Consider the following 72,089-nt stretch of genomic DNA (forward strand, 5'->3'; position numbering starts at 1 on the left):
GTAGATATTTTGAGGTGGGTCACCTGCCTGTCTGTGGGCCCTTTCTACATTCTGTTGCTCAAGCGTTTGCCTAAAAGCGGCCTCTACAACAGACAGCCCATTGGTATTCCACATCAGGTCACAAGACATACTTTCACCTTTCAACACAGAAATGTTCTGGGAAAGAATGGTCATTTCAAGGCTCCTCAAAGACTTGAGCTGGCACATAGGAATATGGCTTCTTTTTTAAAAAGGGAGATGGAGACAGGATTTGATTCACTACAGGAGTCTGAAGTCCATTATGCAGAAATTCTCATGATGCCCAGGGAAATCCCTTCTTTAGAAACTCTCTGGAAAGCCAGCTTGCCTCTACCTGAAGCTTTTTCAGACCTGACTCTATCCCTCACGTCTGTTGCTCTTCAGCTTTATTTGGTCCTACTGGTGATTTCATTAACCCTTGATACCTGCCACTTGCTCTGACCTGCATTGTACTTAACTCTAACTATCCCTCAAGCTTAGGCTGATCTGTACCTCGCTTTACTCAACTAACTTCAAAACTCTCCACTCAATGCCACTCATATATTACCTGGTATACAACCACTACAACCCTTCCCATAGCACCTGGCCTGGCTGTATTTTACAACCACGCAGCAAAGTGTTGAAACTCATTTTGGTATTTATATAAATCGGTGGGGGCGGGGGAGTGACACGGCTTAAACAATGATATTGTTAATGTGAAGATAGGCTACCACCCAGCAGTTCTTTAAGATCTAAATAGAAAATTTAAATATACATTAGGACATTTGTGTTTTCCTTACTCTTTCAAATTTTTGAGAGTGATGTGACGCTCCCAGCAACTGAGGTTGTGTGATTGATTGTAACTTGTCTGTAGCTCTCTGGGACCTTCCTGAAAATGAAATCGACCATCTTTGAGTGATAATGTCAGTGGGATAGAATGTGTCACTGGATAATGGTCTCCTGCTGCTGCATAAATGGCAAGGCAAGCCAAAGGTATTTATAGGGGAAAAATTTCATACTAAGCTAAGATTTTTACTTTCAATGCAAAAGATACTAAATCTGGGGTCAGCTCTCGCTACTCTAGCATATGCTGGATGCAGATACCATGGACATGCAAGACAAGCTATGATATGTAGTGATCGATTTTTGCGTAAATCCATATTCTAATTGGCTTAAAAACTTGAGTTCTTGTGCATTTAAACAAACCCTAAATAAGATTAGTTTCTCAGAAATAAAACACTTCTTTAACTATGATATTTTTAACACTTAGCCAGTTTCTCTTAGATTACTGCAAACACTTTTGCAATCTATGTTTTTTTATATACTAGAAGTTGAGTAAATAACAGACACCTAGAAACTACATTAGTCCATTTATTCTATAATGAAAAAGTATGAGATATTAATATTAGCAGAAGCATGCAAACTCCCAAATAAGAAATAATTTATATTTTGTATAATTTATCTTGTGAGAAAAGATGCACATGCATTGCAAATCGTTAATAAAAACTTATAATTCATTAAGAAGATATTCTAAATAAAACATATGTAATATGTATCAGATAGTATAGCAGAATTACATAATTTTCTTTCCCGGAATTTAACAAAAAAGTTATACTATTAGTTCTGTGTTATAGGACAACCATTTAAGATTGGGTTTTCTCTGTAGGGAAAGCAGTAAAATGAAATATAGATCCATAACATAAAATATATTGGCCAATGACAAGTAATGTGTAAATCTAGGTAACACTATTTCCTCAGAACACACTAGGAGAAGAAATTGCCCTGAAACGTGTCAATACAGTAGCTTTTTCTGAGGTTTTTGCTGGTGGCAGTCATTAAAGAAGACATTGATATAATTTGTAACAAGAATATATGGACATATAAAAGACGCTATTTTGTGAACCATTTGAAAGAGGTTAGTGTAAGTTCAGATACAGACACCTTTTAATAAACCAAGGCCATAAAAGGAGAGGAGTTCCTAAATAATCAAAAATCATGATTAAAAAATATTCCCAAGTATTTAGAATGAATAAAGCATATTTCTTTAAAACACCACACAATCATTAAGAGCTCATTTAGTGTTCTATTTATGATTTTGTGAAAAATTGATTTAGTACACTCATTTGAATATACAAAAATCTTACCCATTTTTAGGTAAAAATTAAAACAAAAAAACTGTTGAAACAGTCCATTGTCTACTTTTGGGGCTTAGCTGAGCTCTCCCTTTATGTAAGAGACCCTGAGTTAGGTAGATTCCCAGCCTCTGCTGCCCATGATGTTGTTCTTGCCTTATTTTCCCACCACCCATGTTTGCCTGATTCTCAGTATTGGAAATCGTTGTCATTCACACTCTTTGTTATTTGGTTGGTTATTGCTTTATTCTTAGGAAAAGCTATTGCCATAGGAAAATGTACACAGAGCCTGAATCAAAATAATCTATTGATCGCAGGCTACAAGAGAGAAAAGGGACCCTTAGTATATATCAACATTACTAGATACATAATTGTTGGGGGGTTATTACTATGGTTGCACTAAAGTGTTGTCTCAGAGGAGAAACTGAACAATTTATCTATGGTTTAATATTTGTTCATAGAATGTCCAAATAAGTGAAAAGAGCAATTATTTTTTGGGGGGGGTCATCATTTACCCACTTTTATGGCACAGCGTAGTTAAATTATGAACGAGAATACTCACACAATGTCAAATGTATAGCTGATAATGTAAGTCAAGTTCAGTAAGTTTTGGAAATAAGATGGAGTTTCACTGGCTTAATGTGTTTTCCAGTGATATGATAAGGTCTTGCAAAGAAATACTGACTCTTTCAAACTAATAGTTGTATTTAAAGTAATACTTTAATAAAGTAATAAGAAAATAAAAATAATACTCTAAAAGAATAAATAGCTTTAAAGAATAAACTGTTGCATTAAAATGTATCTGCCTCACACTTAGGTGGCAGCATTGGTACAGGGCCAGGCTTACCCCCAGGGTGAAATGGCAGGGGATTCGATGGTGCGATTTTTGAAGAGTGTGGGAAGGGTATTCATTGACCTGTCATTAGTGATAGTGATTAGTGAGTCACTCCATTGGGCTAAGCATTTCCTATTTCTCGAAATCCTCTTTTAAAATATAAATAACTCTGTGGAGAGCAATGATAAACTAATAATTCAGAATCTGTTCATATTATCAGATGCTTTTCTTGTTGGTGTGAACTATTGAGGGCAGCCATGTAACCCTAATCCTTAAATTAATGCTAGGGTTGAGGAAAGAATGAGTGAAGGAGTGAGCAACAAAAGACGAGAATAGATGAAGGATGAAAAGACACCCAGAACAGCAAGGCAATAGGGTGAATGTTGAACCTCCCAACTTCTCAGTTGTGCCTTTGGTCCTCTTGGGTATTGCTGATATTCATTTCAACCAGGTATACTGTTCAAAAATGGCATTCTAAAAACTATATGTAAGATTTCACATGTTACCTTTTATAGGTGTTTCTTCTGAATACAAGCATGATTGATAAATATGACAACAACATTATGCAAGACATAATTTGAATGGTTAAAAATGATTATTCACCAACTATTTTAAGACTTGTATTTTGTAGAAAGAAGGCTTATGAGGATATATCCTACTGGAAAGTTCCTGGTATCTACTAATACGCTGCTTACTATATAATCACTCTTTGCATAGATACAGCAAAATTTAATTACTATAATAAAAATAACCATAGCTAATGTTTAATAAGCACTTATCTTGTACAAATTACTATTTTTTCCTCTTATGTTTTATCTTTTTTACAGGTATAGACATTTAAAATTCTCTATTAATTTCATACACGAATTATTTAAAAAATAAAAACCTCATGCAGGAACGCCTCAGTCTGCATGTCAGTGTAAACTTGATAGGCCTTTTAAATGATACAGACTTTCTGTTAGTTGTGCCTTGTGGGTTTCTACACTTAAACTACATATTCTAACACTTATGCTAAAGTCAAGCTGTTTCCATCTGTTTAGGCTACACATTGCATCACTTAGTAGTACAAAAAGAGCAGTTTTTCTTAGACTCCTGGGACAAAAATCACACAGAATTCATAAGAGATCCAATACATAAAAATTCATTTCCTGAGTAGGAGCGCTGTGATGCCATGTTGCAAAAACTATTACTTTTTTCATTGTGTTTATAATAAAGAAGTCAAGCGGCCATACCCTTCAGGGCTGGACACCTCATCACCTTCCTTGAAGGCAGGCGCAGCACTCGGCCACGGCATGTGGAGTTAATTACTCTGGGCATCGGGCTGCTGAGCACCAGGATGACCGTATTTGTGGCTCTTTGTATCGTGTGCTATGATGAAGGCAATTCTTCTACGATCCACCCCGCCGGGGACGCTGAACAGAGCACAGGTTCCGGGGTGCAAGGAGAACAGCTCAGCGCCATCTCTCAGGGACGCCTGTCTTCGCAGGTAACCATTTGATAGAGACGGACGAGTCTTCAGTCAAACTGTCATCCTTCAGGTTCAGTTGGCTCCGAAGTCCAAAGGTTGTGGCTTCAGTGAGAATTTCGGCATTGTGGTGGCTCCTGCAACACCTTGCGGATCTGTCGTCTGTGAGGCCGGGTCACTCCAGGTGCAATTTCTACAAGCAGTATGCAGCCGTGCAAACAGGACACCGTGCAGTTCCGGGCGCGCAGCAATCCCGGTGACTGTTATCTGTTGGATTGCAGGAGCTTATTAAAATTCCCAGGAATCATTCACTGGCAAAGGGCTATATTTAACCCTTTCAGAAGTATTTTTGAAAATACGGTTCTGTGATAAAATAATCTTCCTGCAGAAAGAGAACGTGCGCTTGGGAAGCCAAGGCAGAAATGTAAAGTGGATAACATGCTTCTTTGGTGCAGGGCTATCCCCACGTCTCTTACCTCCATCTAATCTGCGTTATAGAACCTCTGCCATCATCCCTAGGACCCCGATCTCACAGGAGCTAATGTGAAGAACTAATTGACACTCAAATAGTAATGACAGTGTGTTGTGGTATATTGAGATATTTATGTGATTATATATGCTCTTTGTTATATATCTTTTTCATTTGTTATTATTTAAAAAGACTCTACCTGGGGTGCCTGGATGGCTCAGTAGGTTAAGCGTCAGACTCTTGATTTTGGCTCAGGTCATGATCTCAGGGCCATGAGATTGAGCCCTGAGTCGGGCTCCACACTGGGCATGGAGCCTGCTTGAGATTCTCTCTCCCTTTTCCTCTGTTCCCCCCACCCCCCCCCCACTCGCACACATGCACATGTGCGCTCTCTCTCTAAAATAATAATAATAAATAAAATAATAAAATAAAATAAAATAAAATAAAAAGGCTCTACAGTAGTCAATAAATGTTTTTGAGAGAGGAGAGAGAAGGAGAAAAGAACAAAAGGAAGAAAAAAAGAAAGGAGGAGGAAGAAGGGAGAGAGACAGACAACACACCATACACTACTGGTAGAATCTAGAGTTAAAATGTTGGGTTTGAACTCTGCTTTGATGCTTACATGTGTGTAAGACCCCAGTTCATGTCCCAGTACATATACATTTAAGTGTTTCTTCCAATTCAGCGTGAAAGGCTTTTGTTAGATTCATTGGGAAAAATACCACCTAGAAGGACTTTTTATTTAGGGAGGTAAATTTAATTTCCTAATAGAGAATAGAGCTTATTTGTAGATTTTTCCAATTATATAACAAAAAACCAGACTCCTGTGTCTGTGTTAGTATATGACTTGGACTACTACACCAATAATTAGTTGCGAATATTAATAAGGTTCAGGGAGAGTTACCCTGAAGAGGTAACTTACATATTATTTTCACTTATGGAGGAAAAGAATGACTGTAAGAAAATTAGAAAAGACAAATGTTAATATATATCTGTTGGACTTAATACCATAATTGAAATACAAAATATTTTATGCATTTTATGTTTTGAGATAACCAATAATGATAAGCTACTTAAATCAGGGAAAAATATAATTCAATATCAAATAGATTATGCAGAAAAAATGATGAGCATATCTTAAGGCAGTTATTAAAAGCATTAATCTGAGGGATAAAGAAAATGGAGAGAGAGAGAGAGAGCATGTTGAGAAAGGTGATGAGAAATACAATAATGTTTAGAATTTTCCATTCCCTTTCCACCAAGATTTTGGAATATGAATTCAGTTACTGGGGTTTATGTATCAACCCCTCTCCCCCACCATGATGAATTTGACTGTGTGACTTGGCCAATGGAATGTGAGAACCATGCCCAAGATTAGGCATTAATAAGCATGGTATCTTTCCATTCCACCCTTTAGGGAAGTGATCTTAATTTCCAAGTATTGAGAAGATTTGAGGATTTTTTTCCTTTATATATCAAATCATACATAACTATATTTCTGTATGTGCTCTGGATGAATACATCAATAATATGTTACAATATAATCAGATCAGTTTCAGGGCTTTAGGGATGGGGAACAGGGATTAAAGAGAACCCTGAGTGGGGTACATAGAAGATCTGATGTGCTTATATTTGAGGAAAAGAAACAATGAGTAATGAAACACACCTATTCTCTGCATTTTACTTAATCGGGTACCTGTGCTGTGATATGATGTGTTGGGCCTAGGAGAAAAGTGATATATAATTTATCTATTGCTGTATTGCAAATTACCTCAACTTAATGTCTTGAAACAACAATCATTAATTATCTCACATTTATAGGTCAGGAATTTGGGTGCAGTCTAGCTGGCTGGTTCTGACTAGAGGCCCTCATGAGTTGCAGTCAAGATGTAGGCGGGACTGCATCTTCTGAAGCCTTGTGAGTCTGCTGCTAAGAAGGCTGGTTCACACAGCTGTCAGCTGGAGATCTCACTCCTTCACTGGCTGGAAATCTTCATTCCTCTCCGCTTTGCCGCTCTCCCAGGGCTGCCGACTGCCCTTCATGCATGGCAGCCGACTTCCCTAGGGAGATGGTGAGAGAATCCCAGGTGCGATTTAGAACCTAATCTAGAAAGTGACATATCATCATTTCTGCTATATTCTATTAGTCACACAGATAAACTTTGGTACCTTGTGGGAGGGGGCTACACAAGGGTGCAAACCTCAGAAGGAGGGATCATTGGGGATCAACTTGATGGCTAGCCACCACAGAATGGTTATATAAGCAGTGGGACAAGGAGTTTACTTAGGGTAGTGATGTTGGAGTACATCAAAGGGAGCATGGCTAAGGCTGGGGAGAATGACATTATTTGAATGAAGAAGAGCAAACTTGAAAGTATACTTATTTCTTAGGAGGTAATTCCCATGATTACATCAAGACAAAAAAAAAAAAACAGACCTTATTATTGGTCACCTGTTGATACCTGTTCCATCATCTGAGCTGGTGCCTTTCGATGGATCGTCTAATACAATCTCCAGGGTGAAAACTTTCTCTGGCTTTTGGTCTCTGCAGAGCCCTTTTTTTCATGTCAACTCAGCAATATATATTTTTTAAAGATTTTATTTATTTTTTGACAGAGAAAGACACAGCGAGAGAGGGAACACAAGCAGGGGGAGGGGGAGAGGGAGAAGCAGGCTTCCTGCCAAGCAGGGAGCCCGATGCAGGGCTCGATCCCAGGACCCTGGGACCATGACCTGAGCCGAAGGCAGATGCTTAACAACTGAGCCACCCAGGTGCCCCTCAGCAATACATTTTAAAAGCTGTTTTATAATGTTTGATTTTGTCTTTTAATTGTTGCAGCTGAGAAGGTCTTTCAGGGTCTCTACTCTGCTATACCACCAGAATAGGAAGTCTGCCTCTTACTACCTGGCAACATAGTATATTGAGTTAGGGCTCAGACACAAGAATTAAACTGGTGGGTTTGAACTCTAGTCCCACCACTTATAAGCAGTACAATTTTGAGTGGGTTATTTAACTTCTCTGTATCTTTGTTTCTTTACTTTAGCAATATTAGAGTAGTAACTTAACAGTATTGTAAAGTCTAATTCGCTTATCTATTTCATCTACTCAGAACCGTGTCTGGCATATAGTAAACATTTAATAAATAGCTACCATTAAGCCTTTAATGGCTGTTAAATGTTAAATATTATCTTCTATGTGAAGCCTAATAAAATTCTTTCAGGTAAAATTCTTTCTTTTTCTATACTCTTGAGTCTCTTTTTGTTCCAATGGCAGCTGTGATATTATTTTTACTTGTATACATGCCACTATGAGCTTGATTAGCAGGTTTTACCCAACTTTGTATGTGCTTCTTATATGTACCATGCAGGTTGCTGGATGGATGGATGGATGGATGGATGGATGGATGGATGGTCTTTACGCCGCAGGTGGAAAGAATCAATGAATCCAGTTGAAAAGTTGAAAACTTGGAACTTACTGAAGTCTTGAGGCAATAAGAAAAGATTTTAATAGCAAGGAGAAAATTGATGTTAAACTGTCCTCTCTTCAGGGAAGAGGGTCATAAACAATGTTAAAGGGCCACTAAAATCTCAGTAGTTTTTATATTTTCTTCATCTGTCTGTTGCAGACCAAGACATATAATCCATAGTATTAACTTCTCTCAAAGCAGCAGAACTTTAATTCCTTACTCTGGTTACGGTGTCTATTTTGGAGGAAAAAAATATTATTTTAAAAAGAAATAAGTTATTAGCCTTTACCAAGACATCCTTCTGCAAACCAGTAATTTCCCTAAAAATGCAAATCTGATTCCATTTCTGATAGACGGTTGACTTAGCTATTTGAATTTTCTGAAAGAAAAAAACAATATTTCTGTAGAAAAGTCTCCTGTGAGTAAAATGATGATAGGACAGCCAGAAAGATGATGAGAACAACCCTGGCTGAATTGTTTGATCCTTCATTCCTATTTACTTTTTGCAGTGACATTTTTGTTGGAAGGTCTAATGTTTTTTAGGACCAGGTGAATTTATCCTTATGATGTGATAAGTGGGACACACAGATGGGTTTGTCCTTTGCTTGTGCCAGAGATTGACCTCTGCTTCGTTGGGTTGTCCTGCCATATTCATCGTCCCATACCAGCTGACGATCCACTTCCAGATACACTCTTGTGTCATACCTTTCAGAATGCGGGGAAGGATTTCCTTCTGCTTTGACCCTCCAAGTGGCCCCAAGTGACGTATTTTCACTATTAACTTCCATCTCTAACACACACCCATAGATACACCTATGTCGGTCTCATTGGCATGATCCTTGTGAAAAGCATAGCATTTAAGACCCACGTATGGCCTTCGAAGGTTCATAAACTACTGTCAGCCTGCCTCTTAGAAAATGAAAAATCAAATGACAACACAACAACAACAAAAGCAAAGGAGAAGACGCCGGGCCTTGCTATTCTGAAGATGTCTTTTTGAAAGAGTAGTTTCTATGGGGGAAAAGCAGAAAATGGGACAAAACTACTCCTACGAAATCCACAGGGCAAGTAACCCATCGATCGGTAATTAAACCTTTACTTGCCGGTGATCCAAAGCAGATGTCTACTAAAGGGCAGCCACGTTTCCACGCATTCTCAGAAAGCAATGAGCTGAAGGATATCATATTCTATTGTGTGGCAGGTGTGTTCCGACTCATCAGGAGCTGCATGGAACACTTTTTTTTTTTCCAACTGAGCAATTTGTCTATTTACTTCAATTTAAACTTTGCAATACCTCCTGGGATTAGCCAGCTTTTTCTACAAGGAAGAAAATTAACATGCTTACGGAGCAGGTTTTCCTGAGCTATCACAGAATGGAAAGGCAGCTGCCATCTCCTCTAAAACAAAGGCAGCGGCAGAATGGGGGGAAAAACACCTCAGAAAACCCTATATTCTGTTAACACCTTCCTTGCCTTTGCAAAACAAAAACCTGTTAACACCTTCCTTCCCTTTGCAAAACAAAAACCTGTTCCATCATCAGAACAGACAACCATGAAGGTAATGCTTCAAGAGAACTAAAGGAGGTGAGATTCTGAACGGTTTTGCTTGAATTGTTCGTTTAATGCATATTTGGCCCAGACTAAAAGGAAAATATCAGGTTATCCTGACACAATTTCCCAAGTCACTTGAATTTTCCTTTAAAGAAATTAGAGAAACATGCATGCCCTTAAGATGGGGCAATACATTTTTTTGTGCAGTGCTCAAGAATTTAAAAAGCCTATGTAGTGTTAAATGTTTAATATTTTTATTTCAATACATTATTTCCTATTAATTGTCCAGAAAGAAAAAACCTATATATTTGTAAATAACATCACCTTTATTTTTACTATTCTTCTCGACCTTCCTACCTTAGTTGAAAAAGTTCAAGATTCTTGTCATTTATAATGGTATTTCTGTTTGAGCTTTTTTTTTTTTATTCTTTGTTTCCTCACAGTTTACAAAGCAAAGCACTTGCCATTAGTCTCTCTAGACAGAACATGTGAAGGTCGGGTATTACTTCTATTAATATCAGTCACTATTTGGAGAAAGGAGAGTGTGTGTTAGAACACTTACACCGATGCATTTGCTACACTAATTATCTAAGTGGTAGAAGACAACACTTCTACCTTATGGAATAGGATTAATAAGGCAAAGCATTCCAAGTATATTCAAACAAAGATGAAAACTGACAAGTATCTGTGAAATCCATATTAAACCCAGTTGAAGCCCATGTGATGTGTGTGCTGTACTGAAACCTCAGAAATTCTGTGCCATATGTAAAAATGAAATTTAAGAGCATGAGCTTTCTTCATATAGGGCCTTTAATTTATTGAAGGAAATAAAATGTCCATATTGAGTGTCTCTTAATGTAGGAAAAATAAAATTAAAAATCTGAAAAATCTTTCCAGCAAAACCTATCTCTCAAGATTGTACTTTTCTTTATATATGTACTAGAATGGAAATGTATTAGCCTGTTCATAAGCTTAACAAAGGTTATATGAATTTTCCTAAAACAGATGTGCATTCCATGTAAAAGTTGTGAACTCCTTAAGAACTATTTCAATTCTTCTGTTTTGGACTATAAATGAGCATATTCTTTCCCCATAGACCAAGATATTTAAGCAGGTATTTTTCTGGAAGAAAAATCACATGAAATTTTATCATAACCAAAATCAACTCGTTAATATTTCTCTACAATTACTCTACTTTGAATATTTTTGAATGCTTTCTTTAAAAGCCAAGAAGTTGAGGATGTGCTCTGTCATTCACACTTTTTATGCATATTCTGAATATATCATACATCTTAAAAATACCGATAAAACATCATTCACATTGAAATATTGTGACTTATAAGATGCTCACATGCCAGTTTTAAGTCTGCCACGTGAATGTGACCTGACCTTATGATACATATGTATGAAAAATTTTAAAGATAGGAGAGTTAACTCTCATCTGCCATATAAAATATAACTGAATTTGGCCATTTTAAAAGATTGGCTCTAACCCTGTTCCAGTCATCTATTGACACAAAACAAACCACTTCAAACTTAATGGCTTAAAATGACTAAAAGCATTTATTTTGTTCACAGATCTGCAATTTGGGCAAAGCTTAGTGGGAAAGTTTTTCTCTGCCTCATGTGTCGCCAAGTGGAGTAGCTCAGAGGCTGGAAGCAACTTCCTGACTGGGGCAAGAGTCCTCTAATGTACAGGCTGACAAACTATAGCCCATGAGCCACATCTGACCTACCAGCTCTTTTTTGTAAATAAAGTTTTATTGGAACACAGCCTTGCTCATTTGTTTATGTATTATTCTGGCTACTTTTGCACTGTAACAGGAGAGCTGAGGATCTGTGGCAGAGACTATTAATAGCCCTATATGACCTGCAATGAAAATATTTACTAGCTGCTCCTTTGCAGAAAAACAAATAAACAAACAAAAAACCATGTGCTGACCTCTGAGATAAAAAGCTCCTTTATTCACATATTTGGAGGTTGATGTTGGGTGTTGATTAGAACCTCAGCTTGGGCTGTGGCCAAAATTCCTACACAATCTTCACCATGTAGCACTTTGGTTTTCTTATAACATGGCTGCTGGGTTCCCAAAGTGAGCACCCCAAAAAATAAGAAATGGGAAAAGTTAGTCTCCTAAGCCCTGATCAGTAACATAGTCCAGTTTTAAGGAAAAGAGAATTCATACTTCTATCTCTTAAAAAGAAGAGTGTCAAAGAATTTAGAGATTATGTTTTAAAATCACCATACACCCATAGCAAAATTTCAACAATATATATTCAAACATTTATGGCATAGAAATTACTTATATATTCTCCAAATGTTTACCAAACCCATATAATATAGAATACATCTTTAACAAAACAGATATAATCCCTGCTTAAAGGGGCATATACATTAGCATGGGTGAAAGGTGAATAATAACCATGCAAATGACAAAAAAAATGAACATAGTAATTTTAGGGAACAATAAGTATTACAACAGAGAGCAAATGGAATAGTTAGGAGGGGGACTACTTTTGTTCAGGGAGGGTCTTGATCCATTGATAACATTCTAGCTGACAATAAATGGCTAATTCTAAAACAATGTGATTGCCAAGGATACCAGGCAAAAAGAAAAGGCAAACTTTATTTTTTTAAATAAAAGCAAGCTTAGAATATTCAAGGGGCAGAAAGAAGACAAGAGTGACAAAAGCATAATCGGTAAGGGACCAAAAAGAGACCCAGTCAAAGAAGTAGACAGGAGTCAGACCACATAGATCTTACAGATAATGTAGAATTTTGTTCTAAGCCTAATGGGAAGACATTGGATTATGATAAGGGAGTGGAGTTCTTTGCTCTCACTTTTAAAATTTATTCTGACTATTATGGAGAATGGATTATTAGGTTAGAGCAGAGGAGATAAAGAGGGCATTTAGCCAAAGAGGAGATGAAGATGGTAACCAGGCAAAAGAAAGACCAAGTGTAAAATAATCACTATAGTCAAGGTAAGAGACAATAATGATTCCAATTGGGGAGCCAGCAGATGAGATGAAAAGAAATAGAATGAAAAGAATTTTGAAAATAAAGCTAGCAGGACTTAATGTGTGTGTGTGTTGGGGGAGGGGTGGTGGTATGAAGAAACAAGTGAGACAGCATAGTGAATTACTTTTGAAACTCAAGTTTGCTTAGCTGTGACCTCAGCTGAGATGGAGGACTCCTCATTTAGTAGTTGGAACTCAGCTTCTCCTGGCAAGGACTTTCCTTCTCTGACAGTCTAAATCTAACAAAACTGAAGTTAATAATAGCCCTGGAGATATCATCTCTAATAGCCCAGGAACCAGCAGGGCTTGCTTTATGTGTAAGTGACATACATGTTGGCCCATATTGAATGATTTCAGAGGGACTAAAAATGGCCTTTTGGGAATTATTCAGATCTCTTCTACATGTGTTCTCATCACATAAATTTTTCAGAGAAGGAATAGAAACAGAATTTACAACCAAACTGAGCTTCTCAGAAAACTCCTTGCTCAACTAGCATCTGAACCTAGACTGGTTTGTGTCTGAACTTTGACTTTTATTTCTCACAAATAAGGCTATTCCTGTGCTTGAGTCTACAAATGTAAAATGGAAGGACTCGGGGTCTCTTCCCCTGGACCACGGCCCCATGCATATGCCACTAGCATAGTTGCATTGTGTGCCTCTTGGTGAGATAATGAGGGAGCGAGGGATTATGTTAACCTTTGCCTTTAAATGTCCCTAATGAAACATATTCATTAGGCCATATCACATGATACTAACCTCACCACAGAAAATGATGAAAAGGGAGCAATCAGGGGACTCCTCAGTTTTTGATGTGAGCCAAATAGTGCCACTTACCGAGATGGAGAAGAAAAAGAACAGCAGGTTTTATGCGTGTCTGTGGAAAGGGGGAAGCAAAATGAGAATTAAGAATTCCATTTGATTAGCTATTACATATTATAGTCACAGTTGCCAAGTAGAGAGCTATACTGAATCACAGAACTCTGAAGAAGACTAGAAAAGAAAAAAAGATAAGTTTAATACCATCACAAATACACCATCAGTCATCAGATATCCTCCATTGGGTGTAATAAGAATGAGAGTTCTGGAAGAGGCAGGTAGCTCATGGTAGGCTTGAGAGCCTCTGATGGTCTCTGGTCTCTAAGAGCTCCTGCCTGATGGAGAGAAAGGTACACTTCCTGCCATAGCTTTGGAAAGTGGTAGCCTTGGAAAGAAAGAAGACTAAAAACAAAAGTTTTGAGATATTGGAAATATTTTTTAACTGCATTCTGCTCCAGAGGCTGGGTTCGATCAAAAACCAATATATAAAAAATGTTTACAAACTTCCAACCCAATTTGGTCACCAGCAGACTAAGTATAGGACTCAATCTAAGGAAAATGTAGAAAACTCTTCAAGAGCAGAAGCTACTTCTTATCACCTCATTGTTTTTTTGTTTCTTTGTCTTCCAATCTGGGAGAAAGGCTGGGAAGGGAAGAGAGATTGAGGAAAACCCCAAGAGCAGGTATCTCCAGCCGTGAATTCAAACTCAATAAAAGGCAAGACCAACAAGGAATGAAAGAATGTCTATGGTATTAAAAGGTGAGCAGGGCATATAAGAAAAAGTACATGATAGCCCTCATTGTGGATCCCCCCTTATCCACTATGGGTTAATAATCCTTGGACAAATCCTTGGGTTTTCTGTGTTTCCCCTATTTATTCAGGAAGAGAGTGGGAGAAGGTCCTGTACAGTGACAGCTGAAGATGGGCATGCAAGCTCACATTCAGGACCACATCTGAAATCCTCTGTTAAGAGTGTACTATCACCTTGAAGTAGGAGAACCATACAAGTCCAATGATAACTCCCATAGCTAGGGCACACCCAACTATGAGATATAATCTTTGATTTGTTGTAGGGTTAAAATGAGTTAATGCACGATCAAGTGCTTGGAACATTTCCAAGTGCACAGTAAATATTCATTAGCTATTCGTTAACGGTATTATTTCTATTTTAGAGTTGCTCATGTCCTTGACTTCAATTATGTTTTATCTTAATTTTTTTTCTTGACAATGACATTGGCATTTACAACGTCAAACCTGATGCCCCAGCCTGTGAGGAGTGACACTCTACCAAAAAAGATTTTAGAGCTGGTAAAACAAATCCTCATGTTAAAAACAAATGTCTGAAGACAAGAATGTGTAATAGAAAAGACAGTTTACACATGTCTGAATTCAGCTTCTCCTCATCTCACTAAAAGTGGACACAACAAGTGCTGAAATAATACATTCAGATGCTTTCCCCTGAATGCCCTGTAACAGCATTTCAAACATTTTCAAAAGTAGTCTTTTTCTGCTTCAAGATATAGCTCCAAATTTTGATGATGAACAGAGATCCCAGTTCGCTTGCTTAGATTTTAGTCTTCACATTTGCTGAAACATAGCTAAATGAGATTTAGGAAGACACAATACAAATAGCCTTGCACCAAAGATTTCAAATCAAATGCCTCTGGTTCTATTTCCAGCTGTCTACATGTACCTTTTTATAGTTGTCAACTTCACTATTCCTTTTAGAAAAGGAAAGGAGTCCAGCTGCCCTGATTCATAGTTCCTCAGGCTTCACCTCAGGAATTTCTCTGCTCTGGCCAAGACTGAAGATGACTTGAGGGCCTTATGCCAGTAGCCTGTTAGTGAGCATAAATGATAATGCTAGAGGTATCATCTTCAATGGTCCTGGTACCAGGAGGCCTTGCTTTATGTGTAAGTGACATAGATGTTGGCCCACATTATATGATTTCAAGGGAATTTAAAATGACCCTTCAGGAACTTCTTGAATCTCTTTTGCATATTTTCTAATTACAGAAATTATTCATAGAAGGAACAAAAACTCAGAGATGATAACTAAAAATTGGGATGGGAAACAAGTCATGTACTTAAATTCACCTTATGGTCATTTTACATATCTATATATGTCATATAATGCCATATATATTACATACCATACAACAGAACCTCTCCCTAATAACATGTATTGCTGTGGGAAGCATGACAAGGGTTCCACATCTCCGGGCTGAAGAAAATGTGGAGAAGATAGAAAATCCCACATTGGGGGCAAGGAAAGGAAGGGACAGAGGGGAGGAGGAAGAAAGGAAGGCACAAAGAGGGGAAAGTTGGGAGGATAGAAAACAGATTTGGCTTTCATAAGATAATAGGAAGGATATATTAGTCTTTGTCCCTTGGTTCCTGGCACAGAGCTCCTGAAACCCTTGCAACTTCCTAAGTGATAAGGGAACTAGGAACATGTTTTGTTCTACTATTTGGTCTTTGACGCCAGATTCCTGACAAATTGCTCCTGAAACCCTTGTGATTTCCTGGGTGATATGAGTGTGTTTTGTTCTAAAGAGGTGACTCTTGATGGGTTCCTGGATGGCTTCTAGATGAGGGATGGTCACTGGAAAAACCAAGCCATGATAAGAAGCTTAGAATTTTCAGCCCTGACCTGCATTCTGTTGAGAAGGGAGAAGAACTGAAAATGGAATTAATGATCACCATAAATGCCCAAAGGACGGTGTTTAGAAAGCTTCCAGGTCAGCAAACACATCCATACCGAGAAGATAATGTACCCAACTCCATAGGGACAGAAGCTCTTGCTCTCGGGACACTCCCAGACTTCTACCTATGTATCTTTGCATCTGGCTGCTCATCTGTATCCTTTCTCAGAGCCTTTAACAAACTGGTAAATGTGTTTCCTTAAGTTCTGTGGGCCATTCTAGCAAATTAATCAAACTCCAGTAGGGAGTCATGGGAACCTCCAAGTGACTAGCCTGGAGCCCTATTTCTTATGACTGGCATCTGAAGTGGGGAGGGCAGTCTCATGGGACTAAGCCCTTAGACTGTGGGATTTGATGTTATCTTCAGGGGCATAGGGTCAGAATTGACACTGGTGTTGTGGAGAATTGCTTAGTGTAGGATCACACATTTGGTGACCAGAAGTGTCAGAAGTGTTCTGTGTGAGTAGTAAAGAGTAGAAGCTTGGATGAAATGGTCCTTAGCACCAGAGTTGAGAGCTGCAATTTGGGAAGTAATTGCACTCCCATTAACAGGTCAAGCACACACATTATCCATGGAACAGTTGTGGAAAGAAAGAGCGAACAATGGAACTAGCACTGAGTCTTATGAAAGAGGCTTTTCCTAAGGTGGCCATGGGACTCCTTCTGAGAAAGTCTGAGTGATAATGAACTGCCAAGTAACCAAGGGCAAAGAGAGAGGGCATAATTCTTTCTTAAAAAACAGCAAGTAAAGAAACCCCAGTGTCTGGTGTCTCTGAAAACCCCACAGAAATGCCCATGAGTGAAAGAGTGTAAAACATTCCCTGTGGCTGAAGTAGTCAAAGAAAAATCTATGGCATTCATGTAGGAACTTTATAGCCCCTTAAATTTTCCTTCTTTCCTCCAGTTCCCTTATTTAAACTTCAGAAACCTAGGTTTGCATAATGGAAATCCCATTACCTACTGCAAAAGTCCTGCTGCTGGTAGGTGGCCCAAGTTAGTGGAGAGGAGGAATTTTGACTAAAGTTCAGAATATTGATTATATTGTACTAGACATGATGATTATTGATCAAGGGCTAAAGGGACTTGGAGACAATATATTATCTGAAAGTAATCACTGGATCTTTCCTAGATTTCCCCAAGGGATTAGATGCAACTAACCTAACAGTAAAGATATTAAGTGGATGTTATCAGAAAAGAGTAACCTTGCTTACTCCCCCACTCTCAAATTCTTATTTTTTTAGCATAAGAGCCACAACTAATTTTGTCTCAGGCTTTGATGCTGACAGTTCTTTGCTACTCTTTTTCTCTAAGCAGTTAATAGGGAACTCATTTAAGGACAGACTAGACCTCCCTAAGAGAAAGGCAGAAGTGGGTTACATGGCTCAGTTCTCAGGGAGAAAAAAAGGCATAGGCAACAGCCCTGTGCATCATCTTGTTGGGCTTGACTAATATATGGAAAAGAGAAAGGCCCTCTTTGAGGTAGGCTCAGAGAGGCAGAGGGAGAAAGGATGGAAGGACTCATTCTAGGGGTATTATGGCAAGAATCCACATTGTGAAAGGCATTGTGGAGATTAAATGTGAAATCGGAGGGGGAGACGAACCATGAGAGACTATGGACTCTGAGAAACAATCTGAGGGTTCTAGAGGGGAGGGGGGTGGGGGGATGGGTCAGCATGGTGATGGGTATTAAAGAGGGCACGTTCTGCATGGAGCACTGGGTGTTATATGCAAACAATGAATCATGGAACACTACATCAAAAAACTAATGATGTAAAGTATGGTGATTAACATAACATAATAATAATAATAATAAAAAGATTTTGGCTTTGAGAGTCAATTCCCAAAATGCAAAATGAAAGAATTTAAAACAAGAAGCTGCCAGAACATTTCTGGCCAAGAAATTGCCTCAGCAGCATCTTGGTTTCTCAAGTCACTTTTTAGATGTTACCCTGAGCTGTGTTCTGGCAAATCTGATTGAATAAATGTCTTTTATGGCCAAAAAAAAAAGTGTATCATGCCATACTCTTTGAATTAACAGGGGCATTATCATGCGAGCTTTGGTCCCATACTTCATCTGTTGAAGCCAGCTACACAGTTAGAAGAGACAGAAGAAGGTTTAATGTCAGACAACATTTGTAAGACACCATACTAGAGTATATGCAATAAATAGGTTGACATAAAACTCAAATTCCCATGCATCCAGGACAGTGCTTTTTAATAATAGAAATAGCCCAAAGGATGTCTTCTTTATTCCTAAGTTTTGAAATTAAGAAACTGTTAGGTCTGGAAAAATATTTTCTACACAGTTTGACCTATGAGTATGAGTCCATGGTGTCTGCTCCAAGCCAGATAAGCTAATTTTGTCATGAGGCTTCTGCTCACTTGTTTTTGCATTCAGCCTGCCAGCCATGAACTGGCCAAGATTCAAATCTCATATTCACTTCCCTTCTTTGCCCAGCTTCTTGTCCATCGTATTCCTACTCAGGCCACCACTGCCACCCAGCCTTCCCTTTCCCATTTTTCCTGACCAACCTGCTACCTACTAATCGCAGAAGCCACTCACATGACAGCATGAGTCTGAGAAGCTTCAGCTCTGGCCACAGCTTCCGTCCTGGCCATCTCTACCTGTGAATAGAAGAACTGCATGCTTATGGCCGTGGGGTCTCTTAGATTTGTATAAGTCTACTATACAGACTGAATTGAAAAAGTTCAATCCTGTATGATTTCTAGAGGGATACAATCTAATCACATTTTTCCTGAATCAATTATCTTTTCACTAAGGCAGGACTCGGATTCATTGCCAGTGGGCTTAACATTTTCTGCCAAAAAGTATTTTTTTTTTCTCATTCCACATAAATCTTAAAAGCAAACCTCGATTTTTCTTCGCAGACTCAGATTCATTGATCGTGTGACATCGTCTATTACTGATAGAGCTATTATATGCAATGACTGACATGGAACGAATCACTCGATCTGATAGGTGCTGGTTGAGTGAGGTGATAATTCACCCTTGTTGGACCTCTGCATTTCCATTCCTTTAGGTGAGATATGTTATACACTTTATCTAATCAGAAAACACAGCCATAGAGGCAATTTGTGGGTTTTGTTGATGTTTTGAAACAGCATTGGTGCTTTTTAAGACTTATTCTGAAAACTGAAAGCTCTTCTTTTAATCAGATGGAAAGTCATTTTGCCTCCTTGGCACAAAACCCAGTTGAGGTATCTTTAAAATAGAAATTGGTGATGTCCTTTCACTTCCTGTTTCTACTTGTAAATATACATTCAATCAGATTATTACCATGACAAATTTGAAGCTACACCAATCTCCTCACCTGGCAAAGCATCCTTTATCAAGAAAATTTGGCTTATATGGCTTATTTCACTGGTACACTTAGTTCTAACATATATAGATTACAAATGAATGAATTCTTGCTCTTAATAATTTTTAATGATTTTTTCTAGTTTTAATGCTAAATAATTAATATTCAGCACTGTGTAAGTTTAGGGCATACAGCATAATGACTTTATTTATGTATTGTGAAATGATCACCACAATAAGTTTAGTTAAATCCATCATCTCATATTAGACACACAAAAAAGAAAAAAAAAATGGTTTTTTCCTTGTGATGAGAATTCTTGGGATCTACTCTCTTAATAACTTTCAAATACAGCATCCAGCAGTATTAACCATAGTCATCACGTCATACATTACTACCCTAGTACTTAACTTATTTTATAACTTGAAGTTTGTACTTTTTGACCACCTTTATCCGATTCATCCAATAATTTCCTCAGGTATCAAAAATGTCAGTGCACACTTTGGGTCAAATACAGTTAGATACAAATATGCATATAAGATGATATTTTGGTTTTATAAAAATTATTCCATCTATAAACCTCAAGATGCTGTGGGCAGTAAGTTTTAAATAAGTTAAATTACAGCCAAATCTTCATTTGGATAGTTTTTATTTTCCTTACAAATTTTCATTAGATTATTTCCTAAAGAGGAGTGGATTCAGTACTTTTCCATTCACTTTATGTGCTACCCAGTGAGTATTTCTGTGACTTATATGAAACTTAAGAGCAGTCCATGTATTGGACCATACTGAGGATGGTCAAAGGCAACAAAAAAATTGACCAGCAAGTGTGTTTTCCACAAGTGAGCAATGAGAAGGACAGTACATGCAGCCTCAGCCACAGTCCTGGAGGTCACACTGGTTCAATCCCTCATCACATCAAGGGTGTGACTTGAAAAGCCACAGAAAGCGGCCCAGACCTAACATGAATCTTTCACCTATCAGCCACAGTCTAAAACCCCCCCTCCTTTGGAAATAGTTCATTTAAGTTAACCTCTATGATTTTTTAATTGCTAGCCCCTCTTAAAAATGCAAATTTCTCTGGCAGGGATAAAACCTCACGTCACTGACACTTCAGGAAAAATGAGTTTATGTAACACTGCTTGTCGTGACAGGAGAAACATGGGGGCAGCATAGGTCACCAGCTGTCACAGGAGCCCAAGTAGATTCGACAATGAAAAGCAGTAAAAAGCTGAAGATAAACTTTGCTAGCTTCACAGTTTTTCCCAGGATGGTCCTAGTCAGCTGATTATGTCTCTAAGGAAAAATCACAAACTGTAACTGGTCTCAGCCTATTTTTCTTTCTTAAAACTATGTTCTGTCTTGACTGCTGGGCAAGTTTATCCATAATTCTTAAATCCTGGTTGGTTTTAAATGTACCACAAGCTTTGCGTCAGACCAAATGGATGTGAACACCAACTTTGCCACCCGAAGACAGTATGATTTGGAACAAATCCTTCAGCCTTCCTGATCTCCAATTTCCTCAGGGATAGTAGTATCAACCTCTCGGGATTGTTATGAGGATTAAATAAAATGATGCCTATAAAGGGCTTAGCAGAGAACCTAGAGAACCTACTGGGAATGGTAGTAATTACTAGATTTATCAGGATCACGGATGGAGTGGAGAGCAGGACAGTGGAAGCGGTCAGGACAGTGACCTGTGAAATCAAGACTAGAAAGAGGTGGAGCAGACCCTCGAGAGAGGAGCAAAGACGTAAATCAGACTTGCTCACGGTATTTGTGTTGCCTGAGGATCCATCTCAGCACTCAAAATGCTCTGCCTGTCTCCCCACATCCAAGGGCATCCCTGAAAGTTCTTAATGACAGGCAACATTAAAGAGGCTGACCCCAACATGGCATGCGGGCTAATGGACCAACTGGAACATTCCACTGCTGAGATATCTGTATGTAGTGTTTTCCTCCCCACCCTCTTCTCTCCACTGTGGAGACAACTGTTTCAGAACAAACTATCCTCAGCCCCTGCCCCTCACATCACTATCACAAGTGCCAGTCCAAACACCACTTTTTAATGTAATTTAAGTAAAGAATGAGGACGGAAGTAATTAGAAGACACCTAAGAACATCATATCAAAATAAAGTCTCCATGCATTTTTTTAAAAGGTTTTAATGTATTTTTTTTAAGTAAGCTCCATGCCTAACGTGGGGCTTGAACTCAAGACCTTGAGATGAAGGGTCGCATGCTCTACCGAATAAGCCAGCCAGCAACCCCAAGGCCCCACACATTTGATTAAGCAAAAATTTATTCATCCAAACTACACAGAAATCATGATTAATTTATATTTGCATGAACTTGGAAATCTATGGACAGATTCTGCTTTAAACAAATACGTAATTATGCTTATCAGATTGGAAATTTCAGTTAAGCCACAGCATGATAAATTTTAATAATGTTACAATTTATATATCTCTGTGTCTTTTTCATTTGGATCCGAATGAAAAATATTAATAATTTTCACCAAGATTTGTTTTTCAAAAGAGGGATCATTCTAAGAATCAATGTCCTAAGGACTACTTTGAGATAGAAATAGAGAAGCAGTAAACTATGTAGATGGCTGGTTCTGAAGATCACGAGCTGTAATACCAGCCACTAGCTTGCAGTCAGAGAGTGGTCAGCAGCTCAGAGACCCAGGAATATCTAGTTTACAGGAAGACTGAGGTAATGATTACCTTTTCCTTGGTTTTACAGTAGCTTGTTTTCCTTCTTCCTGTCTCCACCCATTTAATTCCATCTCCACATCATGACCACATCAATTCTCAAAATAATGCATCGCCAGCAAGTTTATTTCCTTTTCAAAAAAACCTTGAGCATTCACCTATCTAGTATTGCTTCAATCTACCTTCCTGGTTTCAAATACACAAATACGCTCAGCTATCAGGAGCATTTAGGGACGCCTGGGTGGCTCAGTCTGTTGAGCCTCTGACTCTTGGTTTTGACTCAGGTCATGATCTCAGGGCCATGATCTCAGAGTTGTGGGTTCCCCACTCAGTGGGGAGTCTGCTTGTCCCTCTCCCTCTGCTCCTTCCCCCAATTACTCTCTCTCTCTCTCAAATAAATAAATAAATCTTTTTAAAAAAGAGTATTTAAATGACTCATTCATTTCCTTTTTCTCCCCTCCCCCCATTCTAGGATGCACTGTTCAGCTCCAGCTTCCACTGAATGAAGTTGAACGGAAAGACAGTACAGAAAAGCAATTACTAGCATGGGTCTCCCCGCGTTAGACACACTTAGATCACATAGTGGTTCTACCTGATTATCTTTTCCTCCTGGAGACAAAATTACAAAATGACTTTAGCACTTCCGAAAAGAATAAATTTGGACAAGTGGTAACCTCTGTGTCTATGCATTTGAAAGAATAACTTTGACTATTTATAAGATTGTAGGGAAGATAAATGAGCTATTTCATGCAAAGCTCTTAGTATGGTGCCTGGCACATAGTAAGTTTTCTACTGATGTCAACCATTAGTAATGTTATTATTATTATAATTATTTATTTTGAAGTTGCCCCCAGATCTTCTTCACTCACCACAGCTAACTTACTCTTCCTCGTCTTAAAACGATAGGTTCACCTGAATCCCAAGAGGTAGATAAAGAAGCCTGGTTGTCAGATTGAAGAGTTTAAACTTTTAATTGTATTGTGAGTAATTGAGTTTTCTGGTAAAAGGGGGACATCAAAAAATCTGTAATCTTTTTTTTTTTTGTTAAAGATTTTATTTATTTATTTGGCAGAGACAGACACAGCAAGAGAGGGAACACCAGAAGGGGGAGTGGGAGAGGGAGAAACAGGCTTCCCCCTGAGCAGGGAGCCTGATGCGGGGCTCGATCCCAGGACCCTGGGATCGTGACCTGAGCCAAAGGCAGACGCTTTAACGACTGAGCCACCCAGGTGCCCCAACAAATCTGTAATCTTTAAAGACAATACTTACAGCAGTAAATAAGGCATATCAGAACAAAAAGAGGTTGGATGAAGGTACACCAGTTAGGAAGTCATTAGAAAATTGCAATCAAAAGTAATTCATGTCTGTTTGTTGGCAGTGACAGAAGATATCGTGGAAGTAGATAAAATATAGAAGTGAGGCAGAAAGAATAATATTATTCCTATGTTCCAAGCTTGAATAAAAAGAAAATATTGGAGGAGAAGGTGATGGGTGTGTACTTCATTGCACTAGACGTCTGGAGCCTCAGACTAGCAATGATGGGGATGTGCAGCCAGCAATAGAAACAGGATTCTAGATCCTAAGAAATCAATCAGTTCAAGAAACAAAATGTGATACGTACATATTGTTTGAAGCCATAGAACTGAATAAAGTAATTGAGAAAACATAGCATTCTGTTGATGTAATCCAAGGCATCCTGTGTATTACTGAGAGACGGTAAAACTAAGCAGAAGAACCAAGGGGTATGGAAGGCAAGTGAAAAGAGATTTTTCAAGGCATGGCAGAAACTTGGAGTTGCATCTCTAAACCTGTGTTTCTTCTTCATGGGCCCACATTTCCTCTCCCTGCTTCACAGTTAAATGTAGCCATAAAACTGAATTCTAGATAATAGAATTTGAGCAAATTGGTATACGTGACTTCCACACCTGGGTCATAAAACCTGCCACCTGTGTTTCTCTATGTTTGCCCAACTGAATGACAATTCTTAGAGCAATCTAGGCAACTTGTTGAAGATGGTAAATATTGAAGACAGCAGAGCTGCTCTCACACTGGGCCCCAGCACGAGAGTGTGGAAGTGACCCCACCAGTCCCAAACCCCCACTGGGTCCCCTTGGGTCCACGACAGGAGTGAGAATTAAACTTCTACAATGCTTCACTGCCACTGTAATTGTAGGGTTTCTTTGTCACAGCAGTGAGACTTCCTTAACTAATATTGAAAGGCCATTTGCAAGTCCTAACTGAAAGAGATGAGGTGCTGAGAGGCCTGGAGATGTAAGGTTCTTCAGGGAGCAGTTTCAGGAGAGCGAAGAGAAGAAACCTCTGTTTTTGCACATTCAGGAGTGATTGGGAAATGTAGAAACGGAAGCAAGGAATGTAATTTTTAGAAGGGGGAAAGATTTCTTGCTAAATAGAAAGTAAGAGATGGTATAATATCTTAAGCAGAACACAGGGTGAGAAAGGCTTTGACAATATGACAGTTTCACTTTGGGAATCCCTAGTCATCCCACAAATATTTCTTGACTGTCTACCATGTGTCTGATGTTAGGAGTACAGATATAGTTGGGAAAGAGAAACAACAGTAAGTAAACACACAAATCATTATAGATTGTAAGTGCTACAAATGAAATGATCTGCTAACTTAAAGAGAGACGAAGAAGAACTGTATGGGGAAAAATGATCTTTCAGTTTACCCACCATCCAATATCAAAACTGCTTTTACCTGTAAATGGATCAGTTATGAAGGGGGATAAGTAAAGCTGTAATCATTTCAATGATTTGTCCAAAGTTATAACATTTTGGCCACGCATCTTAATTCCTGGCATTATCATTATAGCAAATTTCAATTAGACCATGTTTGGATCTCTAGAGTATCAGGAAATAAAAAATGCTTAAAAATTGGTTTTGCAGTGTTAATAGGGTATCTTGAAAATACCTTATGAGGTAGTATTCCATTCAAACAAGCTGATAGCTTTATTTTAAGAATTCTGTTTTGATAGCATATATTAAAAGTATATGCATGCACACACACATATATAATGTAAACATGAATATATACTCATATTTAATAGTGAATATTTATAGCAGCATGTAACAACATTGCTTGGACTGTTTTTTTGGCATCCTTTGTTTATCTTAGTGAAAACTTAAAATATGTCATAACAATAACTCATACATTGCTCTCAACATACAAGTTTCTGAGAAAATTCTTTAGAAAGGCAGTTTTACAGTGTATTTTTTACTTCATATGTTGAAATTATAAGAGATAAATCACAACAAAGACAAAATAAGAAATAGATAATATTCCATGTGTGATTGATTTACTTTTTATCTCTAGAAGCACTATTTTTCCTTTATCTGCCGTGAAGCTTTAGTCAAATGGCCAGTAATATAAAATGTTTATGGTTTTCTGGATTAGAATTATAGTTTCTTGACCTATCTGATTCAGGCTAGATCCTTGTCACGGTTTTTCATTTTAATGAATAGAAAAAACTTCTGAAGATGCTTAGATTCTGATTTCTCTTTTACACTGAAACCCAGAGAGTTTGAAAAAACATTCCTCTTCCAAACATAGCTATGATTTCACAGATTGTATTCATTTCCATAAAAGAATAGAGTACATTTCAAAGTAGCACTCTGATTTTCAATGGAATAAAATAATGAGTTATTTTCAGACTATCCCCAGTTTTTAATATCATAAACTTTACTTCCTTACCAAGTCTTTCAAAATAATATATAAAGAAGTGAATATGTAAACAACTTCATCTGTTCTTTTCTTTTTCCTATAAGAATCTTCTCGCTGGTTTTGAAATACCGTATTTGAAGAAAATAAATCATGCCAGATTTATTTTCTTTTACTATATTTACTATTTTTATTGAAATATGAGTTCCTAAAATAATCTCATTTCACTTTGCTATTTTGTTTGCTATAATTTCCACCTCCTTCAGTACTAATTGTATATTTCACAAAATGACAGCTGTAAGAAAAAATAGACTTACATGATGATTTTTACCAAATCTTAGGTCAAAAAATGGTTTTAATTCTCAATATATTTTGCCTTTTCTACCCTGAAATATTATTCTTTTAAAAATGTTCTTTAACTGGGATGACAAAAAAAAAAAAATGATTAATGATGGAAGATGGAAAGGAGTCATAAATTTGAATTACATATGTTAATATTACATATTATGTTTTTACTAGCAATACCTTAAATTATTTTGTGCCAATTCTTATTACTCAGACTGAATATATATAACATGTATGTATAATACACACAATATATAAAACATGCATATGATACTAATAGCAGAAACATCGGCAAAATTAAGTAAGTTATGAACATAATTTAAAATCCCTCCACCAGATAAAACTCCTGTAAGCTTTCTCTAGGCAAAACTAGGAACCATTGGGGCGCCTGGGTGGCTCAGATGGTTAAGCGTCTGCCTTCGGCTCAGGTCATGATTCCAGGGTCCTGGGATCAAGCCCCACGTCGGGCTCCTGGCTTAGCGGGGAGCCTGCTTCTCCCTCTCCTTCTGCCTCCCCCCCTGCTTCCCCCCCTGCTCATGCTTGCTCTCTCTCTGTATCTCTGTGTCTCAAATGAATAAATAAAATCTTTAAAAAAAAAAAAAAACTAGGAACTATTACACACAGAGTTCTAAAAGCACATGCAGAACTATCTTATTGCAGCCTCTATAATTTCAGGACTAAGACAGAATTTGAAGTGGGGTTATCATACATGCTGAAATTTCTTTTCATCAAGTTTTCCCCATCCAATGACCTATCCTCAGGGATGTTGATAAGTTGGAGTTCATTAACTTCTCAGTGCATATTTTATATATATATATATATAAAATATATATATGTATATATATAAAAATATATATGTATGTATGTAGATATGTATATATAATGCATATTTAAAAATAAAATATTTGAAAGCTTTTAAATTCATCCCTAGATCGATGACAACGAGTAGTAAACTAGATCACTATTAAGAAAATACTTATTTCGCCTACCCACCCCACCTCCATACTCCCCTGCTTCTTGCCTTAAGGTTAGGCCATGAGACTTGTTTTAGCCCATAAATATTAGCAAGATTGAAATGACTTTGCATGTTTGAGCCTGTATCCTTGCACTTTTGCCATCCCTGTAAAAAAGAATATGCCCAGATGCTTGCTGGTCCCAGAATTTTGAGAGACATTTGGAGCAGACCTAAATCTATTGCATAGCCCAAATACCAAGCAGTCAAGCCCCAACCAGATCTGCTGAACCACAGCGAACCTGCAGACCTGTGAGTGAGAAATAAATATTTTGTTCCGTATACCACTGAGACTTTTACAGTTGTTTATTATGCAGCAATAGCTATTTAATATAAGAATATTTGGGAAGAGGTGACTGAGTCATAAATTTCAAAGGAGAAGAATATAGGCAAGAATTATTACTACCAATCTTCTAGGATCAGAAATTTTCTTTCAAGTTACCCATTATGAATGTTTCTGTTTCTCATATGTGTCCCTGCCTCTATGCAGCAGAGTAATGTTGTTACATATGCTATCTCTAATCCTCACAAAAATGTTTCATAGGAGACGGCATGGCTTCCATTCTGTAGAGGCTCAGAAACATTAAAGGAATTGCCCTTGTCCACACGGGGGACACGACACAGAACAACAGCCCCGAGTGATCAGAACTCAGGGGAAATGCATGTCAAGAAGTTAAAAGGAGAGAGCTAAGTAATTTATGACAATAAGGAGAGAAGAACACTTCCAGATAATAACTGTAAAACAGTGCACACCAGACAAGCATTTGTAATCTGGCACTTATCTTTCAGTCTAAGGTGACAAATGAGAATATTTGTTCAAATCACTTTAGTGTCCATCACGCCATCATTGCTCATGATATTCTCCATATGATATGTCGGTTTCACGGAAATGAGAGTCATGCCATTTACAATGAGAAAAGTTATATTATTGCAAAGATACATAAGGTGCAGAGAGCCATGAACACATAGGCAGTTCTAGGATCCCCTATTCTCACCGTCTTGTTCTCTCTAATTGTGCATCTATCTTCCATCTGAAGTTTTAGTCCTTGTTCCCAAACAGGCCAATCCATCTTGAATTCCCTAGTCAGAATTATGGAAGAATGCATTCTGTTTGCTTAGTGAATTAATACAGTTTTAGAGATCAGAATTATTTATTACTATTTCAGAGATCAGAACTTCCGAGTACAGAATTATTATACTAAGCTATTTTACAAGTGGGATCCTAAGGGGTCAAATCAGGTTCATTAACAGTGATCCTTGATCAAAGAATAACCTAGGCAGTCTGTCTGAAAGGGGCATTGTGGCAAGGCAACCAGGGGGGCCTACTGGACACCACAGATATTGACTATCACCTCTAGTACAGGCAGTTACATAATACTGACAAAAAGTAACTGACATTTATTCTCTTGCACCTAAGTGGGTTCTGGTCTAAGCAGTCTCTTGTAGACTTTGGTACATTCTATTTCTACATCCTGAATAGCATAGATAAAATCAGAAACCTGGATGTCTTACTCCAGTTAATTATAAAAAGCTCATGCCATATGTAAATCTTACTCCTATTAAAATTGGAATTTCTAGGGGTGCCTGGGTGGCTCAGTCAGTTAGGTGTCTACCTTCGCTTCAGGTCATGATCTCGGGGCCCTGTGATCGAACCCCACGTTGGGCTCCCCACTCTGAGAGGAGTCTGCTTGTCTCTCTGCTCACCCCCGCCCAGCTCATGCTCTCTTTCTCTCTGTTTCTGCCTCTCAAATAAATAAAATCTTAAAAATAATAAAATAAAATAAAGTTGGAATTTCTAAACAAAGCAATTGCTGCTCACTTCTGATTTTCAGCAGCTTCCAAAATGTGCATGTTTTCCCCAGAATCAGGATATTTTCAAACCTATGCGAAACAAAACACTTTGATGGGCAGGATCACCCGTTTGAAAGGGAAGAGACTATGTACAACAATGGTGTCAATGGTTCTACTCTCTGTTCCTTTAAGCTTTCCTCAGATGCTTGAAGATTAATTTGCCGTCAGAGCAACCGACAAGCATTCATTTACCAAATAATGATTTTCTAAATTTAAATTTATCTTGTTATGTGATGTCACTAATTATGTAAAACTATAATTTACAAGGGTGGAAATTCCTTTTCAGCTAATCATTATCCTTGGTTTGAGTAGTTGGAGGGGAAATGAATATTTCTGTAGACAATGCATCCTAGAGTTTAGAGACTGGACAAAAACAAAATCCAGGGTCACATCTATCCTCCCCATCATCATATAAACTGCATTATGAAGCACTTATCTATAAATATGAGGCTGTGGGGAATACTAAGGAAAATATAAATGTGACCCTTATAGGTATTAGGAGAGACTGCATAAACTTTGCGAAATATGCTCTAGGAAGGGAAGATATATAAGAACAAAAATAATCAAACAAAGAATGCTGTGAAAAGCCAATTCAGAAAAGGAATTGGAGTGGTATTTTATCTAAAAGAGCTTTAATATGTCCATAGCCCATGGTTCATCATATTCACAGTGTGCCTTTAAAACCAGAAGGAAAATTCAGTATGCTAAGAAATCTAATAACCAGTGTTATAAAAGTAAATCTCAACCCAGACTCAGGGTGGCTTTTGTATAGTCTGAAAGTTCTGAGTTTTAGAAAGTTCTTTTTTGTTTGTTTGCTTTTACATACTGGTTTTCAGAAAGAATAAAATCAAAAGATGCCATCCCCAAAGAACATTGAGCTTATCCTCTGGTCAGATGGGAAGAAATGATTATACTAGTACAGATGTTGGCTTTCTTGATCAAACCGTAAAACAATACTAAAAGATGTTTGAAAGCATTTTAAAGACCGCGTGAGAAAGCGTGATTGGTGAGCTAACAAAAGGATCTTTCTTATTCATTACCATATACCAGTTTCCATTTAAGAGGGTGAAAGATGACATATTTCCCCCAAATTGCTGGTAATCATTTTTTTAAACTGCTAGGTTAAGATTTGTTTCTATGGATGTTTCCTGAATAATAAACTCCAAATTCATGACATTCGTGTCAGTATATAGGTCAGGGCAAGTGGGAATTATTTAATTCAATCAAAATATTATATTATCAAATTAATTTTATTCTTTAGGACCAGATTCTTGATATTCTTGGTGGCTTTTTTCATAGGAATAGTTGGTAATTTTGTTAATCAGTCCTATTTTATGGGACCTTAATATATGGCCAAAAAGACCTGAGCTTTATGGTGTTCTTTCTTACTTTTCTACAGCCACACCCCCTTCAATATGTTTAGTTCCATTAGTTCCATTATAATACACATAGGTTGATCATCAACATATCAGATCTTCCCCAGCTTAAAACTACATGTTTACCATTTATATTCTCTAACTAGTATTCAGAAAATAGTACTTTCCCCAAATACCTATCATACTAATAAATTGTCCAAACTGCACATATTGCTAATATTGTGATATTCTTCTATTTCCTCCAAGGAGAGAGTTTAACTTCACAGATGAAAATCACTGCTTGGAGCAATGTTTAATGTTAAAGGTCAGTCTGACTGAGTAACATTTATGCATACCACTTCTAGATTCTTGGACTACTTCTAAGTCAAATTATGTAGCATTAGTGAATAAACTAACCACAGACTGTTTCTGGGTGCAGATATTGGCAAGTTTTATGAAGAAAACAAAACAATACAGGGAGATGCAACATCCATTAAATCTGGTGAGGAAGACCAGATGGCTGGGTAAATCATTATAATACAATATAATACAGTTTACAGAAGGTAGATGTAAGGTATTTCAGAGCCCAAAGTTGGGCGCCCTCAACTCTGCTAAGGTAGGAAGGAGAGCTTCTTGGGAAAGCTTTACAAAAAGATGATATTTTAGCTGAGCTGGGAAGAGTAATTGTAGCTGATTAGAATAAATCTGATTAGACAGATAAGATGAAGAGAAGAAGAAATTCTGAGCAAAGAAAGCAGTCCATGGAAAACACAAAGGCAGAGGGGATAAAAATGTAAGCTTAAGAGAAAAAAGATTTGACTTTCATTACGGCCTCATCCACTTATTCTTTCTGCCACCTTGGACAGCTGTATAGTTTCTCAAAGCCTCTGTATTTTTTTCCTTTTAAAATGGGGATAATGATTATATTTCCCTTTTAAAGTTGAACAAAGATTAAATGAGATAAAAATGTAATATATTTTATACATCCCCTGTAATGATTCTACCTTCCAAATACTTTTTCCAGTCCCCATGGAGGTACCGGAGCAAGGAATGGAAGTAGAAAGCTACAGGAGAGGTCAGGGCACATAGGTACTGTGAGAAATGAGTATCAGAATAACAGGTATTTGGATGTTTGTGGTAACAGATAGGAGCGTCTATGCAAGACTTCAAGCAGAGAAGAGATGTGATCAGATTTTTGTTCTAGAAATTTAACTTTGCTGGCAGTTTGCAAAGTAAACACATAAGAGAGGGGAGTGAAAGCAAGGACACCATTGAAATAATGAGACACAAACAAAGGACATGCACATCAGAGTAGATTGAGGTAGAATCTTCACAGGACTTAGTGAATGACTGCGTGAGGAGAGAAAAGAAGAGGGTGAGGATGACAGGGAGCATGATGAGTCCAGAAACATTCCCAAATGTCTGGATCTAGCAACTCGATAAAATAAGAAACAGATAATCATACAAAATAGAGTATCATAAACTACAGACAGTTACATGGTTCTAAACACCAGGGTTATAGAATCCAGAGCTGGAAGTTGTTATTGGAAGCCAGAGCAAGAAGAGGGATAGCCTCTTAGAAGAAGCTGCTCCTGAGCTGTGTTTGATACATGAATAAGATGCACGTTGGTCATCAGGGAAATGAAGTCATCAGATGGATTCCAGCATAAATGTGCAAGGCTGGACTGACACAGCTGTGCAGTAGAGTGTCATCAGATAGTCCTTTATGTATTTATTTATGTATTTACTTATGTTGCACTTGATTCCATAGAGGACTGGAGATAGCTAGTGGTTCCCATACACCAAACCAGTCTATGGCCATACCACCCTGAATGCGCTCAATCTCATCTGATCTCAGAAGCTAAGCAGGATTGGGCATCATTAGTACTTGGATGGGAGACCTATATACCAAACCACAGTTTAGAAAGAGTTGAGGGTAATCTAAAATACTGTGAGGAAAGGATGCACTGAAACAGAGGTTCACATAATATAACACAACAGCACAGAGTTGGCCAACAGTCGGGAAGTCAGTTATTTTGCACTGGTCATTCTGAGCAAAGATACTTGGCAAGTGAAAGGTAACCAAGCAGAGCTTCAAGCAGGAAAAACAGATTCACTTAGTCAATGAGTTCTATCATACTCAAATTATAATTATAGATCTAGTCTTTGAAATAAAATTACCTACAGACACATTATTTTCCCAAGTGTTATATTTGACATGACAGGGTTCATTAAACCACTTTTTACAAAGAGTTGTATTTATTGTCTTTGCTGTTCTTTTGGGTTAAATCTAATTACATTTTAAGTAATGGAAACTATAGGGAAATATACTTATAAGAAGTTAAATGTTAACTGATCCAATAAACAATCTAGCCAACAACAATGAAACTAATATGCTTTTAGTCTATATCACCAAAACTAGAAGTGTGAGCAACTCAAGCCACGTGACATGTTGAATGGTGAAACACTAAAGATGTTACACTCAGGCAGAAAAGTTTACAAGGGGACATGGGAGTTGACCTCACATATTTGAACTGATTTAGTCAGAAGCTGGGATTATGTGCTTTATATGACCCCAAAGAGTAAAATAAGTTTGTGGTTGGAAGTTATAGATTGGTTTTCTACAATAAAATATGTAGATTTTTTTTAAGAAAATGATCTCTATGAATGAAATGATTTGCCTCATGTGATATTCGTGTCCACATTTCTGAAAGCTCAAGGAAAGCTGGATGACCGCTTCTCTGAGTGTCGTCGAGGAAATGCATTCTAACCTGATCCAAGGAGCTCCACCGCTCACCAGCAGGAACATTGAAGATGCATTATATTCCTTTTGAGTTTCTTATTCATGGTAAAATTGTAAAAATACCACATATCCTGCAGGGTCATTGTGACGAACACATATGATTAAAGAATCAGAATGTGCCTAATGCATATTGGGCACTTGACAAATGTTTGTGGAATATGAATCTGAAAGATTCAGCTGGGTTTATGTCAGGCATCAGAAGATAGCTTGAGGAACGAAACAGTCAGGTTTAAAAATATCTATTAAAACATTTGCAGACAGTCTGTATAGGCCTTTTTAATGTAAGTCTTTTTTATCTTTCATTAAGATTTATAGTTTTCATATACATACATACACTAGCAGAGACTTTTTCCCCCTAGCCTCAATAGAAATCTAGAGCAGAAATAGTATAGTCTCAGTAAGTGTTAAGTTCATCTGCATGCAGAGACAACAACTAACAGTTAATAAAATAAGGTAGTAGTTTATTTCTCTCTTAGATAAAAGAAATTCCTAGTAGACAGTCCAGTTGTGGTGTTCATCAGGGTCCCGGGCTCCTTCTGCTGTTCTAAACACCTTTAGTGTACTGTCTCATGGTTCAAGATTAGTGCTCATTTTTCAGGTATAAATGTTGCATTTTAGTCAGTAAAAAGAAAAATAAAGGGATCTCAGAATTAGATATTTTAGAAGTTGCACACAATGCTTCCAATTACAACTCATTGGCCAAAACTTGGTCATTGGCTATATTTATCCTCAAGAGATCCTGAGAAATAAAATATTTCAGCTGGTGGGCAAAATGCCCACTTAGAAATTGAGGTTCTTATTGGAATGAAGGGGGCAAAGAATATTGGATTAGCACTTCTGCCACAGGTGACTACACTCAAATATAGACTTTTCTTTAGGAAGTAACTTCGGACTTGTTTCAACATCTGAATATATATAGTCCTAAATTCCCAGCATTTTGTATCATAAAGTATGGCCAAGTTTATTTTTCCCTGCAAAGCTTTCAAAACAGGAGTGATCAGTAATCCAAAGAGACACTCAAAAATGTCAAGACTCTCAGTTTATCTGATGCTCAAAAATATGATTTCCACCATACCCACCAAGATGAACTAGCTTCAAATATCATACTCTCACCTAGAAAACCAAATTAATTGACTTGTCACATGAAGTATTAGACATAAAGTATTTTGGGTTTTGAAAACCATCCGTTAATGATAATTCTGTTAGTTTTAAAATAGTAAGATATTTTTCCCTAGCAATATTTAATAAATAAAATCAAATATTTATATGTAGTCCATTCTTTATTTTTTTTACAAAACCATGTCATTGGTTTACAGGAGATATTTAATTTTATTATTTGGTTGGAGAATAGTTCATTTCAAAATGGTTTCAATGAAAGTCATTAAACTGTAGTGGAGGAAAAATAATTTCCCTCTACCCCTTTAATTTCTCAACTGGGAACCTTGTAACAAAAGACAGATTGACAAGAGAAAAACAGAATTTTATTAACATGTATATTTCACGTATTCATGGGAAATACTCAGGGGAAAATAAAAATGGTCAGAGGTATCTTAGAATTCAGCCTTAAATATTGTCTTCAGCAAAAGAGAGAAGAGTGTGGGGGAGATCAGTTGTGGGGAGGTAACCAGGAAAAATATAGTAAACAAGACTAAAGTTCATCATGCAGATTTCAAGTTGGTGTCTTCTCCACTGATAAGAATTTCTTGTGATTTAGTCATCCTTTTCTGCCTGATACACAGAGGGAGACATCCTTACTAATGGGGATTTCCTATATAAATGGAAATTTCCCTTACAAGCAATTTCAACTCTATTCTCAGAGATCCTTCTGTGAAATCTTTCTCAAAATAATTGGCTCAAAATAATCCTCATACCAAAGAGACATATTTTGAGGATGGCATGTTCTGCCACCCTTCATTCACATGAACAATTATCTAAAATATAGAATTGTTTTATAAGGCTCAAGAGGGCCATTTTGTCTATTTGGTTGGTATTTCTTCTTCTCTAGTTTGACTCTTCTGCTAGTGTTTAAATTGCAGTATACCTATACCCATGATTATCAAGAAAAAAACAAAACAAAACTTTGGTTTCTCTCCTCCAAAAGTAATGTTTATGTGGCAAAAGAAAACATTTTACTGTATCAGTTTTTTTTAAAATTAACATTTACGGGGGCGCCTGGGTGGCTCATTTGGTTGGGTGTCAGACTCTTGATTTCAGCTGGGGTCATGGTCTCGGGGTCATAGGATCAAGCCCTGCATTGGACTCCACACTCAGGGCGGAGTCTGTTTCTCCCTCTCCCTCTGCTCCTCCCCTGGATCACACACTCTCTCTCTATCAAGACGAACCATGACTGTGGACTCTGAGAAAAAAACTGAGGGTTATAGAGGGGAGGGGGGTGGGGGGATGGGTTAGCTTGGTGATGGGTATTAAAGAGGGCACGTACTGCATGGAGCACTGGGTGTTATACGCAAACAATGAATCATGGAACACTACATCAAAAACTAATGATGTAATGTGTTGTGATTAACATAACATAATAAAATTTTTAAAAATAAAAATAAATAAATAAATAAAATCTTTAAAAATTAACATTTTCAGTTAAGGGATTTTTTAATAATTTATACTAATTTAGAACACATCAGTCATCTAAAAGTTGATTAAATGAAGAAGCCATCAAATCTTGATCTTTTTCTTTATGTTTTATTAATTTCATGAATTATTTTAAAAAATAAATCTATACTACAGTATAAATTCTCCTATCCAGTACATTTTAAGAAATATTTATGAAATATTAAAATATCCTATTTAAAATTATAAACACTTTTTTAAAAATTTTATTATTATGTTAATTACCATACATTACATCATTAGTTTTTGATGTAGTGTTCCATTATTCATTCTTTGTGAATAACACCCATTACTCCATGCAGAACGTGCCCTCTTTAATACCCATCACCAGGCTAACCCATCCTCCCACCCCCCTCCCCTCTAGAACCCTCAGTTTGTTTTTCAGAGTCCATCGTCTCTCATGGTTCGTCTCCCCCTCCGTTATCCCCCCCTTCATTCTTCCCCTCTGCTATTTTCTTTTTTTTTTTCCTTAACATATATTGCATTATTTGTTTCAGAGGTACAGATCTGTGATTCAACAGTCTTGCAAAATTTACAGCGCTCACCATAGCACATACCCTCCCCAATGTCTATCACCCAGCCATCCCATCCCTCCCACCTCCCCCACTCCAGCAACCCTCAGTTTCCTGAGATTAAGAATTCCTCATATCAGTGAGATCATATGATACATGTCTTTCCCTGATTTACTTATTTCACTCAGCATAACACCCTCCAGTTCGATCCATGTTGTTGCAGAAGGCAAGATCTCATTCCTTTTAATGGCTGCATAATATTCCATTGTGTATATATACCACCTCTTCTTTATCCATTCATCTGTCGATGGACATCTTGGCGCTTTCCACAGTTTGGCTATTGTGGACATTGCTGCTATAAACATCGGGGTGCACGTACCCCATTGGATCCCTACATTTGTATCTTTGGGGTAAATACCCAGTAGTGCAAATGCTGGATCGTAGGGTAGCTCTATTTTCAACTTTTTGAGGAACGTCCATACTGTTTTCCAGAGTGGTTGCACCAGCTTGCATTCCCACCAGCAGTGTAGGAGGGTTCCCCTTTCTCTGCATCCCCACGAACATCTGTCATTTCCTGACTTGTTAATTTTAGCCATTCTGACTGGTGTGAGGTGGTATCTCATTGAGGTTTTGATTTGGATTTCCCTGATGCCGAGCAATGTTGAGCACTTTTTCATGTCTTTGTTGGCCGTTTGGATGTCTTCTTTAGAAAAATGTCTGTTCACGTCTTCTGCCCATTTCTTGATTGGATTCTGTGTTCTTTGGGTGTTGAGTTTGATAAGTTCTTTATAGATTTTGGATACTAGCCCTTTATCTGATATGTCATTTGCAAGTATCTTCTCCCATTCTGTCAGTTGTCTTTTGGTTTTGTTGACTGTTTCTTTTGCTGCGCAAAAGCTTTTTATCTTGATGAAATCCCAATAGTTCATTTTTGCCCTTGCTTCCCTTGCCTTTGGCGATGTTTCTAGGAAGAAATGGCTGTGGCTGAGGTCAAAGAGGTTGCTGCCTGTGTTCTCAATTAGGATTTTGATGGACTCCTGTCTCACATTGAGGTCTTTCAACCATTTGGAGTCTATTTTTGTGTGTGGTGTAAGGAAATGGTCCAGTTTCATTCTTCTGCATGTGGCTGTCCAATTTCCCCAACACCATTTGTTGAAGAGACTGTCTTTTTTCCACTGGACATTCTTTCCTGCTTTGTCGAATATTAGTTGACCATAGAGTTGAGGGTCCATTTCTGGGCTCTCTATTCTGTTCCATTGATCTATGTGTCTGTTTTTGTGCCAGTACCATACTATCTTGATGATGACAGCTTTGTAATAGAGCTGGAAGTCCGGAATTGTGATGCCGCCAGCTTTGCTTTTCTTTTTCAACATTCCTCTGGATATTTGGGGTCTTTTCTGGTTCCATACAAATTTTAGGATTATTTGTTCCATTTCTTTGAAAAAAGTGGGTGGTATTTTGATGGGGATTGCATTGAATGTGTAGATTGCTCTAGGTAGCATTGACATCTTCACAATATTTGTTCTTCCAATCCATGAGCATGGAACACTTTTCCATTTCTTTGTGTCTTCCTCAATTTCTTTCATGAGTATTTTATAGTTTTCTGAGTACAGATTCTTTGCCTCTTTGGTTAGATTTATTCCTAGGTATCTTATGGTTTTGGGTGCAATTGTAAATGGGATCGACTCCTTAATTTCTCTTTCTTCTGTCTTGTTGTTGGTGTATAGGAATGCCACTGACTTCTGTGCATTGATTTTATATCCTGCCACTTGACTGAATTCCTGTATGAGTTCTAGCAGTTTTGGGGTGGAGTTTTTTGGGTTTTCCACATAAAGTATCATATCATCTGCAAAGAGTGAGAGTTTGACTTCTTCTTTGCCAATTTGGATGCCTTTGATTTCTTTTTGTTGTCTGATTGCTGTGGCTAGGACTTCTAATACTATGTTGAATAGCAGTGGTGCTGGTGTACATCCCTGCCGCATTCCTGACCTTAGGGGGAAAGCTCTCAGTTTTTCCCCATCGAGAATGATATTCGCTGTAGGTTTTTAATAGATGGCTTTTATGATATTGAGGTATGTACCCTCTATTCCTATACTCTGAAGAGTTAGATCAAAAGGATGCTGTACTTTGTCAAATGCTTTTTCTGCATCTATTGAGAGGATCATATGATTCTTGTTCTTTCTTTTGTTAATGTATTGTGTCACGTTGATTGATTTGTGGGTGTTGAACCAAGCTTGCAGCCCAGGGATAAATCCCACTTGGTCGTGGTGAATAATCCTTTTAATGTACAGTTGGATCCTATTGGCTAGTATTTTGGTGAGAATTTTTGCATCCATGTTCATCAAGGATATTGGTCTGTAATTCTCCTTTTTGATGGGGTCTTTGTCTGGTTTTGGGATCAAGGTAATGGTGGCCTCAGAAAATGAGTTTGGAAGTTTTCTTTCCATTTCTATTTTTTGGAACAGTTTCAGAAGGGTGGGTATTAATTCTTCTTGAAATGTTTGGTAGAATTCCCCTGGGAAGCATCTGGCCCTGGGCTTTTGTTTATTGGGAGATTTTTGATGACTGCTTCAATTTCCTTAGTGGTTATAGGTCTGTTCAGGTTTTCTATTTCTTCCTGGTTCAGTTTTGGTAGTTGATATATTTCTAGGCATGCATCCATTTCTTCCAGATTATCTAATTTGCTGGCATATAGTTGCCCATAATATGTTCTTAAAATTGTTTCTATTTCTTTGGTGTTGGTTGTGATCTCTCCTCTTTCATTCATGTTTTTGTTGATTTAGGTCATTTCTCTTTTCTTTTTAAGTCTGGCCAGGGGTTTATCAATTTTGTTAATTCTTTCAAAGAACCAGCTCCTAGTTTCATCGATCTGTTCTACTGTTCTTTTGGTTTCTATTTCATTGATTTCTGCTCTGATCTTTATTATTTCTCTTCCCCTGCTGGGTTAGGCTTTATTTGCTGTTCTTTCTCCAGTTCCTTTAGGTGTAGGGTTAGGTTGTGTACTTGAGACCTTTCTTGTTTCTTGAGAAAGGCTTGTATTGCTATATACTTTCCTCTTAGGACTGCCTTTGCTGTATCCCAAAGATTTTGAATAGTTGTGTTTTCATTTTCATTGGTTTCCATGAATTTTTTTAATTCTTCTTTAATTTCTTGGTTGACCCATTCATTCTTTAGTAGGATGCTCTTTAGCCTCCATGTATTTGAGTTCTTTCTGACTTTCCTCTTGTGATTGAGTTCTAGTTTCAAAGCATTGTGGTCTGAAAATATGCAGGGAATAATCCCAATCTTCTGGTACCAGCTGAGACCTGATTTGTGACCTAGGATGTGATCTATTTTGGAGAATGTTCCATGGGCACTAGAGAAGAATGTGTCATCTGTTGCTTTGGGATAGAATGTTCTGAATATATCTGTGAAGTCCATTTGGTCCAGTGTGTCATTTAAAGTCTTTGTTTCCTTGTTGATCTTTTGCTTATGGATCTGTCCATTTCAGTGAGGGGGATGTTAAAGTCCCCCCCCTATTATTGTATTGTTGTCGATGTGTTTCTTTGCTTTTGTTATTAATTGCCTTATATAATTGGCTGCTCCCATGTTAGGGGCATAGATATTTACAATTGTTAGATCTTTTTGTTAGATAGACCCTTTAAGTAGGATATAGTGTCCTTCTTCATCTCTTATTACAGTCTTTGGTTTAAAATCTAATTTGTCTGATATAAGGATTGCCACCCCAGCTTTCTTTTGGTGTCCATTAGCATGGTAAATGGTTTTCCACCCCCTCACTTTCAATCTGGGGGTGTCTTTGGGTCTAAAATGAGTCTCTTGCAGACAGCATATCGATGGGTCTTGTTTTTTAATCCAATCTGATAGCCTGTGTCTTTTGATTGGGGCATTTAGCCCATTTACATTCAGGGTAACTATTGAAAGATATGAATTTAGTGCCATTGTATTGCCTGTAAGGTGACTGTTACTGTATATTGTCTGTGTTCCTTTCTGGTCTATGTTGCTTTTAGGCTCCCTCTTTGCTTAGAGGACTCCTTTCAATATTTCTTGTAGGGCTGGTTTCGTGTTTGCAAATTCCTTTAGTTTTTGTTTGTCCTGGAAGCTTTTTATCTCTCCTTCTATTTTCAATGACAGCTTAGCTGGATATAGTATTCTTGGCTGCATATTTTTCTCATTTAGTGCTCTGAATATATCATGCCAGTCCTTTCTGGCCTTCCAGGTCTCTGTGGATAGGTCTGTTGCCAATCTAATGTTTCTACTATTGTAGGTTACAGATCTCTTGTCCTGAGCTGCTTTCAGGATTTTCTCTTTGTCTCTGAGACTCGTAAGTTTTACTATTACATGTCGGGGTGTTGACCTATTTTTATTGATTTTGAGAGGGGTTCTCTGTGTCTCCTGGATTTTGATACCTGTTTCCTTCCCCAAATTAGGGAGGTTCTCTGCTATAACTTGCTCCAATATACCTTCTGCCCCTCTCTCTCTTTCTTCTTCTTCTGGGATCCCAATTATTCTAATGTTGTTTCGTCTTATGGTATTGCTTATCTCTCAAATTCTGCCCTCATGATCCAGTAGTTTATCTCTCTTTTTCTCAGCTTCTTTATTTTCCATCATTTGGTCTTCTATATCACTGATTCTCTCTTCTGCCTCATTTATCCTAGCAGTTAGTGCCCCCATTTTTTATTGCAGCTCATTAATAGCCTTTTTGATTTCGACTTGGTTAGATTTTAGTTCTTTTATTTCTCCAGAAAGGGTTTCTCTAATAAAAAAGAAAAACAAAAAAATAAAAACAAACAAAAACAGAACAAAAGAAAAAAAACAGAATATGATCAAAAACAGATCAGTGCCACACACTAGATTTGGGGTGTATTTTGGTCTGCTAGAAGAAAGTGCCTCCCAAAATTTTAAAGAAAGAAAAACTTATATATGTACAAAATAAGGGTTGATACTATGAAGGGATGGAATATGACTGTAAAGATGAAAACTATAAAAATTTTATAAAAGGGGGGCACCTGGGTGGCTCAGTCATTAAGCGTCTGCCTTCGGCTCAGGTCATGGTCCCAGGGTCCTGGGATCGAGCCCTGCATTGGGCTCCCTGCTCTGCGGGAAGCCTGCTTCTCCCTCTCCCACTCCCCCTGCTGGTGTTCCCTCTCTCGCTGTATCTCTCTTTGTCAAATAAATAAATAAAATCTTTAAAAAAAATTTATAAAAGGAATTGATAAGATAAGAAGTTGTTTGAAAAAAGAAAGAAGAGGATTTTAAAAAAAAAAAGAAAAAAAAGGGAGAGAATGTGATCAGGCAGGAGACTAGAACAAAGCCATACACTAGAGATCTAAGGTATATTTTGATCTGTTAGAAGAAACTGTATCTCAAAATTTTAAAGAGAGAACAACTTGTATATATATGCCAAAAATAAGGGTAACCACTATGAAGGGATAGAATATGACTCTAAAAATGAAAAATAAAAATGTTTTTTAAAAAGGGGATTGATAAGATGTTGGTTGAAAAAGGGAAAAAGAAAAATTAAAAAAAAAACAGTTGCCGGTCAGGGCTAAGTAATCTGCTCAGGTTTGCTCTCAGGAGCTTTTGTTCCCTGGAAGCTTTCCGTGCACCTTTGGAGGACTAGACTGAAAATGGCAGCCTCCCAATCTCTGCCCCGAAGGAGCCGAGAACTCGGGGCCCGCTGCTCAGTGCGCCCCCAGAGAAAAGCAGTCAATCACTCCCATCTCCCTGGTCTCTGACCGCACTCCATGCTCACCTGACCTGTGACCGAGCGTTTCTATCTCTGACACCCAACCCCGTGTGGAGTCTCCAAACCCAGCAGATCCCTGCAGTGCACTCCCGCACCACTCCTCCCAGGGGAGGAAGGTGAGTCTCCCTGGATCTGCCACTTGTTGGGTCCCTGCTGGAGGAGCAGTGGCCCGACTGTGCCACAGATCACGGTTTATGGCAACCCCGAGCTGAGAGCCCGCGCCTCGGCTCTGTCTCTGCAGCCGGCTTCCCCAGTCAGATACCTGGGAGCTCTGCTGCACTCAGGCACCCCCAATCTTTCTGTGACCCCGAGGGTCCTGAGACCACACTGTCCCAGTGAGGGTTCCACCCCCCGCTTAGCCACTGGAGTGACGTCCCACAGCGGAGCAGACTCTAAAAGTCCCGATTTTGTGTCTGAGGCTCTATCACTTGCCAGAAGCGGCCGATGGAGGCCCCCTCCCCCGCCGTCTATCCTCCCAAATATCGCCTGGGATTCACTTCTCCGCACGTCCTACATTCCAGAAAGTGGTCGCTTTTCTGTTCAGAGAGTTGTTGCTATTCTTTTCTTCGATCTCCTGTTGAGTTTGTAGGTGTTCAGAATGGTTTAATCCCTATCCATCTGAATTCCTGAGACCAGACGAAATCCAGGTCTCCTACTCCTCCACCATCTTGCTCCGCCCCTAAAATTATAAAAACTTTTAACGTCACTCAAACTAACAAGGTAAATCTGACTCTGAAAAATAACCATCCCATACAGTGCTAAAAAGAAATGAGCTATCAAACCATGAAAAGACATGGAGGATCCTTAATTGCATGTTACTAAGTGAAAGAAGACAACCTGAAAAGACTACATATGGTATAAGCACAACATAGGACATTCTGGAAAAGGCAAAACTATGGAAACAGTAAAAAGATCAGTGGTTGCCAGGGGTTGAGGGCCAGGGGAAAGGAGTAGAGAAAGCAGAGAGTATTTTTAGGCAGTAAAAATACTATAAAAACGGATGCATGTTTTTATCCATTTGTCAAACTCTATAGAATATACAACAGCAAGCGTGAACTATAATGTAAACTCTAGACTTTGGGTGATAACGATGTGTCAGTGAAGGTTCAGCAGTGGTGATCTAGGTACCACTCTGGTGCCAGACGTTGCTAATGAGACAGGCTATGCATGTGTGAGGGCACGGTGTATATGGAAAACCTCTGCATCTTCTCCTCAATTTTGCTGAAAATAAATAAATAAATAAAGTCTTAATTTTTAAAAAAAGTCCACATTGATGCACAGTCATTTGGGGTTTTCTGTCCAATTCTCTCCTTTATTTCATATATATTTCAATTTATTTGGAATAGAAATTTTCATAGTGTAGCAAGATAACTTTAGAGGAGCTAGAAATATTCATTATCTGAGATATGAAAATGTCTAAGGACAAAAATATATTTTAAAAGAAGCTTTAGAAACATGCTTAACATAAACGGATGTTAAATCTGCATTGAACTCAGTGGTATTAGCAAATTATAAACCTCCAAAATTAACTATATTGTCATCTGCTTAAAATGTGAAACTTCTAAGCTCTCAAAGTTTCCATTCTTTGACTTTAATGTAATACAGTGAGAACTTCATTATAATATAATGTTCAAAACATTACTGAGATACAAAATTATACCCAAGTTTAAAAATGCAGTTTGCTGTTAAGCTGACATTACAGTTTATAAACAATTTCAGATGGGAATTCTTGAAGTTTTTAATGGTATCCATCTTCAACACAGTTCCTGTTTATCTCAGTGTATTATGTGAAAGTGTATTATGTTTCAAAATCTAAAATTAACCAATTGAAAACATTTACAATTAACAACATAAATACACAGAAGCTCGTTATCTCTCAGGAAGACTTCAATAACAGCTCCTAATGGATTTTCTACCTCAAACTCCCTGCAACTCACAACAAAAAGTACACTAATAGGACAAAAATTTGCAACATTATAAGGTAATTTTTATTTGAATATGCCAAATTAGCCAAGACAATTTTATTTATGTGTCCAATGTTGAAAAAGAAGTTATTTTTTTCTGTATACATCTTTATTCACTATAATGAAATTCTAAGCAGGGAAAATAACAATCAACCATTATTTATTGAGCACCTACTGAATTCTACTTTCTGTTTTAACCACTTTGCTACATTATCTCACCTCATTCTTACATTACTACTAGAAAGCCATTGCTTTCCTGAAACAGAATTCTACAGAAGCTGTTAAACTGGCCTGAACTTTCTTTGCTAATAATTAATGGCCAACTGTGATTTGAAGCCAAGTATATGATTCCAAATGCTGTTTTTTTTAACCATTATACTCCACTGCTTTGCAGATATTCTTGAAAAATATAAATATTAAAAACTAATCATTTTAATATATTTGCATATTTTGTTTTGTAAAAAGATTCTTTTGTCTTTGTATTTGTAACCATTAGAGACTTGTAAGGTGTAGGTGAAATGGAAACAAATTCAAACTTGTTTCCCTTGATGTGACTAAGCTTCACATGCGTAAGAGATGATGGATGGTTTCACAAAATAAGCTCTTGAAAATATATGAAACAAAATTAAGATGATATAAATCTTGTGTTAATAATCTGAATTGTTCTCATTACAACATAGCTTCCTCTGGCAGATACATTGTGAACCAGTCCTATACCAGAGAATATCATACCATATGTTGTTCTTCAAATATTGGAATATTGTAAAAATTGCTTAGATTTTATAGATTTGTCATTTCTAATGGAGATTGGAGTAGATTTACAATCCCCTGGGGCCTCACCAAACATTTGTGTTTATTGTGGCCCTCACCTTTTAAGCTTATGACAAGAGATTGTGCTTCTTCCTTTTGATTAAGTTTGAAATGCCTTTCTTATCTATTTTTATTAATTTGGAAGGAAATTGGATGAAAATGATTCTGTGCTTTGGTTTTATATTACCACCCTTTACTAAGCAGTGTGCTGATAGCATTTTAAACATGATTTACTGAGAAGAATTTATATCATATGTGATTAATAAAAGGAGGGGAGGGCATGCTATAGCACAGCACAGCTAAGATCCCATTTCTGCATTTTCAGCTGTGTCAAAGCAGTTTTACTTACCCAATTGAACATCATCCTGGGAGAAAGCAGGCTTCGGTTCCTGTAGTCTGCTGTTAGTTGGTACGTGTCCTGTAATTAGAGGGTCAATTTTTTGGATCATAAATTTCTTAATTATAGATGATAGAGTTGCATAGTTGATCTATAAGATATCTTCATTTGGAAATGATATTTTTTTTCTCATGCTTCAGAACAAAATAGATATTTAGTGTACTATCCTTATAGGTTGAGTTTCAATTCTATTCAGTAAATATGTGTTGATCACTGACCATTTTACTAAGCATTATGGAGAAAACGAAGACAAGGAACTAGCGTTACTGAGGAAAGTAAAGAGAAGAATAAGACAAGTGTTTTGATAACTAAATTGTGGGATAGAATATGATAAGTATCATAAGGTACACATTTACTAAATGCATATGGAGGTTCAGATGAGATAGAGATCATTATTTCATATTTTTTTTCATGCCGAAATGATATTTGAGATAAGTCTTAAAGGGATCAAGAATTGAGGTAGAAGAGAAGCAGATAAACAGAAAAAGTAGAACTTGGCTTATGGATGTTTGGAAAATATTAACTAGTCCTCTGTTCTGCACTCAAGGAATACTCCCAAGGCTAATATGAGATAAAGCCAGAAGTCTTCACATTTTTTGAATGACGTAGTTTGACTTAAATTTTAGAAAGATCAATATGGCAGCACTATGGAAATTGAACTGAGAAGGGGAGGGGTGGGAAGGTGGAATGTCCGCCAAGACGAATGATCTGAGTCAAGGAAAGAAATAAGGAAAACATGAATTAGGATTGGTTTGTTGGAACTCTAAGGAGCAGAGGACAAAATTGAGGAAATCTGCCAAAAAGTGCAAAAACACAAAAGAGGAAAAAAAATTTAAGAAAAAAATAAATAAATAAGGATCAGCCTGGGGTTCAGAAGTTCAGAAAACATGAGTTACGGAAAGAGAAAATGGACGGGAGAAAATTGACACAGAATTAATTCATGAAATCTCACCAAGCTGAAGAATGTGGAATCTCAGAATGAAAAGTCTCCACCAAGAAGGCAACAAAATGAATGAAAAGAGACTCACAATTAGGTGACAGTATAACTTGATTTTAGAATCTCTGGAATAAAATAAAGATCTTAATGGCCTTAAGAAAGTGAAGAGGGGATTTCGGTTCTCACGGGACCAGCGTGGGCCTCAGGCTATTTGAATATTTTAATCCAGAACACGGATATCAGACAAAATCATGTAATTGATATCAACAATATGAATGACAAAATTAAAAAAGAAGAATTGAAGAGCTCCCTATATGCCCTGTTTTTTCAATTTGGCCATGTGGTAGATATTGTAGTGTTAAAGACCATGAAGATGAGGGGGCAAGGCTTTGTTATTTTTAAGGAACTGGGCTCACCCACAAATGCCTTCAGACAGTTAGAAGGATTTCTATTTTATGGTAAATGAATGGAAATCCAGAATGCAAAAACAGATTCTGATATAATATCTAAAGTCTGTGGCACTTTTGCTGACTAAGTAGAAGGAAAAGAAAAGCGCAAAAACTGTAGAACTCTCTGCAACAGCTTCACACAAAAAGCCTGGTCAGGGAACACCAAATGCAGCCAATGCCCAAGGAAATTCAACACAAATCCTCAGGTCTCTGATTACCTTCCACAGTATATTTTATTCCTTAATAGTTTCCCAGAAGAGACTAATGAGATGATGTGATCCATGCTGTTTAATCAGTTTCCTGGTTTCAAGGAAGTACGTTTGGTACCTGGAGGCATGACATTGCTTTCATGGACTTTGAAAATGATGGACAGGCTGGAGTTGCTGGGATGCTTTACAAGGATTTAAAATCACACCATCTCATGCCATGAAGATCACCTATGCCAAGAAATTGCATATGAGATAGTGGTCTTTATGGGACTTGGTGTTATTTACAGTGTTTGTTTTGGTAACATTTGGTCAGGCCATTTTACTAGTTGGGAGTGAGGGAGAGTGAAGGTTAAATTTTTGTGAATGTTTTAAGACAATACCTAGTCTTTGTTTTGCATTAATGAACTATGAAATATGAAGGCCTTAATTTTGTTCAATAAACTTTAATTTGGGGGCGCCTGGGTGGCTCAGTCATTAAACGTCTGCCTTCGGCTCAGGTCATGATCCCAGGGTCCTGGAATCAAGCCCCGCATCGGGCTCCCTGCTCGGCAGGAAGCCTGCTTCTCCCTTTCCCCCTCCCCCTGCTTGTGTTCCCTCTCTCGTTATGTCTCTCTCTGTCAAATAAATAAATAAATCTTAAAAAAAAAAACAAACTTCAATTTGTATTCCAAAAAGAAAGAAAGAAAGAAAAAAAGAAAGAAAGAAAAGAAGAAAGAAAGAAAAAAAGAAAGAAAGAAAAGAAGAAAGAAAGAAAGAAAGAAAGAAAGAAAGAAAGAAAGAAAGGAAAGAAAGAAGAAGGGAAACAGGTAACCAATAAAAGATCAGGATACAGAATTCCCATAGGCTCTATGTCCAAATCACTGTTACCTATAGCAATGGCATAATGCCTTTAAAACTGTAAGGGAAAATGATCTCAAATTAGAATTTTCCATACAGGGGCACCTGGGTGGCTCAGTTGGTTAAGCATCTGCATTCAGCTCAGGTCATGATCCCAGCGTCCTGGAATCAAGCCCCACATTGGGGTCCTTGCTCAGTGGGGAGTCTGCTTCTTCCTCTCCCTCTGCCTCTCCCCCTGCTCATACTCTCTCTCTCTCTCTGTATCTCTCAGTCTCAAATAAATAAATAAAATCCTTTAAAAATTTGTTAAAAAATAATAAAAATAATTTTAAAAATTTAAAAAAAAGAATTTCCCTACAGTCTGCTAGTCAATTGTGTAGGACAAATAATGACATTTTCTAATATATAAAGACCTCAAAAAAATCTCTCTTAGATCCATTACCAATAAAAAGTAACTGGAAGATTTACTATAGTTAAAATAATTAATTCACTACAGTTAGAGTAATTAATTGACTACAGTTAAAATAATTAAACTAAGGAAGACATAGACAGCACAGAAAGCACAGAATCCAATACAAGAGATACACAAAGGAAATTAACAGGAACATGGAGAAGGCAAATCCTAAGACAACGGTTGCAAAACTGTTGTCCTAGAGGACAATCAGTCCAGACAGGAGTTGGAGGGTGGTGACTTCCAGGAGGGATACTGCCAAGAAGTTAAAGTTCACGATAGAACAACTGAGCTATTTCAATGTATTTTCTAGGTCATTATTAAGGTCAAAGAGTTGGTGATTAATAAATTATACAGGGAACCGAGAAAATAAAAAATCAAGGCAGTCATTAATTCCAGGACAAATAAAACATTGCCTAAGAAAAGTCCTTGTAATCACAGTACAATACTTCTCTTAGCTGTGAATAATATTTGCATTGTCATAAATTCATGAACATTAAAAATTAATTCAAAAAAAGAGTGATATATAAACTACATTAGGAACATCAGGGGAGAGAAAGTATTTACCTCAAAGAGAAGCAAATATAGATCTTCCATAATAGGAAGTTATTAAATAATATCTAAAACAGAAAGGCCAAGAAATGGTAATATAAAAATGTGACTTCTAAAGGCACAGCATAAGGAATATAGTCAATGATATGGTAATAGCATTGTATGGTGACAGATGGGAGCTACACTTGTGCTGAGCACAGCATAATGTATAGAGACATTGGATCACTATGTTGTATACCTGAAACTAATGTTAACGCTGTGTGTCAACTATACTCAAATCAAAATTTTTTAAAATGGGATTTATAGTATGGAGGCAACTGGCAGAAGAAACAGCTCTCAGGGTTCAATGTACGGCCTCGATGATTAAAAGAGGGCAATAGGAAGTCCTAGGTTTTCGCTGTAAGCATAGTATGGCTATTTGACTTTTAAAATTATTTACATGTATAATTTTGTTTAAAGAAATAATTAAATAAAGAAAGATTCTTCATGTTTCCAAGAAGAAAATAAACAGGACTGGTAGAAGAAAGGCTCAAATCTGCAACGGATTAAGAAAATAAATGGTGTCCTCACATTTGCTTACAACCGAGTCCTGATTCTGTTTAAATAAACATCAGACATTCTCAAACACTCTAACCTTCAGGGAATTCACCACATATAAGGTCATCTTTTTAAAATATTAATTAAATATTAATTCATTAATTAAACAACTTTAACACAAAATGGAGCCAATCAAAAGCTCAATGTAATAAGAAATACAAATGTTATAAAATTAGACAATTAACGTATATTACAATTTTTAAAAATTGGGAGTTTTGGAAGGGCAGGTGGGAGAATGTGTATAAGTAGTAAATGTCTTTCAATGCCTGTCTATAACAGAAGTATGTGTTTCAGGAAATAAAACACAATGATTTCAACCTTTTAGCCTTTCTCATGTTTTTTCTCTAAATTTAGAGGTATCTATAGAAAATATCGAAGTGTTTGCAATTTCTTTAATTTCTTCATTTTCAATTAGCAAGTTAAAATAAGTTGAATAATCATCTTAAATGAGCCTTCATAGTGCACTCCCATTTAGGAACATTTTGTTTGCCTATCAGATGATGTCTTTTCATGTGTCTACTCTTAACTGCACATATAAAGAGACCAATGTCTGAACATTAACTTAATAATAACCAGTGGGAGAGAAATAAGTCAGAGAAAGACATGTATCATATGACCTCACTGATATGAGGAATTCTTAATCTCAGGAAACAAACTGAGGGTTGCTGGGGTGGGGGGTGGGGTGGGAGGGATGGGGTGACTGGGTGATGGACACTGGGGAGGGTATGTGCTCTGGTAAGTGCTGTGAATTGTGCAAGACTGTTGAATCTCAGATCTGTACCTCTGAAACAAATAATGCAATATATGTTAAGAAAGAAAAAAAGAAGAATGTAGCAGAAGGGCAAGAACGAAGGGGGGGAATCGGAGGGGGAGAAGAACCATGAGAGACGATGGACTCTGAAAAACAAACTGAGGGTTCTAGAGGGGAGGGGGGTGGGAGGATGGGTTAGCCTGGTGATGGGTATTGAGGAGGGCACGTTCTGCATGGAGCACTGGGTGTTATGCACAAACAATGAATCATGGAACACTATATCTAAAACTAATGATGTAATGTATGGGGATTAACATAACAATAAAAAAATTAAAATAAAATAAAAAAAAATAATAATAATAATAATAACCAGCGGTATTTTGAGGGTTGTTTTTCTTCATATTCTAATTTGAATTCTTTATAATGAGGCTGAATTACATAAGTCTAAACCAAAAAAAAAAAGATAGAAGAAAAAGAAAACCTAGTAAGAAAAATTTTTTCTCAAAGGAAAAGAAGAGAAGAAACATAAATTCTCATTAATGAAGAGAGCTCAGTCCAAGTTTTCTGTTACACAGGTTGGCAGTTTTTCCAGATATCTGGAATCCATGACTATATTCTGTGGTGACTGTGAGCAAGGCTCCCTCAAGGTGTTTATCTTAAATTTTATCCCCCTGTCCTCCCTCTGCTTACTCTATATGACAGGGGACTCTGCACAAGTCTGAGAGGATATCATGTCCCTCTCTGTACCCTTGAACTCCGTCTTCTCAAGATGTCTTAAATTCTTTTCCCCCTTCCTTGCTATGTGGTTTATTTATAGGGCTAACTCTAACTGGGTATCTAGAGTGTTCAGGCACTTCCATTTTATGCACTTCTGCTATGGTCTCCAGTGTTTCCCCAGACTAGCTCAGCATGCCCTTTCTAATCCACTGCGTCTTTGCCATTGTCTTTTGTGCTTTGCTTTCTTCTACCTTGAATCTCACTCTTGTCATATTGACCTGCAGGTCACCTTCTGATAGTGTCCGAAGAGGCCTTCTGTCATTACTTCATAAGTTAAATAAATTTTTGAATATGTTCATTTTATATTTACATAGAAGCCATGATTTTACGATTTTAAAAATTACACTCCTGATTTCTGGAGCTTCTACTAAACTGTCCAAGTAGATTGACCTGATTCAGCCCAGTAAACTCTCTTGCTAAGACCAGATAGGTGTTTTCTTGCCTTATATGGTGAACTCCAAGCTGCAAAGGAATTTTAACTTTGTCTTTTTAGTTTTGTTTTTATTTTATTTTAAATGTTATTTTATATTTTATTTGTTTTTGGCTCAAACAGTAATAATTGAGGATCAGTTTTTGCCTTAAGTATTTTGTAGAATTCACTAATAATGGCATCTGGACCTGGAATTTACTTTTTGGGAAAGTTTTCAATTATATATTCAAATTCTCTAGTAGATATATGGTTTTTTATGTTATCTATTTCTTCTAGAGAGAGATTTGTTACCTGTGTATGTCATGAGATTTGTTCATTTTATGTAAGTTTTCAAATTTACTGGCATAAAGTTATTAATAATATGCCCTTTATTATCTTTTAATTTTTAAAGAAATTCACCAATTCTTTTATTTACAAAATTCAAAGCATATTTTATTCAGTACTTCCTAGAAAGCTAAAATAATAAATTTTGCTACTATTTATGCATTGAAATGACTACTAAGCATATTTAGAGGAAAAGACATCCTTAAAAATTCAATAAAAAGATTTCCTTCTTTGAGAGCAATATTATTTTTTAATATCAGTTACATATGCATGAGATGCAATGTATAATTCTTCACATATAGTCAATACTTTTTAAATTTATATGAGAAATTAAATGCTAAGCCTATTCTCAGCCATATCCATCTCCATTCCCTCATTAGCATCTGCCCCAATATCAGTGAAAACAGCTTGCCACTCTGAAGATGAAGCTAGTGTTTAAAAATAGCCATGTTTCATAAAGCATAGCCCTTACTCACCACCCAACTTTTCTTTTAGTGCCAAGCTAATTAATCAGTGACTAACTCTCCAGCAGCACTTTCAGAGGAATTGTCAAGAGGGTAAGGTGGCTCTTAGTATAGCCCATACTGGTCACCCTGATTTCTCTGAGATCCTATGGACACAGCTGACAAGGCTCCTGCAGAAACTCTCTTCCTAGGGTTGCCATGTGTCCCCATGTTTCCACAGATCCACTTATGATGATTTCTATGTACCAAATAACCACTGGGAAGAAGGGATGCTGTTAAATGGACATCTGGTTGGGTTGATAAAGCTTCCTATTCCATGTTGCACTCCAAGTTTGAACAGTTGTTGAGAAAGTCCTTCTGATGCTTCACTTATCCAGTCTCTGATGTTCTTCCTTTATGTAGACCAGAATTTCTGATATATATAAGTTTCCTTCTCTCTGATGAACTTTTAACATTTCTTGCAAGGTACATCTAGCGCAATAAGTTTCCCGGAACTTTGTTTTCTGAGGAAAGTCTTTATTTCTCTTTCACTTTTGAAGGATAATGTAGCAGGATACAGAATTCAAGGTCGGTGGGGTTTTTTTCTCTCAACACTTTAAAATATTTCTCTCCATTAGTTTTCAAAGATAGCTTCCAATAATTCTTCCACTCTGTATGTGCATGAGACACCTGATATCAAGTGGTACAGGTTGTTTACCTTTCTCTTGACTCAGGGCTGGCTTCAAAACTTGTTCTAGCAAGTAGAATGCAATGGGAGTGATGTTTGGGGACATCCATACTTAGGCCTTAAGAAAACAGGGAGCTTCCACTTTCTGCTTTTTGGAACCAAATCAGCAACTGCAAGAAGCCCAAGAGATGGGGAAAATAACAGGAGGAGAAGCAAAATGTTCCTATCAGCAGTGCCCACAGAGCACCCAGCACCAACTGCAAATCATGTGAGGAGTCATCTTTGACCTTCTAAATCAGTTGATTCCCCAGATGACTTGGAGCAGAAAAATCATCTGAGCTCAAACTACAGAATCAGAATAGATAAGAAAATGCTGGTTCTCTCTTTGCTTAGAGGGCCCCTTTCAATATTTCTTGTAGGGCTGGTTTCGTGTTTGCAAATTCCTTTAGTTTTTGTTTGTCCTGGAAGCTTTTTATCTCTCCTTCTATTTTCAATGACAGCCTAGCTGGATATAGTATTCTTGGCTGCATATTTTTCTCATTTAGTGATCTGAATATATCATGCCAGTCCTTTCTGGCCTTCCAGGTCTCTGTGGATAAGTCTGTTGCCAATCTGTTTCTACCATTGTAGGTTACAGATCTTTTCTCCTGAGCTGCTTTCAGGATTTTCTCTTTGTCTCTGAGACTTGTAAGTTTTACTATTACATGTCGGGGTGTTGATCTATTTTTATTGATTTTGAGGGGGTTCTCTGTGTCTCCTGGATTTTGATGCCTGTTTCCTTCCCCAAATTAAGGAAGCTCTCTGCTATAATTTGCTCCAATATACCTTCTGCCCCTCTCTCTCTTTCTTCTTCTTCTGGGATCCCAATTATTCTAATGTTGTTTCATCTTATGGTATCACTTATCTCTCGAATTCTGCCCTCGTGATCCAGTAGTTGTTTATCTCTCTTTTTCTCAGCTTCTTTATTTTCCATCATTTGGAACTGGAGGGTAATATGCTGAGCAAAATAAGTCAATCAGAGAAAGACATGTATCATATGACCTCACTGATATGATGAATTGTTAATCTCAGGAAACAAACTGAGGGTTGCTGGAGTGGTGGGGAGTGGGAGGGATGGGGTGGCTGGGTGATAGACATTGGGGAGGGTATGTGCTATGGTGAGCGCTGTGAATTGTGTAAGACTGTTGAATCACAGATCTGTACCTCTGAAACAAATAATACATTATATGTTAAAAAAAAAAGAAGAAGAAGAAGAAGAAGATAGTAGGAAGGAAAAAATGAAGGGGGGGAATTGGAGGGGGAGATGAACCATGAGAGACTATGGACTCTGAGAAACAAACTGAGGATTCTAGAGGGGAGAAGGGTGGGGGCATAGGTTATCCTGGTGATGGGTATTAAAGAGGGCACGTACTGCATGGAGTACTGGGTGTTATACACAAACAATGAATCATGGAACACTACATCAAAAACTAATGATGTAAAGTATGGTGATTAACATAACATAATAATAAAAATAAATAAATTAATTAAAATTAAAAAATTTTAAATAAAAAAAGAAAATGTTGGTTATTTTAAGCCACTTGAGTGGTTAGAATTGCTTTACAACAGTAAAAGGCTAAAATATAGGTGGACTTAATATATGATTTTAAATTTTTTTATCATCAGGATGGCTTCATATAGAAATTCTAAAAATTCTGCTTCTTCTGCCCCACACAAAAAATTAAAACTAAAAGCTGTCTTGAGATAATTTTTGAAAGAGAATATGTGGAAAATTCTTTATGAATAGGCTAATATTAGTTATTAATACCTGTGCATTGCCAGGACTGTAGGACAGAATATGAAAGAAAAGATTGAGAAAAAGCCCATGAAGTAATTCTTGGATTACAATGAAAGAAGTCTTAATTGCATAGGAAAGTACATAAAATATTTACATGTGTATAGTAACAACATGTATTTAGGGTTTGGTTTCTTTTCTAGTACAATCATAATGCTTATCAGTAAGATGAATCAGTTATATATCAAAATTCACAAATATTTAATCTACTTTAGGAACAGAAAAACAAGAAGAGGAAATAAAATTAGAATAGGCCTGAGGTTTGGGGGGGAATAAAAGCAAATAAATAAATTCTTATTCAAAACTTTATTTACTTATTATATTTATAATTGTAACTGTGTTAGAAGAACATGAGCAAGAAGAAGTAATGCGATATGGAGCATAGAACATTTTGGAAAACAGGGAATTATAAAACAGGCCAATATTAACAAATTAGAACTAAAAATGTCAATCTACTTCTGATAGACTGTGCATGACAATATAAAATAAAATGACTTTGAAAAATCGATTTTTGAGAGATTCAATATTTAATTGTGAAGCCTATAAAAATGAAACAGGGTCAAACATGCCATAGTACCATTTCCTGGAGACTTTATGTAGACATTGCATTTACTTATTTGAACAATTCTGCCAATCTCATATGTAAGTTATTTCCAACATTGACTGGCAGCACATGGACATGAAACATCGCAGTCTAAAATCTTTTGGCTCATTGCTCTGATGGAGAGGTAAGTGAAGGTTATCAAAGCAGTAAATTATCATTGAGCTAGAGGGGATATGATTCTAAACAAGAAAAGCATATTCACAGTGAGCATAGTGAAGTGTTTTATGGCGTAGATGAGATAGGTTGGAAAAAACAAATAGCATGCCCATCTATTTGGACAATATTGCATTTAGAGAAAATTTTCAAAAAGCTTGTGAGAAATATTGGCAGGGCTGTACAAAGTGCCTTCAAACCACTATTCAGCCTTTGTTTAGTTCTGTTAGTAAAAATGCTTAAATGCACACACTCTTTGACCTACATATTGGATTTCAAGGAGTTTATCCCAAGAATATACAGACAAAAGTTTTTCAGGATTTCTGTATAAAGATGTGTATTGCAACACTTTTTGAAATAACATTAAAAATGAAAAAACAAAACATTCATCAATAAGGGGCTTTAAAAATAAATGGTGATATATAATACAATGGGATAATGTGGCATCAAAAAAATGAAGAAGTAGAGCTATATGTACAGATACGGAACATTATCTACGATTAATTCTAAGGGGAAAAGCAAAATGTAGGAATACAGATGTAGTGTAATCCTTTTGGGGGGAATGTAAGCAAATATATTAATAGATATATAAATGTGGGCATACACATTTATTTTATAATGAAAAATGACTAAGCAATTCCTAATGGTAGTTGCCATTGGGGAGGAGGAATAAGATGGATAGAGAAGAGAGATGGAGTAAGGAATGTATCACTTTTCATTTTTATGCCTTTGTATACTGGTTCAATATTTTGAGCTATTAGTTGTATTAATTTTTTAATCAATAAAAATTATCTGGTGGGGAAACAAGGGATTACATTTCTCCTTTGAAAATACCTATGTTAAAAATATTTTGTTGAATTCAATATACAAATAGCAATTATGTGAGTTCAAATGCAGGCAAAATTAGCATGAAGTAACCAAAGAAAACAAAACAGGACAGAACCAGACAAAATTAAATTTTATTTTAAAGCAGGCATACATAGGTAATAATACTATCAGAAAAACAAAAGGAATGAATAGTACAGCACTCCCAGGGTTGCAGGCATTCTTGAGGATGAAGTTAAAGTACTCAGTCAGGTAAGTCCATTCAAGAGGCTTCTCTCACACTGATAACGGCGTATTTCTTAACATGGTTTGTGGGTGTACAGTTGTTCACTTTATTATTCTTGTTTAAATACTGTTTTTAGATTTTATGTATTCTCTTACATACATTACATGTATTATATGTTATATGTGTGTTATATATGTTATATATGTATATATGTGTATACATGTGTGTATATATATACACAATTATAAGATGTACATATATGTACATATTTGTTTTGCCACAGTGCTATTTCAAAAATTGTTGATTGATTAGTTTTCATGACCAAAGTCATATTGAGTACATACTGTTTCTTGGCATTACCTAAATTATCTCACTTCTAACCCATGTCATTATGCGAGATAGAAACTATTAAAATCTTGTCATAAAAATGAAGAAACTGAGGCTAAAGAGTAGAAGCAACTTGCTCAGAGTCACTCAGTAAGTTGTTTGTATTTAATTAAAAGTTGTTCTGACTTCAGTGTCCAATGCTCTAAACCTAGGAGGGACTGCCCCTTAAAAAAAAGAACAAATGTACAAAATGATTCCAATTTGCTATTTTTAACTTATTGTTTGATGCTTTATGGATCCCACATCTGGATAATCCTATCATCTGTCATGAAAAATTATATGTAATTTTATCAATCACAAGTTGGCAGTTAACCATGATAACATTATGTAAATAGCAAACATTTAGCAATCAAAGCACTAAATAAAATGTAAGAACCTAAAATAGAATTAAGAAAGTGCATTTTGACTTTTAAGGTAATGCTTTGGATCCTAGAAAACTCAGATTACACTTTGATCTTTCAGTGAAGCAGTTAAAAGAATATATCAAGGGCTATTATTGGGACATACACATAAAGTTATTTATTTCACTATTTGTAGGATTTCATACAGCAGTCTTTTATTTTCCTTCAGGTGGTGTATTACCTTATTTTCTTACCCACCTTCTGAATGGACCTTTATTTAACATCCTTTTGATAAAAATTCCTATTCTTTTAGTTCAAATTGTCAGTTTCCTCACTGCCAGAGATATCCTACAAATCAGAGTGGAAGTCAGATTTACTCGTTGGTACAATGGTACTCATTGGTTTTGCATGCAGGAAGCTACTCACCAGCTGCATGACTTTGGGTGTTCACCTCTTAGTACAGCTCGTGTTTATTTGGGTTCTCTCCCAATCCTGCTGCCCACATGGCTCTCTGCAGCATCCAGGGTCCAGCCAGAGGGCTGAGTAATTGCTTTGTACCCTCAGGCCTAGGATTAGGGCATCCTATGCAAAATACCAATTCATCTTCTGGGAAATACACTTCTAGATGGGAGTCCTAAGAACATTTATGGGCTGCATATATTTTAAAGGTGTCTCTGTTTGTTTTCTCTTCCCATGTTAAAGCAAGTCACACGTTTGCTTTATAAAATTCTAAGTAAATTGAGAGATACTTCTACGTTAAATGTTTAAGAGAAGAGCCAGACTAGAACTGTGACCAAGAGACCTTACCTATATGCACAGATTTCTGTGTGGCCAAAATAGTTCTTTTGTCTACCTTAGCAAGCATTCTAAAGATCCCTCATGATTGCTTCAACCCTAGTGATTGGAATTGATTGTGAGAGCAGCTGAAGTTTTTCAGTCATTCTGCCTCCAACCTGGCTGATGACGTATTACTGCAGTCATAAATGCTCTAGGTCCAGAAAGTTTACAAATAATCAACTGTTTCTTCACTAGCAAATATTTACGATAGTCAGAGAATGAGAACATCTAGTGTCTCAGTACCCATGTTGTATAGAACACCAGCGGAGACACCATTGTGCAAACATCAGAGAGATGGGGAGAAAAACACAGAAAAGACTCGGTCCCTAGCCTTCAAAATCAGTGTCATCCTACTGACAATCGGCTGTATCAGGATATTTCATCAAATAGCCTAGAAACTATTTTTCTATCTTTTTCATATCATACGCCATGATTTAAAAGTTTCATCCATTACATATATCTAAACAAACAAACAAAAAAATAGTGTCAATGACTGGAGTCCTTATATATATGTGTTATGTATGTGTGTGTGTATGGGTGGGTGTGTGTGTATTTACACAGTGGTTCACGTGATCATAAATAATGGGTGGTTTCACCATATTCGTTTTCTCTAGTGTTTGAAAATTTTAGTTGAGGAGTTCATACCACAAGATTGAGAAGTAGACTGACTCAAGTGTGAATAATGCATGCCCACTTATTGTGTTTATGTAGTTTCGTAATCAACTTTTAAAAGGCCTGCTTTCACAAACTTTGGGGAGTCAAATTTAAATAGCTAAATAAAATAATAGACTTAATTCAGCTTCAATTAAAATTACTGATTAAGGGGCACCTGGGTGGCTCAGTCGGTTAAGCATCTGCCTTCAGCTCAGGTCATGATCCCAGGGTTTGGGGATCAAGCCCCACGTCAGGCTCCTGGCTCAGCAGGGATCCTGCTTCTCCCTTTCCCCCCGCTCATGCTCTCTCTCTCTCTCAAATAAATAAATAAAATATTTTAAAAAATTACTGATTAATTCTCTGAGAAAACAGACGAATAATAGCTATATAGCAAAGATCAGGTGAGGAGCATCGTTAGGTCTTACTAGCTTACTGATTCTTATGTCATGGCCATTAGGAGCTAACAAAATACGTAAAATAAGAATTCATGCATGGACTGAAACACCAGGTCCAGCAGATTGCATTTGGCTGAGGCTCACCTACTGAAAGCAAGTGGAGGGTTGACATACATTACGCAAGTTTTCTTAATTTAGGGACTGTATGATTGTATTTCCGTTGATGTGTATTCACCCTATTTTAGTTTCAATTACAACTTTGTTAAAAAAAAAAAAGTAGGAAAAAAGATTTTAAAAAGGGTAAAAAGGTGGTTACTGAGATTCAGCTTCTTCCCATTGGGTCTACAGGAGAGGGGTGGGATAAATTAAAAGAACATCACTTGCAATAATCTATTTATTTTTACATTATCCATGCCATTGTGCCAATTCTCCAACACAAGAGATAATAAGAGGAGAAGTGTTATGGATCTCACCTCCATAGCTAGCCCCTCACACCTCTCTCTTTTTGCCCCTACTGAGACAGGAGATTGATCCTGACAAGATGTGGTGACCCTACTCCCCGGGGACTGCCCTTTTATTTCCCTTTAGCTAATTCTGTCTCTGAGATCTTAGGGCCCAAAAGATACTGAGGATGCTACATAGTATTACCGTGTCTTAGTGATTTTCTGCTTGCTAGGTCTGTCAATTACTGAGGGAAGGATGTTGAAGCCTCCAACTGTTAACAGTGGATTCATCTATTTCTCCTTTTAGTTCTATCAGTTTTTGCTTCGTTTATTTTGACACTCTGTTGTTAAGATTGTTATGTTTCCTTGGAGAATTAGGCCCTTTATTATTATGTAATTTCCTCTTTATTCCTGATAATTTCCCTTAATCTGATGTCTGCTTTGTCTGAAATAAATAAAGTTACTCCAGCTTCCACTTTTATTAGTCCTAGCATGGTATGGCTTTTTCCATTAAAAGTGGGTTTCCTGTAGAAAAAATACTTGGATCTTGTTTTTTTATCCACTTTTTATTGGTAGATTTAGACCCTTAACATTTAAAGTGATTATTTATATAATTGGATTAATATCTACCATAATTGCAATTGCTTTGCATTTATTGCACTTATTCTTTTTTCTTTTTAACTTTATTCTCCTTTGTTTTCTTGTCTGATTTTAATTGAGCATTTTGTATGATTCCATTTTTTCTTCTCTCTTAGCATATCGATCATACTTTTTGTTGTTGCTTAGTGTTTGCCTTGGAGTTTATAATATTCATTTACAACGAATATAAGTGCTTTCAAATACCACTTCATGGGTAGTGCATGTACCTTATGAGAGTATTCCTAATTTCTCCCTCCCATCCCTTGTAACAGTGCTGTCATTCATTTCACTTATCCATATGATATAATCACCCAGTACATGCTGCTGTTAATGTTTTGAACAGTTATCTATTAGAGTAGATAAAAATAAGAAAAATAAAGATTTTATTTTGCCTTCATTTATTACTTCTGTGATTCTTTTTCTTTCTTTACGTGGATCTTAGTCTGTGACCTATATCATTTTATTTCTCTCAGAAGAACTTATTTTAACATTTCTTGCAAGGCAGTGAGTAGGGAAAGAGTTAAGGTATTGGCAGGGAGAAATGGGAGGCCCCTGAGGAGGCTCTGAGGATACATTAGGTATGCAGACCCGGAGACAAAATAAAGACAGAGATCAGGAAAATTTAGACCAACATATCCCAATTACTAGGGTTAAAATGTTTTTCTAATAATTACATTGTGAACACAGAAACTAAAAATAACCACAAAAACTGATCAGGACTCCGAGGAAAAGTTCACTATAAAGATTAACCAGACCTAGCAATACATATCTATAGATCATAGATGTTGCAGAAACAAAAACTCTCACACAATGTATAAGCGTCATGTCTAGTTCCAGCCCACTGACCTAACCACCAGCAAGTTTCCTGGTAAAGTCCTAATAAAAGACCAGAGATGAAAAGCCCTCACTGGCAACCCAGTTGGGACCCCTCTCACTCCTGAGAGCTTTTTCTGTATCTTTGCTTAATAAAACTCTATTGTTTGCTCACCCTCCTTTGTCCACAAGATTCATTCTCTGACTCCGTGAGACAAGAACCTTGTTCTCCTGCTTCAGCAGGTCCATTGACAACAAATTCCCTTAGTTTTTGTTGCCTAAGAAAGTCTTGATTTCTTCTCTTTGAAGGAAAATGTTATTAAATACAAAATTCTAGATTAGTGGGTTTCTTCTGTCAGCACTTTAAATATTTTACTCCGGTTTCTTCTGCTTTCTTTGTTTCATGTAATTCTTATTCACTTTCCTCTTTAGGTAAGGTGTTTTATCTTCTGGCTTCCTTGAAGAATTTCTCTTTGTTTAAATATGGTATGCCCGAATTTAGATTTTTGTTATTTATCCTGGATAAATTTATCCTATGAACTTCCTGGATTTGTGGTTTGGTTTCTATCATTAATTTTGGAAAACTCACAGCCATTATTAGTTTAAATATCTCTTCTGGTCCTTTCTTTCTTGCTTCTTCTTCTGCTATTCCCATTACATGTATATTGCACCTTTTATAATTGTGCCGCATTTCTTGGATGTATTGTTATTCTTATTTATTTTTTGTTATTTGTTTTTCTCTTTGCATTTCAGTTTTGGGACTTCCTATTGACATATCTTCAAGCTTATTGATTCTTTCCTTGGCTGTGTCCAGTGTACTGATGAGTCCATCAGAGGCATGCTTCATGTTTGTTATAATATTTTTGATTTCTAGCTTTTCCTTTTAATTTTTTTTAAGATTTTATTTATTTGAAAAAGAGTGAGCAAGGGAGAGAGCACGAGCACAGTGGAGGGGCAGGGGGAGAGAGAGAAGCGGACTCCCTGCTGAGCAGGGAGCCTGACACAGTGTTCGATCCCAGGACCCTGCGATCATGACCTGAGCCAAAGGCAGACACTTAACTGACTGAGCCACCCAGGTGCCCCCCTTTTTATTCTTTATTAGAGTTTCCATCTCTCTGCTTACATTTGCCCATCAATTCCTGCCCAGTGTCTACTTTTTCCATTACCACTTTTAACATATTAATTGTAGTTGTTTTACATTCCTGGTCTGGTAACTCTAAAATATCTATCATGTCTGAGTATGGTTCTTGTCCTTGTTTTGTCTCCTCCGAATTTTTTTTTTTTTTTTTACCTTTCAGCATGACTTGTAATTTTTTGTTAGAAATTGGACATGTTGTATTGAGTAATAGGCACTGAAATCGCTAGGTTGTTAGTATAGGTTTCATGTTTATCTGTCTAGGAAACAGGGTGTGCTCACTGTTTACTGTAGCTGTATGTGTCAGAGGCTTCAGTTTTTCTAATGTACCTCTTTTTGTCTCCCTTGCTGGCTTTCGGTTTTTGTTTGGATTTCTCATTCTTAAATAGAACTTAAGCCTTTCAGTTCATTGTTGCAATTCATTGTTGTTATACAGGAGTCCTGTATAATTGTAGAGAAAGAGGGGGTGGGAGGATGGGTTAGCCTGGTGATGGGTATTAAAGAGGGCACGTTCTGCACGGAGCACTGGGTGTTAGACGCAAACAATGAATCATGGAACACTACATCAAAAACTGATGATGTGATGTATGGTGATTAACATAACATAATAATAAAAAAAAATTGTAGAGAAAGATTAGATCTCAGTATTTTAGTGGGTGTGTACCCCTGTCACACAACTGTGACAAGTGTTTCTCAGGTTTGTACTTCCCTTCCCTTGGGTGATCCAGGAAGGCTTATGAGGGCTAGAGTTAGGTCATTTTCTTTCCTTCACATTAGATTTGGCTCTGGTGAAGTTTTTTGCCTTCACGAGTAGGTCTTTGTTGTGGCGAATGCTCTGGGCGTATTCCAGAATGTTTGCTTTTCCCTCCCTCTGGCCCAGCATGAGGAGATTTTTCTCCAATATTTACCTGAGAATCTAGTGGGACTCCTGGAAGTAAAACCGGGGGAAGTGCAGGTGTCCCCTTAGCCTAGGCATCTGGCGATTATAACTCTCAAGTTACTATACTCAGCCTCCAGCAATTCTTTAAAGTTACTGTTTGAGTAACTTTCAGTTACTGGCTCCAACAACTTCTGCTTCTGATAAACTTGTCTGTATTCCCCACATCTACTTATTTCTCCAGTTTTGGGAAAGGCTCTTTGTTCCGTGACCTTAATTCTCTTATGAATCTAAGAATGGTCTTTGATTTTCAGTTTGTTCAGCTTTGTTCTTGTTGTGAGGATAGGAGTGTTGGCTTCCCAGCTCTTTACATGTTTGAGTGGAAACTGGAAGTCATCTTATGGTGTCTTCAAATATCTTCTCCCAAACTGGATGCCATGTTCTTTTGTTTTACCCAATGATTTACCATAGGTTGAGAATATGAGATCAATTTAATAAATGGAGAACAATTTTTGCCTATTCCATCCATCATATTAACTCAAAATTGGATGAATGAATTCTTACATGACATGAAGATATGATTACACATGTACACACAATCATACACACAGAAACACACACACGCAAACAGCTTAGGACCCCTTTTCATTCCAGAAAACAAGAAAGATACTGAAGACTACTGGGGTCAGTTCAAAAGTATGAGAGCCAACAGAAAGAGCTTATATTGGCCTAAATCAAGAGACTTAGAACATGGAAGAAAATCATTAAAGTTGATTAAGACACATCAAACATATTTTAAAAGCTCTGACTTCATCAATAAAAGAAGAAAGAGGGATGAAAGAAATTGAGAAAGACAAAAGAAAGACAGAAAGTAGACAAAAGAAAGAAAGGAAGAGAAAGGGGGAAGAAATAAGGGAGGAAAGAAAGAAAGAGGAAAAGAGAACAGTAGAAGAGGAAAAGTTTGGGAACAACTCCATTGGAGATTGCTAGAGGCATCAACACATTACTCTGAAAATTTATAACAAAATGTTTAGATATAAGCATCAATTTTGTCTTTCCAGGATTAATAATATTTCAGGATAATAAATTAGCTTTGGCACATAAAGAAAATTTCTTTTATGTAGAATATTTCAAGATGGTAAATGAAGCATACATAATGGATCAGAAAAGCATCACTTTGCAACTTCCAATGAAATAGTTGTTTCAAGGATTCAAGCAATGGTCATCAATGGATGGTAAACCACTGGGGAAAAGTTGATGCGAAACAAGAGCATAAGCTTCCGTAAGCACATAATCACATGAAAAAATACTTTTGATGATTTTAAGTATAAAGATTGCTTCTACCTTGAGTATAAATTCTAGGGCACTAGGTTCTGACACTTCTAACCTAATTAAATTGTGCCACTCATATACAGCAAAGGTTTTTTTGTCACCGCACTATTTGGTGCCATATAGCTCTTGAAGAATGACTGCATCATACTCCACGTGCATTCACTTAATCTCCACCGTTTATGAATTCTTAAAAATCTATTTTAGCCAATGCTCTTAGTCTACAGGATGTTTAGATATGAATTGAGTTGGTAGAATTTGTGATTTATGAATACAACCACTGTACCCTATTCCAAACTTTGCAGAGAGGAAATTGGTTTACCTAAAATTTTATAATTTAGTTTGCTGACAAGACTCATTGAGATTTGGGGGGGAGAATGTGTCTTGTTCATCCTTCTCTGAAAAAAAAAACTGTTCTTAAAATATTAATTTACCAAATTTTATTGAGCACTCAGTAACCTTTTTTGGTGATGGTGATGATGAATAAAATATACATGTAAATGGCACACCAGCCATTGACACATACTTGTTTCAGAAATACTGCTACATTGCTCAAATAAATGAATAGTCCCATCTCAATGAAAGTGTATCAGAGTTATCATAACATAGTTTTAGTTTGTAATTTAAATGGCTAGGTTATCCTTAATCATAAATTCTTTTTCTATTCTATTTCTATTCCAGGCCTCTGCTATCTACACAAGCAACCTTTATTAGGAGCACATCAAACCCTATTAATCCCAATTTTCTTACAGTAGAATTTGAGAACTCAGAGAAGGAAGAGAATGGTGTGGTAACAGGTAATCTTACATGTACGATTTCAATATTGGTTCCTCCTAGTTTTGATACATTGCTGCCCATGAGAAATAATTCCAGATATAAGTGTCATTCACAGTTAGGCATTAGTATTAGCAAGTGATAAAGAAAGATAATATAATAGAAAGAAAAAGAAAGAAAGGAGAGAGAAAGAAGAAAGAAAGAAAAGAAAGAAAGAAAGAAAGAAAAGAAAGAAGAAAGAAAGAAAGAAAGAAAAAAAGAAAGAAAGAAAGAAAGAAAGAAAGAAAGAAAGAAAGAAAGAAAGAGAAAGAGGAAATGAATTATCCTTTGGGAGCCTCTTTCCAAACTTCACAAATATTTTTTAACAATAGATTAGTTTGTTTTATATTATTCTAATTATTTTCAGTCTGTATTGTAGCCAAATTATGTTTCTGGTGAATTCCAGAGAGGTATATTCAAGACTGAAAGCAAGCTACTCTGTGTCATTCCTGGTGGATCTTACTGTTAAAATTGTTGTCGTTTTAGTCATTCTAAGGAAGCATGTATCTCCTTTTAATATGGATATAGAAAAAATTTTGAAAATTCTGTTATTTAAGTGGATAGCACAATTCATCAGAGCTAGTTAAATGTAAATAGCTTTAAAGTAGCTTGACTAGTTATTATAAAAAAATATAAACTAATGTGGAAGAATAGAATATCCCCAAACAATGCCATAGTATTTTCCTTTTCAACTTACAATGTGTATATCCAATTGATTAAGTGGCTCATAAGAACTGTTAATAGACAATAAAATAATTAGTGGAGGCTGGAGAAATTTCACAGTCATACATTTATACAATATTAGCATATAATGACTTAATGGTGCTCTATGAGCTGAGTATCAAATACCTATTTCTATATGTTGTAACACAGTTTTATAAAATAGATTCTAATGTAACTAATCATTTGTGTGCATGCTGTTTGGAACTATTTTAGGGAACTATTAAAATACACATATACTCAGGGAAAGGAAGTGTGGTAACATGAAAGACCTAGAAAATCACAAGCTATTATGAGATAAGCTAAAAAGATAAGCTCTTATGAGACAAGGCCAAACTTCTGGATATTGCTCCATTTGCAACTCCTGTAATATATAATTTTGAATTGGTCTTATAATGTTGTGAACTAGTAAATATTTTTGGCCAATTACTTCTTTTCTGAAATATTTGCCATATCACTTACAATGTTTTATTCTGTGGCTTCATATAAATATATATTATATATATTATATGTATTTATATTTATATATTATACATGTCATATATCTATATGAAGCCACAGAATAATATATATGACAAATGCATATTTGGATAAATTTAGGATATATATTAATATATATATTCATCTTAAATTGTTACAACTAAGTTGTTTTTTTTAATTGAGATATAATTGACATATATGAGTTTCTGGTGTACAATATAATGAGTCTATATATGTATATATTGCAAAATGATCACCACAATAAGTCTACTTAACATCTATTACCCTACATAGCAACAATTTTTTTCTTGTGATGAGAACTTTTAAGATCTACTCTCTTAGCAACTTTCAAATCCACAATACTGTATTATTAACGATAGTCACCATGCTGTGTGGCTGTATATTTAAAACCATATGCCATCAATCAGACAGCTTACCAAATGTACTTGAGGCACAAATGGAAGTGTCTTACTGGTTGACAAATAATGGATTTATCCAATCTTCTTGATTCCATTTATAGGGGAATCCAAGAACTGAAAATTTGAGTTTAACCAATTTTTATATAATTTGGGCAACAAATAGAGCCGTTCTATTTGACTTTGGACATGAATCAAGTATAGTTCATGGAATTTTAACCATGAAAATAGAGTAAGGAACCCATGCAATTCAATGAACTTAACCATTAATTGAGCACTTTTACTGGAAAATACTCCTGGTAATATAGTACAATAAATTTTCTCTAGTTTTGTTTTCATAACCTTAAAATAATTCAGTTCTGGTCTATAAGTAATATAGCAAAATCACCTGGTGAATAATACTCAGGTTTTAGATTCAGCAAACACAGTTTCTGATAATTATTAGATGATCATATTGAGCAATAATAAATCTCTTTGACAGTTTCTTTATCAGGCAACTAGGGTAAATAATATAATTTAATTTATGTGGTTATCATGAGGATTATTCGTATATTTGTAGTGCATATAAAGTGCCTAGGCACTGTGACTGGCACACAGTAAGTCCTCAGTTATTATTACTTATTAAGTTATTTTGATTCAGGCAAGTTTAAATGCTTACTAAAGAGGAGGTTAAATAAAGTACAAGTAATACTGAGGCAAAATTCACAGTGGAGTCTATTTTGACAAGCGTTATCGGCCTTATATAAGGATGGTTCAAGTGAGAAACTTCACAATTGAATCTTCACCCACTTAATTTCTTATGCCCACATGTGGGCTCTTTACTTCATCCTGCGGTGGTATCAGGCCAATGGAGTTCATGTCCGGGTTCCAAGAGGAGAAAAAGAACATGTTGTAACCATGACTATGACACACAGCCCCTTGGGCATGCTCATAGTACCCTTTTATCTTTACTCACAGTGAAAGTGCAGGCCACTTCTGAGTGTCGGTAGGGCCTTCTCCTGAGGATCCTACTCAGCATTCCTGGCCAGAATCCTGTTGGACTAAGCATGCTGTGGGAGCACGCTTGGAAGAGCGGGATTAATCTTACTCTCTTAGAGTAGGAAATGCTGCCTAGAGAAGTGGGTGGGTATGTATATGGCATACCTTGAATAGGGTAGAAAGTCAAACAAAGATAATAGGTGGGGGAGAAAAAGTCATGGAGAGAGATTATCGTGAGTAAAGGAAAGAGGGCAGTTATGTTTGCAGAATGTGGGAAACTTCAGTGTAGCTCATAATTGGAAGTGATAGCAGAGTGGAGTAATGAAGGCTAGCAATGCAAGTCTGAGGAAATTTGAACCACATAGCAAGAAGATCAACTGTATTTGATTGAAGATGGGCTACATTGGAAGAACATCCGTATCAACATATTACTTCTCAAATTAGGGGATGAAGCCTCCGTTTGTCTGTTAAGATTAAATAGACAATTCTGTTTAATCAAAGACCTTCACAAACTAATAGCCAATATTTGTGAGATTTGAAAGCAATTTGTGAATTGCCTTGTGCTAAAAAATTTTACACATATTCTTTTACTTAGTCCTTACAATAATCCCATAAAGTAGATAATAATTTTATTCTATCTACAGCCAAATACACTGAGGTTTCGGGAGATAATATAACTTTCCCCAAATTATCAGCTAATCGTGGCAAAATAATAACTAGAACACCAGCTTATCCAAGACCCAGAGCCCATTAACACATTACTATCTTCAATCTGGTAGAGATTTTGTGTTGGTGATTTGTTTATAAGTAAATCAAATAGTTTGATTTTAGAATTAGTATCACAAAACTCTTATATAAGAACCATGATTCTGATGATTTTTATCAATTGGCATTTGGTACCTAAGAATGAATTTATCCTTATCCTGGTTCTTCTCTCTGTATAGATACTGTATATTCAGCATTTCATGTTTAAGGCACATTGTTATAGTTTTTGACATAAGAGTAGATTTTTAAAAACTGCCTCCAAAAGGAATGACTAAGACAGGTATATTATTTTATGAGAAATTGCCCATTTTCCACTTAGAGCAAATAATAATTTTAGGAGTGCAATGGATTGACTGTCTTGAAAATGTAATCTCAGTTAGTTAAATTTAGGAAACCATGAGAGGGACCACCCTTCATTGCAAGCACATTTCTTAGGCCTATAACAGTTTCACTTGATTATGAATTAAATTAATTTCCATTCACTTTCTGCCATTTTTTTCTCTCATATTCAAGTATCAATTAGTCATGTTAAGGTATGTGCCTCTTTGAAATAGTTCATTTCATTTGTTCTGCCACTTAAAATACCTCATGTGCTGGAACATATTCTCAGTGATTTTTGGACAGGACCTATCTATTTTCCTATATGCCTTTGGTCCTTCAAGTATTCATCTGGCTGTCTTCTCAGATTCTCTTGCATCACATCCCTTTCTCATCTGTACAGCCTCTTTCTACTTGCTGTGAACATGTACTTTAGGAGTCTTAGGGGTAGCTGATCATATTACAAAAGCCCAAAGATTGAATATCACATGTAAAACAATTAACCATATAAGCATTAACAAATGTTAATACCCTTTCAAAACTTCAATTAAAAATAGCAAAAATATTTTTTTCTAAAATATATTTATTGCTAGTATAATTTTTCATAGGCCTCCAACGCTTTCTCTCTTGAACCTCAATAAATGTTCCTAAGCTTTACTATTCTTCCTCAATTCATTGTAAAACAAGCAACATATCCTCTTTTTGAATAAATTATTAGGAAATAATTTAAACCAACAGAAAAGTTGAAAAACACTACAAAGAACTCCCTTATCAACCTCATCTGGATTTCCTTGCCTTAAACATTTCACTTCATTTGTTCTCTCTTTGTCTCTCTCCCAGGCTCCCTTTCTGTTATTACTATTAATGGTAATAGTAGTAGCCTTTTTCTGAATCAAATGAGAGAGAGCAAGCCCTAGATAGGATACATTATCACTTCACTTAGGTACACTTCCTTAGCACAAAAATACCCTTTTTAAACCTCATACAACCCTTCCAGTCAGAAAAACAACACTCATATGTCACCATCCAATCTACACTCAAAGTTCAATAACTTTCACAAAAAGCCTTTCTTTCCTTTCTATTCTGAGATCTCATCCAAGATATTGCATATCATGTTGATTTTGTTTCCTCCAATCTGACAGTTTCACAGTTTTCCCCCATCTTTCTTTTCCTTGATCCTTTTAAAGAACACAGGCCACACATTTTGTAGAGTGACCTTTACTCTTCTAGATCATCCTGAAAGCTCATTGGTTCTCACCTGGGACAAACTTGCTCCCCAGGGGTCCTTAGGCTTGTCTGGAGACATTTCTGGACTATCAGAACTGAAGAATGAGTGAAGGTGCTGCTGACATTAAGTGGGTAGAGGTGAGGGATGCTGCTGGATATTGACAATGTTCAGAAAAGCCCTCAACAACAAAGAATTGTCTGGTCCAAATTGTCAGTAGTCCTAAGGTTGAGACATTCTGTCTAGCATATTATTCATAGCTAACCCTTCAAGGACAGTAGGAAAAAGAATAATCACAATACAATTTCACTATGAACATAGTATGTAAAATTTAAAATAAAATATTAGTCAAACAAGTCCAAGAATAAATACAATTGTTAAGACTTCATGACCATGTTGGGTTTCTCCCAAGAAAGAAAAGTTAGTTTAACTTTAGGAAATAAACAATTTCAAAATTTACAAAGTATACAAACTTTGGACAAGATTAAAAAACAATTAGACCCACCTAAGGAATATAGTAAGGAACTCTGAAGAGAATTCAGTAGAAATTATCCAGAATTCAGCACACACAAAAAGAAAAGAAGAGCTGTAAAATACTGGAATGTTAAGAGATGTAGAGATAAAACATGAAATGATAGGGTCTAACATATCAGATCAAACTTTCAAAAGTAGAGGAAAATTCATATTTGGAGATGCAGTGGCTGAAAATATTGCAGGAATGATGAAAGACACTCAGATTCAAGAAGCCAAACAAATCCAAAAAGGTTAAGTGAAAAGAAATTCACAACTGGATACTGCAGAACCCCCCCCAAAAAAAGTTCTCCAACAGCACACTGAGAGGAAAAAGAGATAATCTTTCAAGGAGCAACAGCTAGATTGACTGCTGACTTCTCAACAACAATGGGAGCCAGATACTAAGAGAAAATTACTGTCAACCAAGCACTCAATAGACAGGAAAATAATCTTTTACATACAAGGGCAAGAGGGGGACATTTTCAATCAAACGAAAGAACTGAAGAGTATGTCATTTCACTGAAGAAGAAAAGGGAATGATGAATAAATAAATAAATTAATTAATTAATTAAATCATATAAAAACATATTCAGACTTATTAGTAATAAGGAAAATATAAGCCAAGAACAAAATGAAAAACCATTGCATATGTACCAACCTGGAATAAATTTTTGAACAATCAATGTAACAACAGAGGTATAAAAAATTAACAAAGAACATTTCTGCACATCTGGTGAAGGGTTAAATGTATGCAAATATTTTGGACAATACTTCAGCATCATTTTATATATGTGAAGATGCACATACTGCATGATCCCACAATTCAACTCCTATGTTGGTAAAATAGAGAAAAGTTTTCAAATGGGCACAAGTGGATAGGTATAAATGTTCTTACGTATGCTATTGGTAAGAGCAAAAAGCTAGAACCATTCATATTGGACAAGAATAATGGGATGAATAAGTAAATTCTGGGATATTCATTAATGAAATAGGCAACAATGATGAAAAGGAATGAATTATAGCTACATACACAGCTGAATCTTAGAAAAATCTTATACAAGAAAGAAAAGCATGTTGCAGAAAAATATGCAAGGATGAATCTATTTAAATAAAGTTCAAAATTATCCAAAACTACCCAACATATGACTAGGAATAGAAATACATGTGGCGAAAAAAAACTGTATATTTTTTAAAGCAAGGAGATACAAGACAAAATCAGGATAGTGGTTACCTCTGAGCAGGATGGAATAAGAAATGGGATCAGGAAGAGCACAATTGGTAACTTCAAAAGGAATTGTAATATTCCTTGTTCTTAGAGTTGCAGCGTGTATGCG

The 72,089-nt window shown here is 36.6% G+C and overlaps 1 pseudogene; it reads left to right on the top strand.

Moving 5' to 3' along the window:
* The first annotated feature begins 4,300 nt into the window (after positions 1-4,300).
* LOC118541330 (U2 small nuclear ribonucleoprotein B'' pseudogene) lies at positions 4,301-47,441 on the top strand (annotated as a pseudogene).
* Positions 47,442-72,089: the final 24,648 nt, after the last annotated feature.

Source organism: Halichoerus grypus, chromosome 13, assembly GCF_964656455.1.
Source record: "Halichoerus grypus chromosome 13, mHalGry1.hap1.1, whole genome shotgun sequence".
Classification (NCBI taxonomy): domain Eukaryota; kingdom Metazoa; phylum Chordata; class Mammalia; order Carnivora; family Phocidae; genus Halichoerus; species Halichoerus grypus.